This window comes from Lissotriton vulgaris, unplaced genomic scaffold (assembly GCF_964263255.1).
Source record: "Lissotriton vulgaris unplaced genomic scaffold, aLisVul1.2 SCAFFOLD_2746, whole genome shotgun sequence".
Lineage (NCBI taxonomy): Eukaryota > Metazoa > Chordata > Amphibia > Caudata > Salamandridae > Lissotriton > Lissotriton vulgaris.
Genome location: NW_028252741.1, coordinates 54,411 through 126,499, shown reverse-complemented (window position 1 = coordinate 126,499; position 72,089 = coordinate 54,411). Strand labels below are relative to the sequence as shown.

General features: G+C 44.7%; 1 protein-coding gene across 1 annotated transcript; it reads left to right on the top strand.

Annotated features, from left to right (window-relative positions):
- Positions 1-21,527: 21,527 nt before the first annotated feature.
- On the top strand, positions 21,528-70,867 carry LOC147662044 (uncharacterized). The gene is made up of 4 exons (XM_086951156.1): positions 21,528-21,758; positions 28,239-28,379; positions 56,081-56,152; positions 70,301-70,867. Exons 1-4 carry the CDS (start codon positions 21,668-21,670, stop codon positions 70,366-70,368), a joined length of 372 nt encoding a protein of 123 aa, XP_086807282.1. The 5' UTR covers positions 21,528-21,667; the 3' UTR covers positions 70,369-70,867.
- The last annotated feature ends 1,222 nt before the right edge of the window (positions 70,868-72,089 follow it).

Here is a 72,089-nt window from a genome sequence, read left to right as displayed (position 1 = left end):
TTTTGTATAGGAATGAAAAAATGTTACTAGTACTACCTAAACAAATTTAATAATTTGTGACTCTCTAGTCTGTAAACTACAAATTTCCCGTTCTTCAGGGAAGGGTGTTTTTTATTCATGCTTAGCCGTAACATGTCTTGCTACACTTTTTGGCACAACTGATGAATGCTTGCTTTTTAACACGCACCATTTTTCTCATAACAGACAGAAGCTTCCCTTCTAAGAACAAGAGCAAGATCAGATTATCATCACTTGGACGGAGTCAGCAACGATTCATCCCCACAAAGAAGACTTGAAGTTACAACCAGGTGAGGGCCCTCCCACAATTAATGTGTGAAATTAGCCACTATTCAGTTTTGAATCCTTAACCGTTTATCTTATATGATGAAGTTGATTTTAATAAATGTTTTTACTTTTAATAAAGCTTTAAAACTTACATAGACTGTGGTTTTTGTTCAAGAGTGAGTGAGCGAAAGGGTTTGCAATTTGGCTCAGAGAGGTCGGGACTCTGACTCCGTAGTCTTATGTCCTGGGTTGTATAATCATTGGGGATCAATCATCGCTGCATTCGGGAGCTAAATAGGACTCTGACACACTAGCTAGTCAGTAAGGAGATTGGGGATTCAACTTCTGTTAGCACTGAGATATGTGGAAAGTCTAACTGCGCCTATTATAATTTATAACCAATGCCCTATTTCTTGTCCATAGTTCTGTTTGTACAGAATAGTCCCTGCAACAGTAGTAGTATGGATTGTCCTCTTATCCAATCAAAAAGTAAACTAGTATCTTATTCTTGGTGGCCATTGACATTTTATTGTTGGGAATTGTCAAAGCATAAACATTTAGAAGGCTGCAATAGACATTAAGGACAACCCAGAGGACTGCACTCAGTGCATAGAGCTATTGCTGAATAGAATAGGAGTTTTGTTTAACACCTTTTGCCAACTGTGCAAGCTTAGTTAGCTACACAGACAGACTAATAATAATCTAGTAGTACCACAGGGAGTCATACTAGAGGCAGGATAAGAATTTAGAAACAGTCTGCAAGAAGATCAAAGACGATTTAGGAAAAAATAGAATGAGGAACGTTTGGAAAAAATAAAAGTGCTGTAAAAGATAGGGAAGTATAATTATTAATATTAACAGGAAAACTTACTGGGGCCAGCAGAGGAGCCCTCGCCGGACCGATCCTGGCCTTCCTGCTGTTGTCCCTGCTCTGCCAGCGCCGCTATATCCTCATGTGTCCCCTTTCCCCTGGGGGAAGCTGATGTACAACATGAAAGAAAGACACAATCATGGATTATTGTTGTCAACCACATCAAACATTTAAAAAAAACAATAACAAATTATTTCGGGGAAATATACAATTGCACTAAATTTATTGACCTATCTGATGTGGTCTACTAGGATATCGCTGGATTCGCGGACTGTCTACTTAGAAAGTTATGTTACTCACTAAACCAACTATAAAAAGGTTCTACAAGGACTGGCAGGCTGCACTCCGCAGCACGCAAAGTGACAGACACAGTTTGTCATGATCACCACCACTATCTCTTCTTAGTGGCAGGAGTACAAAGGAAGGACTGGACTTGAGTCTCTAATGTCTAGCATTACGCAGTTCTGTAAAGTACACTGATAAATAATCATCACCCAGGCCAAATTACACAAAATTGAAAACAAGTAAGCATAGTAGCACCGCCAGTGAGCAGGCCAGCACCTGCAATCACTGAAGCTTTTGAAACATAATTTACCTGCAATGTAATCGGCAGCATTCTTGCTCTTTGGAAAAAACAAAATATTTGCAATATGATAACATAGAGCAGGAGAAAACAGAGTAGTGATTAAATAGCTACTACTACTCACCAAGCCCAGGGATCTCGACGCCTAGCAGGTCGAGCAGGTTGTGTTCCTGGTCCAGGACGTCGGACCACCTGTGCGTCGCCTGGCTGTAGGTGCACCCGACTTTAGAAAAAGAGAACATGCAGCACCGGGTTTTGTGCATAGTACATAAGAACAAACTAAGACGTTGTACAAATAAACTAATTGACACAGTATGTGTTCCTGATATATTCTACTGTTTTATTATAATGACAATATAGTTTATAAATATTATTTCATCTTTTTTATCTGTTGTTTTTAACCTTTTTTTACATATATAAAATGGGTGAATGTCCATGCAACATTGAATATATGAACAAATGATACAAAACAATATACAAGGATTATATACAACAATTTATCGAATACAGAACCACATTCTCATTCAACGTGTTTTGGCGTAAGCCTTCTTCAGGAATTCTGTATTTCTTTCACAATAGAGATTACTGTAATAGAGTCTGAATAGACTGGCTGTACTACGGGGGTATTGTTGAAATGTTATTTCTCGCAGTCTCTCATGTGTGTTGCTCCCAGAGGACAAGTACGTGGAGGAAAATGTTGAGAAACTTTTCTTTATATATTTACAATTAACGATTAATTGGATTGAGGAAAGTGCTGTGGAAGATATTCTTCGCCCGCTGGTGCCAGAAAACTGTGCTTAATTAAATGTTGCGTCTTGATTTGTGCAGAGAATTCTTCTGGGTCTCTATAATTTCAATCGGTATCCGTGTATTGGTGCATCTTGTTGTATCAAGATCTTGCACGTATACGGGACGTCTTCCAACTGGTCACTATTGTAGGTGCGCCGGACCCAGACTCACGATACATGGCCCGGCACACCTTCACCCATAGCCTTTGACGCTCCCGGAGCCCGCACACGGTTCCGAACCTGCCGCCTGCCGCAATGGTTTTGGGGAGGTGGCGCTAAATAAAGAACATCAGTGCGGCCACCTACACCGCGCTGAAAATCTCCTGGACTATTACTGCTTCCCCCCTTAAGCTCCCAGATGGGAGCTGGGTACGGGGTGAGGGACCCTTCCCCTTGCTCTTCCCGGCTCCCTTTGCCATGGTCCTGAACAGCTGAAAAATAAAAGTAGGAAAGAATAGGGAAAAAGTAAAGAAAAGAAAAGAGTTAAAAAAAAGTAGCTTTAAAAGTAACCAAAAGTAGAAAAAACATAAAATATAGATGTAGAAATAGAGAGGGATAGATAACGAGTAAAAAAGATCGAAAAAAAGTTCAAAGAAACAAAGGATTGCAAAGATTAGGGTAGCATTGAAAAAGCATGCCCAGAACCATAGCAATGACTGAAAAACAAGATGGCCGCGCCCATTGAGGACCACATGGGTAAGTTCGCACGATATTTCCCCCGCAAGCACGCAAAAACGCACGCGACCACGTAATCGCACCCCGCGCGCAACACGAGCATGCAACTAGCGCCCGGAAACGTAAATGCGCAACGCGAACAAGATGGCCGTGCCCATGTACGACCGCATGGGTAAATTCGCGGTCCATGCGCTGCAAGCATCCCGGGAACATGCAAAAAGCCCCGCGAACACGCAAAAAAAATCAGTTTTGAGATCGCGAATTCGCACATTTTGCCCATACTAAGGGGCTGATTATGATGGAGGATTTTCCGCATCCTCCGGGCTGGCGGAAGCCACCGGCTGCCCGGAGGATGCGGAAAATCCTCTGTGGACCCACCAAAGACCCTCCGCCACATTAGGATGGCTGGTGGGTCCTGGTTTCAGTCCGCCGCTTTTCCGCCGTGGTTGACTTACAACCGTGGCGGAAAAGCTGTAACGTGGCTGGCGGTGTCTATCAGACACCGACAGCCACATTAGGATGGTGTAAAAGAGATGCTTTTCCACTGCTGCTTTTCCGCCGTTGAAAAGCATGTGTAACTTCACTGCGGGGCCTGTTGCGGACCCCCTGGGTGAAGGGGGGCTGGGGGGTGCACATGGGGGTACCTATGGTACCCCCATGCATTTGTACGGTGTACGGTGCCTGCCGCTTTCTGCATACAAATGCAATGTATGCATTTTTACCATTGCGGCGGGTGCAGCTTGAAGCCACACCCGCAGCAATGGTAAAAATAGAGGATGTGACTGCCAGGGTGGCGGTCACATCCTAATTTGACAGGAGGGAACTCCGCAGGCCATGCGGAGGTTCCCTCCTCCTCTATGGTCGCGGACAGACTCAAGTCCGTCCGCGATCAAAATGAGCCCCTTAATGTGTATCTTTTGGGAGGGTGAAGTTCTGGTAGAAATTGTTCAGTAACAAAATCATCAGAATCAGATGATTCTTGCAGTGGTGTAGCCATTTTTGAATCAAAAATAGAAGTTAGGTTTCCAATGACAAAAAAGTGAGTTTTTTCTCAGAACAGGTCTTCTCTTAAGGAAGGTCTAAGAAGAGTGATTATGATAGGTGGGGTTCTTCAATAGTTAGAACAGTAAGTGTTATAAACCAATGAAATCTCTTTTTTTTGGTCACATGGATGCATGCTAGGTGCGTACACGCAGCACGCATCTAGCGCGACTTCTCTAAATTGCATTTAAAAGTAATATAAGTTTAATAAAACTAAAAGAATATAAATCTTTTCTCCTAAATATTTATATTAAATACATATATATATATATCTTTTTTTCTACTGAATAATTTCGCGGAAGTCGTGCGCCCACCGGGTTGAACACGCACATGACGTCATGCGGAAAATCGCACGTGCGTTGTGGCGTGATACGTATATGTTGCGCCTGCGCTTCAAGTCACATACGGGTCGCATAGCAATCGCGCATGAAAATATGCACCTAACGCACACCCTATACGCATCCTACAGAACAAATGTAAAATGGTGGCTACGTTCTGGGCAGCAATCGAGAGAGGTGCGCTATGGGTGCGGGACTGCTGAAATTTTTTTTTTTTTAAAGAAAAAGAAAATATATAAATATTTTACTAAATATAAAATATATATATATATTAAATTTTTAATATATATATTTATTAAAATGCGTAATGTAATCTAAAAAAGATATCTAAAATAAATATATTTGAAAATAAATTGTAAATCAGTATAAAATAAATACATATAACAATTAATAGATTTAAAAATTGTTATTGAATAAATCTTTCAAAATCACTGAAACAAATCTTGGGTTTCAGGCAGGTTATGCTTTAAAAAATTATCATTTAAAAAACCTTTGAAATTCACTGAAAAAACCCTAGGTTTCAAGTAGGGTATAGTTAGGAATTAGCATTTAAAAAACTTTTGAAATTCACTGAAAAAACCATAGGTTTCAAGCAGGTTATAGTTAGGAATTATCATTTAAAAAACCTTAGAAATTCACTGGAAAAAACATAGGTTTCAAGCAAGTTATAGTTAGGAATTACCATTTAAAAACCTTAGAAATTCACTGAAAAAAACATAGGTTTCAGGGGTGTTATAGTTAGCTGGACATTTCACTTGTGAAAAACCATTGAAATTCCTCTGTTATAGTTAGCTGTATTAACTGTAACTCTCGTGCAAGCAATCCACTGGTGATGAGGTCACATATTACATCATTCATAATATGGTCAGTGACATCTCAAACGACATCACTGATGACATCATCCATGTGACAATTAGATGCACCTCATCATACACTAGTATAATCTTTCATCACTCACTGTAAAATACAAAATACCTTATTTGAATCCATTGACACAATAATACCAGTATCTAAAAACGCACTCAGTGATTCCTAGATCTACATACACATCTAGTCACTTACCTATAGATTCACTCATACATGCTGTTAATGATCAATAGAAAACAATCAAATATACTTATACTCCTATATCCAGCAAACATCCTATTTACTTATGCAGTCATCCTACTAACTTATGGAAAAAATGAATCATACTTACATTTACTTAGCTACACACATATACCAAAACCACTTTATTTATTCATATAGATAGTAACTCATACTTAGTATGTTATAAAAGCACTAATACAAGTATTAAGTTATTCAGACAGTCAATGATGCAATTATTGAGTCTTATGTATACTTATTTATATACAAGAAATGTCACATACAATGCCTTTTATTATTCTAGTTTCTTGGACATGACACATCTTTGGGCAGTCACACACCTCCCACTGAACCACACACACATTCACTCTCCCATACAAATAATCAGTTAACTAATCAATAACTAATATAGACTTTCACATAGCTAGTAACCAAATGGCGCAACAGTTTACACAACAACTGAGAAAGTAATACAGATACTCACACAGTTTAGTCACTATCCAATATATTTAGTGAGACACTATAAATTATTCAAGTAAACAGTCAATCAACCTGCTACCAACTGAGAAAGTAATGCAGATATTCACACAGTTTAGTCACTATCCAATATATTTAGTGAGACACTATAAATTAGTAAAGTAAATAGTGAATCACTCTGCTACTAAATCCTCCATCCAGACACTTATACATCTGCTCATTCTTTAATGCTGAATGCTATATATATAATACATATTTAAATATGGAACCAAATCACATTCACTGAATGATGTCATCAGTGATGTCATTTGATTTCTCATCAGTGATGTCATTAATGATGTCACTGACCATGTCATGAATGATGTAATATGTGACATCATCACCAGTGGATTGCGGGCACGAGAGTTACAGTTAGTGCAAATAACTATAACGGAGGAATTTCAATGGTTTTGTACAATTAAAATGTCCAGCTAACTATAACACCCCTGAAACCTATGTTTTTTTCAGTGGATATATATATAAACACACACATACATACATTGATGTATTATATGTATACATGTGTGAATCAAGAAAAGTTTTAAAATGTGTAACATTTTATATCATATTTTATTAGTTGATAATTTCTGTATGTATGTTAATTTGTTTGATCCTATTTTTTTTTGCTGAATGGGTTAAATTTGTTGTATTTATATCTTAGTTGTTTTGTTATTACATATTGTTTTATGAATAACTTATAATACTTTATTTGGTGTTTTTGTGATTAGTGAAATATTTTGAAATGCTTTATTTGTGTTTGGATAATTTTTGGGCCTTTAACCCCTTCGCCGGGGGGCTAATTCCCCAGCGGTACGGGGGGAGGGGGGGCCGCGCACGGCGCTGCGGTGCTTGTGACGAGCTCGGCTGGTCACACTGCACGGTGGAGCTGTGCTCATGACGAGCTGAGCTCTTCATGACCACGATCGTTTCTTTAGAAGGCTCAGCACAGCAAGGGAATTATTCCCGCGTGGGACCGCAGCTGCGGTCATGACGAGCTCAGCTCGTCATGAGCACAGTGCTACTGTGCCTCATGATGAGCTGAGCTCGCCATGAGCACCGAAGGTGATAAAGGTAATTCTTAATTTCACCAAATGAATATGATTAATATTTGTTTCATTTATTTTATCAATATTTTTGTTGTTGATATTGTTTTCCATATTTTTTTATTTTTCTATTTATGTACTGTTATAACAATATATTTTTACAATATTTTTGTGTTTGATATTACATTTTTTTAACTATTTTTGTACGGTAATATTTCTGTCAGTGATATTTGCCTCTGTCTTGTTCATGTATATGGTGACAATATTTCGATAAATTATATTTTTTGGTGCTATGATGGTAATTTGATATTGTGGTGGTTGATATTGTGGCATATAACTGATATTGGACCTTCGTCACTGCAGCTATTCGATGTTAAGTGATTAGGCATGCATAGCAGAATGGGCTTGTGTACAGTTTTCTCGTCCTCTCTGACTAACTCAGAGCTGACTGGTGTCTCGCTGAAGGATCTGATCTGCCCATGTTGGTCCAGCATCACTGCAGTTCAGACCATGTGAAAATATGAATAGCTGGTCTGTACAAGGCACAGGTCGGGGTGGACACAGGTGTATTGCATCCTCCATGAGGGCACTCCATACCCACTTCCAGAGGCAAAAAAGGCTGAGGGGCGTTGCCTTGTATGGCAACACTGCTACTGCTTGCATTTAAAAATGCTGTGGGGCGTTTTCACAAGCCTTTGCACCACCGGAAAATAATTTCTTTTTACGTTCCGCTGGCGCACAGGGCTTAGCCATATCCACAAGGCCACGGAAAGCCACCCTGTGTGTCTATTCATGGACTTGTAGATATGGTGTAAGGCAATGCAGTGCAAGTTGCTGGATGCCTCACACTGACTTGGGGAGGTGTGCCATGGGCGTTACGGTGGGTGTTCCCATACAACACCCATGGCATTTGACACGTTCCCATATTTACAACATGCTGGAAACGTGTCAACATCCTAAGCCTCCCTTGGGTGGCGTAGCGGTTGTTTTCGACATTTCCTTAGCCTCGCACAATTGATGGAAACTGCTCTCTAGCTATAGGAAATGTTTCCACTTGATGTTGTTGTTTAAACCAAGACGTCAGAGGAGAAGAAAGGAGAGTGTGTCAAGAAGCACAGAAAGGAACAGACTGCGAGCTGGACACCGCTGTGAGGATGTGTGTCGTGCCTTTTCTCTCTGTGTTTTGGCGGTACTGCTGCTGCGAGGCACCTGATCAGAGCTTAGTAGAGCAGCACTTGTCCAGGTAAGATCATCTCTGCCGTCATTTTAAGACTGCGGGGCGCTCGTGCCACCAACCCAACACTGGAATTTCTCATAGCCTTTAAATAACAAGTCTGGTATTATCGTCCACATTAATACCGGTACGATGCTTATTTTATTAATTTGGATTTTTTTTACAGGAGGCTGTCTTTGTCAGGATTCGATTTTGCTGCATGCAAATTTACGCACAGAGCTGCGTAGCCTGTTGCCAAGCCTCTAAACTATTTTGCTGGCTCTATTTCAAAAGCTGCATTGCCAATATTAAGATAAAAACACCATTTACGATTCCTGTGCCTCGCTGGTATGTCTCTCCCTTGAACTTCAGCGTTCAAAGTTGCGCATCAGAAGTTGAGGAGAGGGCCAATGTGGATGAGTCAGTTGGAGCTGCTCAGTGCAGTGCACACTGTGAACTAGATCCCCTCTGAGAACTCATTTAATTGCCAGGGTACGTTTCATTTAGGCTTACAGTGCTGAAATAGATCCATCAAGGCTCTTACTCAGGAGAGAGAGGGGACAACGCGACCCCAATACCCCCTCCGGAAGATTGGTGTAAATCACTGGCAGACTTTTATATTTTGAGCATTTCTCCTCATTTTTGTATTCAAATATACGCTACAATGCTCAGCATACATTGTCGAAGAATAATGCCTTTACTGATTGTTTGTGTGCAGGAAGGTGTGTCTCCCTGCACAAAATGAAACTCCACACAAGACAGATATTCTTGCACCATGGTGCAAGGGTGCCTGTATCACCCACCACGTGCGTGCAGTTTAAGCAGCAGTGGAGAGGGAAGGACAGACTTCCAACACATTTATGTATATATGTTGCATCTGTGTCCTTCGAAAATAGCTGAGCACTCTGTAGCTAAAGAGCTTACAGTGTCATGGTGCAACACTTCCTTATAGTTCTGCAGTTATACATTCATCATATATGACAAATGCAATCTTTAGTCAATTATGCAGTACGTATACATTTATGAAAACTTTCACACACTAGCATATACATTTTGCTCTTTCTTTAACCAGAGTAGTTAGTTCTGAAAATAACTTGTTTTTGTTTTTTTTGTACTTTTATATTTTTTTGTTGATTTTTAGAAAGTTTTTTGGTTTTTTTTTAAAAAGAAAAAAGTGAACAGGACAAACAAAACCATGAACTTTGAGAGAATTAAAAAAAACTAGCATTGATGGTCATCAATTGCTCTGCAAACTAGGTCTACTGATTGCGCCCCATAACAAATTAAACTAAAGCACTTCACGCAGTGCATTGTAACTTTCACAAAGTGGGGACGTATGTCTGGTGGCGAAGTTGAAGGGGATGACACAGAGGTACTTGGTATTGCCGGTGGTGGAGGTGCAGTTTGGCGCAGTCTTCTACATTTTTCTTGAGCATAGTTCACAGGATGCTGGTATTAGAGGTGCTTGCCCATACTAGCAGTGCCACAGGAGTAATTTTAATTAGGATCTTGCATGTTACTTTGGCGGCATTACATTTCTTTTGACCCTCAGCAAAAGTGAAAAATTTCCATACAATGGATGTGTATCTTTTGGGAGGGTGAGGTTCTGGTAGAAATTGTTCAGTAACAAAATCATCAGAATCAGATGATTCTTGCAGTGGTGTTGCCATTTTTGAATCCAAAAAAGAAGTTCAAGTTTCCAATGACGGAAAAGTGAGTTTTTTCTCAGAACAGGTCTTCTCTTATGGAAGGTCTAAGAAGAGTGATTATAATAGGTGGGGTTCTTCAATAGTTCAAACAGTAAGTGTTATAAACCAAAGAAATCTCTTTTTTTTGGTCACATGGGATGCGTGCTAGGTGCGTACACGCAGCGCGCATCTAGCGCAACTTCTCTAAATTGCATTTAAAAATAATATAAGTTTATTAAAACTAAAAGAATATTATTTTTCTCCTTAATATTTATATTGAATACATATATATATATCTTTTTTCTACCGAATATTTTCGCTGAAGTTGTGCACCCACCACAGTGAACACGTACATGACGTCTTGTGAAAACGCGCGTGCGGTGTGGCGTGATACGTATATGTTGCGTATGCGCTTGAAGTCACGTACAGGTCGCATAGCAATCGCGCATTAAAATACGCACCTAATGCACACCCTACACGTATCCTACAGAACAAATGTAAAATGGTGGCTACGTTCTGTGCACCAATCGAGAGAGGTGTGCTATGGGTGCGGGAATGCTCAAAAAATTGTTTAAAAAAAAGAAAATATACAGATAGTTTAATATATATAAAATATATATATATATATATATTAATTTTTTTTAAATATATATTAATAATGTGTAATGTAATCTAAAAAAGGTATCTAAAATACATATATTTGAAAACAAATTATAAATCAGTATCAAATAAATCAATATAACAATTAATAGATTTAAAAATTGTTATTGAATACATTTTTTTAAATCACTGAAAGAAATCTTGGGTTTCAGGCAGGCTATGCTTTGGAATTATCATTTAAAAATCCTTTGAAACTCACTGAAAAAAACATAGGTTTCAAGCAGGTTATAGTTAGGAATTAGCATTTAAAAAAACTTTTAAATTCAGTGAAAAAACCATAGGTTTCAAGCAGGTTATAGTTAGGAATTAGCATTTAAAAAACGTTTGAAATTCACTGAAAAAACCATAAGTTTCAAGCAGTTTATAGTTAGGAATTATCTTTTAAAAAACCTTAGAAATTCACTGAAAAAAACATAGGTTTCAAGGGTGTTATAGTTAGCTGGACATTTCACTTGTACAAAACCATTGAAATTCCTCCATTATAGTTAGCTGTACTAACTGTAACTCTCGCGCCCGCAATCCACTGGTGATGATGTCACATATTACATCATTAATGACATGGTCAGTGACATCTCAAATGACATCACTGATGACTTCACTGATGACATCATCCACATGACAATTAGATACACCTCATCAGGAAGAGGTGTGGCGCCGCGGCTAGGGCAACTGACTCCGGAATCTGGGGATCACGGTTAGATCCCTGGCACCGGTGGCAGATTAGCACAGCACCATGTGACTCTGGGCAATAGCTTGCTTAATCTTCTCGACGGCCCCCAGTGCCTAGAGACCCTTAAGGGGTGATTGTGCGCTATACAAACGTGGATTATTATTATTATTATTATTAATATTATTATTATCATTATTATCATACACTAGTATAATCTTTCATCATTCACTGTAAAATACAAAGTACCATATTTGAATCCATTGACACACCAATAGCAGTATTTAAAAACGCACTCAGTGATTCCTAGATCTACATACACATCTAATCACTTACCTATAGATTCACTCATACATGCTGTCAATGTTCAATAGAAAACAATAAAATATACTTATACTCCTATATCGACATTACACACTAGCACACATCCGATTTACTTATGCAGTCATCCTACTCACTTATGCAAAAAATGGATCATACTTACATATACTTAGTTAAACACTTATACCGACACCACTTTATTTATTCATATAGATAGTAACTCATACTTAGGGGCTCATTACGATGATGGGCGGACTTTGTCCGCCCGCCATCCTGTCGGTATTCGGGAACGCCCGCCATTAGGGCGGGGTCCTGTGGGGGTATAAGGATGTGCCCGCTAACGTGGCGGGCACATCCTGCATTTATAGCATTGTGGCGGGCGTTGCTCTCTGCACCGCCAGCCACAATGCTATAAATGCATAAATGCATTTGCATAAACAAAGCGGCAGGCACCGCGCGGTGCCTGCCGCTTTGTTTATGTAAATGAAAGGGGGTACCACAGGTACCCCCGTGTGCAACCCCCACCCCTCCTTCACTCTGGGCCCCACAGGGGGCCCCCAGAGTGAAGACTGCATGCCTTGCCGTGACAAAAAAGCATTAGAAATAAGGCATCCTAATATGGCAGGCGGTGTCTGACAGACATCGCCACCATAGAAACCCTTTTCCACTCCGGTCACCTTGCGAATGGGGCGGAAAAGCGGCAGACGGTCTTTCCGTCCGCCGCGGTCCCCCCCCCATTATATTACGGCAGGGGGGAATACTGGAGAGGATGTCGGGTGGATTGCCCCCGCATACTTAGGAATACTTAGGAATTTATTGTATTAGTGTATGGATGATTCACTCCAGGACACAGTGTTAATTTGAATTCCTGTCAGTGGCCTGTTAGCTCACTTTGTTTGCCTGATACTGTTTGCACTCATTGTTTTCTTTACTTCCTCCTCACGTACGGCACAGGACCGTGCCCTACTGTAACCTTTATTTCTTTTGGTTACTTGTCTTATCCCTTTATTGAGACAACCTATTGCATAAATGAATATTCCCTGTCCGGCTGGACAAGGGATTTCTGTACCATATAGCAGCCCATTGTGGTCTATATATTATCTTTGCTCAAATTTTATTCGTTCATGCCAAGGACCACTTGTTTCCTTCAAAATACTTGACACCCAAGGTCCCAGGCCATTTATTGGGTTCCCCTTGTTTTCCTTTAGAGACTCAAGCGCAATCGCATGATTGCAGGGTTTTCCTCAAATCCCCATTTCCCCGTCCTTACGGGGTCGGCCAACCTAGTGCCATCGTACACTTATTATTTGTACCTTTTCTCTCTCAACTATATATTTCCTATTTCTAAAGAGTAATGTCAGCCCATGCTCCCCTTTACACTGCTGAATATCTCAAGCAATTATGTTCAGGTCCCTCCCTACTATCTGATACACCTGACGTACCAGCAGCTACCAGCTCTTCATTACCAGAACAACTAGAGAAGCTCAAAAAGAAACAGGTCAGATTACAGCTTATGGTGTTGATGCTGACAGATTACTTAAAGGCAGACGTTATTCCAGTTGGACTACAAGTCCGTAATATTCCGGGCATTTTCACGGATAACCCCAAATACATCTCCAATTTCAGCTACATAGGAACTACATGCTCCAGACATTGGTTGGCACTGGGCATTGATATAGCCAGTGAAACTTTAAAAGCATTGGAAATAGAAATCAGTGATCTATTAAAGCAAATCAGTGATTCAGATCCTACCGCTGAATGTAAAAAACTATTGGATCAGGTAGAAAAAACTGTAGCTGAATTTCACCGAATCGAACAAAACAAAAAATCTAATAAAATCAAAAAAGATATCAAGAACTATAACGTTGAGAACACCTACCCCTACCTCCAAAAAGATTTCTATACCAACAGGCCACAGTTCAACCCCAACAGCAGACCCTGGGGCAGATATAATAGACGTCAACAAATAGTGGGCTTCTCAGATACTTCAGACGAATCTTCTGATAGCTCTGATCCAAGTGAAGGAGCCAGCAACCAAAGACGAGGAGGAGGAGCTCAGTCTAATTTTTTAGGCAGGGGCCAACCAGGCACCCCCCAAAGGGGGCGCGTAAAGAAAACACAGCGATGGTTCAATGCCCCAGGAGAACGCAAGACCCGGAACAACTTTTATCAATGGTGAATCACCCTGAAATAATTACACCTTTGCTAAATTCTTCCCATCCTTCCCATTCCCCTAATCCCTCCCTCCCCTCTTCCACCACCTCTGAATTGATACCTATTTTCAATCTATCCCAACATTTATTGCAGGACCCCGAAATAGCCATTTTGAAAAAAGGCCTGTCATTTGTTCCTACTATCCGTCCAAACTTCATGGAGCTGCAAACGGAATTACTTAGATTTTTCAGACTAATTCGCCTAAAAGCCTTCTTTCAACTTCACCCTTCCACCATTAACAATGCCAATACCCCATTTCGACCAGCCTCAACATTCCTTCCATCTGCCAGTATGGTACCGACAGAGGTGCGAACCTTTGAAAAACTGGTACATAAGGACATTTGCGCTCTAGAGAAGAAATAACTCTATGTGCCCTATAACATCTCGAGAGCTGAAAAGACGCCATAAACTCTCTTAAAAACAATTCAGGATTGGTGATAAAAAGTGCCGATAAAGGTGGAGGAATTGTCCTTCAGGACATCGACTCCTACAAAACAGAGATCAAACGCCAATTTGGTAATACTGATCACTACCAAAGGCTACCTGGCAACCCAACCAAAACTATCCAAGAGACCATATTAAAAATCACAACTAATGCTGTCTCGGAGGGCTTCCTGACTAAAAAGGAACATCTATTCCTCAACGTAAAAAGTCCACGCCAGCCAGTAATCTACACTCTTCCTAAAGTCCATAAAAACATTGACTCCCCCCTGGCAGACCAATTGTCTCTGCATGTGGCTCCATTCTAGAGCCCCTGGGAGAATACGTAGATTTCTTCATTAAGGAATTTGTACCATCAACAGCCTGCTATGTGAGAGATAGCATGGAAATTATCAACCTAGTGGAACATTTCCCCTTCGAGCCTTCAGTTCACACCCTTTGCACAATGGACGTAGTGTCGCTTTATACTAACATTCCCCAGACGGCGGCTCTTCTGGTCATTCAGAGAATCCTAGATTCACGACCACATCCTCATAGGGTCCCTACTATCTTTATTCTACAGCTTCTGGAATTGTGTCTCACAAAAAAACTATTTTATGTTTGATAACACCTACTACCAACAGATAAAGGGGACTTCCATGGGGGCTATTTTTGCACCCAACCTGGCAATCCTGTTCTTGGACGCCCTGGAAACCGGGGTCATCCTAGCAGAGAGTAATCCCTTCCACGAGGGCATTGTGTTATGGCGTCGCTACATCGACGACATTTTCCTCATTTGGAATCTCGATATCCCGACACTGCACTCATTCCACCATTGGCTGAACAATAATTGTGATGACCTTAACTTTACTCTTGTTTATGATAAACAGCAAATAGCCTTCCTAGATCTGACTATTTTCCATCAAGATAATGAACTATTAACTCGCCTTTATAGGAAACCTACGGAACGCAACACCCTCCTTAGTTATGACAGCAATCATCCTAAAGCTTTGAAAGATTCGTTACCACACTCCCAGTTCCTGAGAATCAGGCGGAACTGTTCGACAAAAGCTGATTACTTCAGGGAAGCCAGTACCCTTACTAACAAACTACAAGCACGAGGTTACCCAAGAAGACTAATCAAAACGGCCTCTAAAAGGGCCTGGTACTGTCCTCGAGAGGCCTTGCTAATCCCTAAAAAAAGAGACAAAACCGAAAGAATAGCCTGTGTAACCACCTTCTCTCCCATATCCAACAAAATCCGAAAATCCATTCTCAAACACTGGCCTACACTAAACGCAGGTCCAATACATCTAGAGAGGCCCGTCTTTGCTTTTAAGAAAAGTAAAAACTTAAAGGACCATTTGGTCAGAGCTGCTCTCCCTTCCCCCAAGACCACCACCACAATTGAATCAAACTGGGGCCTTCCACCAATTCTAGGGCACGTGAAGTGTGGATGTTGTATGGTTTGTGAGTTCACGATTGAATCAAGAAATTTCAGTCACAATGGTGTGACAGTACCATTGAAGAGTTTTAGCAATTGCAATAGTCATAATGTCATCTATGCAATCTTATGCCCTTGCCCAAAATTAAATGTTGGTCAGACCACCCAGAAAGCGAAGACCCGTATATGCCAGCATCGAAGCCGTATCAGATGCGTCACACAGAATGCACCACTTGTGGATCACTTTTCCGAACTAAGACACTCTGCTGATGACATCAAATGGATAATCCTAAAGACAGTTAAACTCCCACCAAGGGGTGGCAACCTGGCTCAACTTCTCAACCGCGAAGAACTAAAGAGCATTATTCAATTTGACACTATCCACACCGGTTTAAACAGGAATGAGGATTGGACCACCCTTCTTTAGTCCTAAGGCTTTAAAAACATGGCATTGACTTTTCTTTCCATATGCAAAGTGGAGAAGTATGAACTGGGACCTAAACAGATTGACCAAAAACCGTGACAGTTCTTGTTCTGTTCTGATCGTACTGTATCGCATTATGGTTCACTATGTGTTTGATTTATGATTTTTGATCACTTATATTATAACCAATAATTGTTTTGAAAGATCAAACAGGTCACTGAAGGTGTTCTCAAACCCCTCCTTCCCTTGCCCAGACCGTAACTGCACATTTATTTCGTTTCAAGGCACTGATCTAACACCACCACCGAGTAGATTGCCCAACTGCAAGCGCTGTTGTTTTTTAAAAAAATTATACCTGCAACCGAGTAGATCATCATGCTAAAATATTAAAGTTTTGTATCAAAATAACCATTCCAACATGGCGGCCAACTTTCACCATGAAGCCCCCAAGGACACCGTCAGTCCCTCACCACGTGACCCTGTGATTCCACAAACACGTGACTTGCTAACTGCCCAATAGGCCGCCTTCTGCTTCCCAACACGGAAGCGATCCTGCTGACCACAACGCGCCACCGGCTTACCGACAGCCTTAGGAACCTCTAGGTAAGCCTTAGCTACACTATCCCGTTGGAACTAGCACCGTGCAGGCTGCACAGACCGCACTAAAATCTTTATGGTTTTCTAACTACAGCGGACCTTTAATTTCCTGGCCCTAACGAAGGTTACCCGCACCACAGTACGAACCGAAACTACTGCAGCTAAGTATGCCTCATTTTAACGCACCCGCCAATAATCACGTAATACTAAAGATTTAGTAACTTCTATCTCACTCCTCCCTTTTTCCATTTAGAGCGTAACATCTTATCCTTGCCAAACAACAGTGATTCAGACTGAAACTTCCTACCAGAAAAACGGAAACCCAGCTTTCCGAGTCGGCATTTACCGACTGCACATCAACTCAGGTTCCCGCTTGCCTATGCACGAAAATGCAATTTATGTCAGCCCCAACCGAGAACTGGTTACTAATCACCTGCTTATTTTTTCCATAGCAATTCTATAGAAAGAATCCCAGTGTTAAAAACTTTTCAAAAGCGCGTCGCAACAATTATAAATCCCAATGGTTAAACTCAAAGGTAAAGGTCCAAATGGAATAATAACCTCCCTAGATTTTAATGCAGTATAATGCCTCCAATGGCTTTATTACTATTTTTGTCCCCACAGTTTAATTAGCTCCATGCAAAGTACTGCGCTATACCGGACCTGAGCCTCGTCCCCGCTGCAGTCAATTGGAGCCCTGTTCAAATTACCAACATGGTAAATGTCTTATCATATGCCACTCCCTGTTAAATCTAGTAATTTAATACTACAAATCAAAACAAGGTCTTCCATTTTTTTAACAGGATGTCGGGCGATTACCCTAACCACTGAAGACATCCTACAGGATTAAACCTTATTCACAGACAAAAGTCTGGTACGTTCCATTACTGAGTATATACTGGTCTCTTTAGACACCTCTCTAACATGAATAACACTTCCATCATTTCCAAAAAACCCCAATTCACTCCTGTTCTAATCTCCAACACGGCTACCATGCCACCACGACCTCACCTTCACATTCACGTGCAGGATGCACAAGACCAAAAACACCCTGAGATACAGTAAAACGGTCACAAAAAAGTTTGTTGCACAAAAACTGCACGGAATGCGCACGCCTCTATGGATGCACCTATCACCGCGATTACGAACACTGCAATTGGAGAGCTAAAGCTGTACATGTCTTTCTCACTATTAATTGCATTCTTGTCTTGTTTCTTTCCTTTTCATTTTTCCAAAACAGGCGGTTTTAATGTTAAAAGGTTTTATTCAGGCAAAAGTTATGATTGTAAAAGTCCTGAAGATGATCCCCCTTAACTGAGCTTGGGATCGAAACGTCCGTCGACTCCTTTTAGAGTGTCCCATACTTAGGAATGTATTGTATTAGTGTATGGGTGATTTACTCCAGGACACACTGTTAATTTGAATTCCTGTCAGTGGCCTGTTAGCTCACTTTGTTTGCCTGATACTGTTTGCACTCACTGTTTTCTTTACTTCCTCCTCACGTACGGCACAGGACTGTGCCCTACTGTAACCTTTATTTCTTTTGGTTACTTGTCTTATCCCTTTATTGAGACAACCTATTGCATAAATAAATATTCCCTGTCCGGCTGGACAAGGGATTTCTGTACCATATAGCAGCCCATTGTGGTCTATATATTATCTTTGCTCAAATTTTATTCGTTCATGCCAAGGACCACTTGTTTCCTTCAAAATACCGCCAGCCTGGCAGCAGCAATCCGCCTGACGTCCTATTGGGCCCCTTAGCATGTTATAAAAGCACTATTACAAGTATACAGTTATCCAGACAGTCACTGATGCAATTATTGAGTCGTATGTATACTTATTTATATACAAGAAATGTCACATACAATGCCTTTTATTATTCTAGTTTGTTGGACATGACACATCTTTGGGCAGTCACACACCTCCCACTGAACAACACACACATTCACTCTCCGATACAAATAATCAGTTAACTAATCAATAACTAATATAGACTTTCACATAGCTAGTGACCAAATGGTGCAGCAGTTCACACAACAACTGAGAAAGTGATACAGATACTCACACAGTTTAGTCACTATCCAATATATTTAGCGAGACACTATAAATTAGTCAAGTAAATAGTGAATCACACTGCTACTAAATCCTCCATCCAGACACTTATACATCCACTCATTCTTTAATGCTGAATGCTATATATATAATACATATTTAAATATGGAACCAAATCAGATTCACTGGATGATGTCATCAGTGATGTCATTTGAGATGTCATCAGTGATGTCATTAGTGATGTCACTGACTATGTCATGAATGATGTAATATGTGACATCATCACCAGTGGATTGCAAGCGCGAGAGTTACAGTTAGTCGAATAACTATAACGGAGGGATTTCAATGGTTTTGTACAATTAAAATGTGCGGCTAACTATAACACCCCTGAAACCTATGTTTTTTTCAGTGAATATATATATATAAACACACACATACATACATTGATGTATTATATGTATACATGTGTGAATCAAGATTAGTTTTAAAATGTGTCACATTTTATATCATATTTTATTAGTTGATAATTTCTGTATGTATGTTAATTTATTTGATCCTATATTCTTTTTTGCTGAATGGGTTAAATTTGTTGTATTTATATCTTAGTTGTTTTGTTAGTACATATTGTTTTATAAATAAATTATGATACTGTATTTGGTGTTTGTGTGATTAGTGAAATATTTTTAAATGCTTTATTTGTGTTTGGATAATTTTTGGGCCTTTAACCCCTTCGCCGCGGGGCTAATTACCCTGCGGTGTGGGGGGGGGGCAGCGCACAGCGCTGCGGTGCTTGTGACAAGCTCAGCTTGTCACACTGCACTGTGGCGCTGTGCTCATGACGAGCTAAGCTCGTCATGACCACGTACTTTTCTTTAGAACGCTCAGCACAGCAGGGGAATTATCCCCGCGTGGGAGCGCCGCTGCGGTCATGACGAGCTGAGCTCGTCTTGAGCACCGAAGGTGATAAAGGTAAGTCTTAATTTCACCAAATGAACATGATTATTATTTGTTTCATTTATTTTAACATTTTTCTTGTTGATATTGTTTTCCTTTTTTTTATTTTTCTATTTATGTACTGTTATATCAATATATATTTACTATATTTTTGTGTTTGATATTACGGTTTTTAAACTATTTTTGTACGGTAATATTTCTGTCAGTGATATTTGCATCTGTCTTGTTCATGTATATGGTTACAATATTTTGATAAATTATATTTTTTGGTGCTATGATGGTAATTTGATATTGTGGTGGTTGATATTTTGACATACAACTGATATTGGACCTTCGTCACTGCAGCTAAGTCCATGTTAACCCCTTCGCTGCGGCGGCTATTCCGCCGCAGCGCTAAAGGGGCGGGGCGGCCGTGCGGCGGCCGCATGCTGGTGACAGAACCGCTCCGTCACCAGCCGCGGTTGAGCTATGCTGGTGACGGAGCGGTTCCGTCATGACCCGCCCCGCTCTTTAGAACGCCCGCGCAGGCGCGAAATCAGCGCCGCGCAGGCGCGGCAGCTGGGCCATGACGGAACCGCTCCGTCATCAGCACAGCGCACCCGCAGCTGATGACGGAGCGGTTCCGTCATCAGCATGCAAAGGGTTAAGTGATTAGGCATGCAAAACAGACTGGGCTTGTGTACAGTTTTCTTGTCCTCTCTGACTAACTCAGAGCGGACTGGCGTCTCGCTGAAGGAGCTGATCTGTCCATGTTGGGCCAGCATCACTGCACTTCAGACCATGTGAAAATATGAATAGCTGGTCTGTACAAGGCACAGGTCGGGGTGGACACGGGTGTATTGCATTCTCCATGAGGGAACTCTGTAATGTAATGTAATTTGTACTTGTAAAGTGCACTAATACCCCAACTGGGGTGTCCTGGCGCTGTAACGCATACCGCTGTGGAACCCTTCCTGGTTTTTACCTGTGAAATGTCCACTCCAGGGCACCCCCAAGGTGAAGCCAGGCATCTCAGCGCTGTTGGGGCCGTTGTGGAGATTAAGCAAGCTTTTGCCCAGAGTTGCAGAGCGGGACCCATGATTAGAATAGGCACCAAGGCGAGCATTATCAGGTCCGAGGAAATTGAGCCCAAGACCCGCTGAGGCAGGAATTGAACCCTGGTCCCCTGCCAGACCTCTGCATCAGGGTCTGCCGCTCTAACCATTGAGCCACACTTCTCCACTGTACCCACTTCCAGAGGCAAAAAAGGCTGAGGGGCGTTGCCTTGTGTGCCAACACTGCTGCTGCTTGCAGTTAAAAATGCTGTGGGGCTTTTTCACAAGCCCTTTGAACCACCGGAACATAATTTATTTTTACGTTCCGCTGGCGCACATGGCTGAGCTATATCCACGAGGCCACGGAAAGCCACCCTGTGTGTCTATTCATGGTTTGTAGATATAGTGTAAGGCAATACAGTGCAAGCTGCTGGTTGCCTCACACTGACTTGGGGAGGCGTGCCATGGGCGTTACGGTGGGTGTTCCCATACAACACCCATGGCATTTGGCACATTCCCAGATTTACAACATACTGGAAACGTGTCAACATCCTGAGCCTCCCTTGGGTGGTGTAACGGTTGTTTTCGACATTTCCTTAGCCTCGCACAATTGAGGGAAACTGCTCTCTAGCCGTAGGAAATGTTTCCACGTGATGTTGTTGTTTAAAGCAAGACGTCAGAGGAGAAGAAAGGAGAGTGTGTCAAGAAGTACAGAAAGGTACAGACTGCGAGCTGGACACCGCTGTGAGGATGTGTGTCGTGCCTTTTCTCTCGGTGTTTTTGGCGGCGCTGCTGCTGCGAGGCACCTGCGTCAGAGCCGAGGAGAGCAGCACCTGTCCAGGTAACATCATATCTGCCGTCGTTTTATGACTGCGGGCGCTCGCGCCACCAGCCCAACACTGGAATTTCTCAAAGCCTTTAAACAGCGTAGCCTGTTGCCAGGCCTCTAAACTATTTTGCTGGCTCTATTTCAAAAGCTGCATTGCCAATATTAAGATAAAAACACCATTTACGATTTCTGTGCCTGGCTGGTATGTCTCTCCCTCGAACTTCAGCGTTCATAAGTTTCGTATCAGAAGTTGAGGAGAGGACCAATGTGGGCGAGTCGGTTGGAGCTGCTCAGTGCAGTGCACACTGTGAACTAGATCCCCTCTGAGAACTCATTTAATTGCCAGGGTTCGTTTCATTCAGGCTTACAGTGCTGAAATAGAAGCCATCAAGGCTCTTACTCAGGAGAGAGAGGGGACAACGCGACCCCACTACCCTCTCCGGAAGATTGGTGTAAATCACTGGCAGACTTAGATATTTTGAACAGGTGCCGCACCGAGCCTTGGATTGCACAGCGCCTGGGGCACGTGCATTCAAACCCATGTCTAAGTGGTTGGAACCAGTCTTCCTGCGTAGAGCAAAATTAGTAACACTGGGGGAGGCTGCTTAAAAAAAAATATGACCTATCGGCTGACGGCTACTTCTCAATACTTCATGAAGTCTGCTCAAACTGCAGATCTCCAAATGACATCAGCAGGATTTTATCAGATGCAGACTTGGAATGTCACTTAAGGGAGAATGTTGTGCGAACTTTCATATTCGCTAACTCATCCATTTATCCATTCATCTGAGTGGTTTAAACGTCCATTCCAGAGCGCTGTCTGTAACCTACCGGTCACTCTTCCCTTAGCTGTTCAAGTTCTGTGAGAGGTCAAGGCTTGCTCAACTCTGCCCTTCTGTATTTGGGAAATGTAGGATTTCATGATTACCTTCTGTGAGAGATGGACGCTTGCATTGCTGCTACCTTACTGTCCCTCTTCTGTGAGGAAGTAAAGCTTGAATGGCTGCTGCCCAATGTGTAACTGCCCTGCGATGGATGAGAAAAGCTTGTGCTATGCCACCCTAGCTGTACCTGTCCTCTGTAATTGGGAAGCTTGCACGGTTTCTGCCAAAGTTGTACCAGTTCCATGAAGAGTGGCGTGTTGCACCTATCCTGTATGTGCAAGAGAATTGTGTGATATTCCTTCTGGCTACCGCCACCAGCCCTAAACATATTTGTGTTAGGGAAGGCTGCACTGCTGATGTCTATGTTATACCTTTATTTTGTTGGGATGCTGGGTTTATAACTATCCACTGCACATAATCACAAACAATTCACATTGCCAATGGTTGTTTTAATCCATGTTACATTTAAGGGTGAACTCTCAGGTTTTACGCATGAAACAAGCAGGTTTTGAAATGAAGTAGATGACTTTGTAAAATTTTAAAACATAGCTGACTACTGGCTGGATTGCATAACATATCCAGCTAATTCAGTAATTTTAGCCAACAACTCTTTCTATGCTAGGATTTCGAGCAGGTCTCAAAAATGGTAAAAGCAAAACTACAAGCCCCACAATCCAACATGCTGGTGGTAAAAAAAAATAGATAATTGTTTCCTATGTTATGATGAGAAACCGTAGAGTTGTGAAAAGCAACATTAAATGTAGATGCTAGCATTTTGCCTTCTTTCTTGAAGACAAATACAGGTTAACAACCTTTTGGGTGAGAAGGCAGAGGTAGCCAATCAAATGGAAATGTCAGCATCTCACTTCTAATGGGTTAACATTAACACTTCCTGGAAAACAAGTCTCTTATTTACCAGAACAATGCCTAAAGCAGCAGATTTGAGTGTCTGGAGACAAAGAGAAAGGAAACATAATGACATGTCCCCCCTCTATTCAAGCACATCGCCCCCCACTTAGAAGTTGGTGTGGTATAGTTAGCGGTGCCTTCCCCCTCCCCCCATTAGGGCAGAGGAGTGTCACCCCCTGCTGCCAGTGCAGTAAAAATGAAAAATAAAATAGTAATAAAACGAATTGGCATTATATTTTTCACTACTCCCAGCCTGAGCAGAATTTGAGGGCGGTCTGCTGCTGACTGGCAGCATGGGAGTGAAGGTCCCACAAGTTTACTCAGCGCCTGTCTCTTTTTTTGCAGATTTATATAGTGCAAACTTGACCCGAAGGTATTGGAGCACTTTACATGAGCACAAGTTACGTTACACAAGGACACATCAATGTTTTGGTAGGTACAGGGAGATTGAGTGATTTGCCCAGAATCACAGGAAGCTGAGCCGAGGCTCGAACCTGGTTCCCCAGCTCCAAAGTCAGCAGCTCTGGTTGCATGGCCACAATCTCTCCCCAACCTCTCCTCTTTTACCGGCTGTCTTGTGAGGGCCAGCATGCCATGCGCAGTTTAAACCTCTTCATCCAGCAGTCTTAGACAGCTGGGAGGAGAGCAGGCATGGGCCCCCTGTACCTGCTGGAGCGTCGAGGCAGCCCGCTCCAGCCAATCCTGGCGCTACTCTCTTGCTGCTCATCAGCAGCATGAAAGCAGCATCAGGATTTGGAGAGGGGAGCTGGCTGAGGCTCGAGGAGGATTTGCGCTGACTGCGATCAAGATGATGAAAAAGGTATGTTTGTGTTTTATTTTATTTTTACCTTTTTCGCCCACTGACAGGCACTGTGAGAAACTCGCATTGCCTTCAGCCTTAATTCCAGAGCTCTCAGTAAGGCATTAAACAAATGCAGCACATGTTGCAGGTGCTGCCCCACGAGGGCCGCCAATGGTGCATTATCACATTCACTGGCATTTTGTGAAACGGTTAGGTTTTTACACTGCCCTCTTGTACCTTGAACATTTGTGTCCACACTTCAGTAGCCAATTAATAAACCACTCTTGTTCACCCGGTGTCTCACCTGCAGCACTGTAAGATAAATCCTGCCCAGGCTCACCCTCTGCTCGCTGCGGCCGACTCCGCTACCTGTACTGCCTAATCATAGAGCATGCTGAATTTAAACTTCCATACAGCCTGAAGATTGTCCTGGCTAAGGCCAAATGTCTATACTAATCCTCTATAATGCCCGTCTGTGTCAGTTTGTGTCTGCATTCATCAGAATATGTTGATACTCTTTGGCAGTTATTGTCTCTCCATACCAGTACATTTGAGTCTGTGCGAGCGATCTTGCTGTATTGTTATGTAATTGCATTTATAAACACATTATCAGACCTACTAACCTCCAAAAAACGCACAGTGTGTGGGAATTAAACTGTGAGGATGCAGGCCTGGGGAGGGGGTGGGACCTTGAGCTTGTTACTTCCCTAGCCATGAATGTGCTCCAGAGGGGGCGTGGACATTGAGAGATGGGTGGGGCTTTGTGCAGATCACTGTCCTTGAGCTACTCTATCCCTCCCAAGTAAACAAACCCAGGCTCCAACGGCTGCTTCTAATGTACCGTGGAAGTCGCAAACCTTAATGGACATCAGCTGTGCTCAGCCTCCGCACAATGGGAGTTGGCCACGTGCTCTACAGGGGCTTCCAACGCCTCTTGTTTTAAAACAAGACAGATGCTACATGTATGAAAGCGTTATCTTTGTTGCATCCACCTCAGGAGCTCAGCATCCACTGAGCCAGCTACAACCCAACTGACTCAGGGTTGCCACCGCACCCTCTTTGTTCCTATGATACACCCAACTCTCCATCAAGTGCATCACTATTAAAGGGCAAGTTACAACACATTGTGTGACATCGGCTCCTCTCTGGGTGATGTTTGAAAGTACCCGATATTGTGTGCCCCACTGTGGCATCACTTGAGGTGGCTGGTCTGCTTCATTCCCCATGGTGAGGTACCAGTGTACATTATCAAAGGGGCAGAGGATTACACCACGTAGGCGTGCTTCATTGGAAGTTCTGCATGCTGTGGGCATGTGTGGGAAGAGTTTTGGTGTTGTGCGTGAGTGGCAAGAGTGGTGCTCTTATCGTGTCTTGGGTCGCAGCACCTACTAGTGTGAAGGAAGAAAGAGGAAAGAAGCTGCTGTGACTGTATCTCGTGGTCTATGCTTTTTAGCCCCGGCATTCTGACACATTCAAATCCAAGGCCTAGCCAGGTCCTCTCACCGCAGGTATGAAAGCTTCTGAGGTAGTGTTGGAAAGAATGTTGGTAATAGACAGTGACTTACGCTTCCATGGATACTTTTATCCGTCAATATAAGCTGCTCTGGGGTAACTCCCAGTCTATGCTTTTTAGTCCCAGCATTCTGGCACGGTTGTTTTGTATGTTTGTGTCATATGTACTGTGCTGAAAACCACTTCTATTGACTGGCTCTAGTTAGTGCACGAGTTTCAAGTAAGGGTGGATCATGCTTGAAATATCCTCATTGAGCATAGACGGCAAGAAGGAAGATGCGGAGTTGGCAGCAGCCAGTTTAATTTCTGATCATGTGCTTCACTCCGAGTCCTGTCTTCCTCTTCACACCTCCATTGAAAAACAGCTGCCTACAACTAAACACCAACAAAACAGAAGTACTCATCATAGGCCCAAACCCCGACGCCTGGAGCGACACCTGGTGGCCCACTGCCCTCGGAAACCCGCCAACCCCCACAGACCATGCACGCAACCTGGCAATCATCATGGACTACGAGCTCAAAATGGACCACAAGATCAACTCTGTCTCATCTTCCTGCTTCCACACCCTCCTCCTCCTTCATAAGACCTTCAAATGGATCCCCCTCGAACACCGAAAGACAGTCACTCACGCCCTGGTCACCAGCAGACTCGACTACGGCAATGCACTCTACGCCGGAATAAACAAAAACCTCATCCGCAAGCTACAGAACATCCAGAACGCGGCCGCAAGACTGGTCCTCAACCTGCCAAAACGCCGGCCACATCTCCCAGCACCTGCGCACACTCCACTGGCTCCCCGCCGAGGCAAGAATCACATTTAAGATGCTCACCCACGCACACAAGGCCCTCCACGGCACCGGACCAGCATACCTGAACAGCCGACTCAAATTCCACGCACCCCAAAGGACCCTACGATCAGCCCAGCTTTCCTACGCCGTGGTCCCCCGCACCAGAAAGACCAGATCGGGAGGCCGCTCCTTCTCCTTCCTCGCGGCCAAAGCATGGAACGCCCTTCCGCTCCACCTCAGACAGACAACATTTCTCCCCATCTTCGCAAGAAACCTCAAAACCTGGCTCTTCGACAGACCCCCTCCTTGATGGAATGGAACCTGCGCCCCTGCACCCCCCCACCCCTAGCGCCTTGAGACCCTTACGGGTGAGTAGTCGCGCTTTAACAAACTCCTGATTGATTGATTGATTGTTTCTCTGCACTCTCCCTCTGAGGTTGACTTGGACCACTGGCTGCATTGGCTACATACAGGAAGGTTTTGGGGATTCAGTTAACTTTGTACTGACTGGAGGTGGAGCATAAACATGAAAAAATAGGAGATTGGGGCTCTAATGTTACATCAGCTGACTGCTATAGTCTACTCCGCAGGTCTCATCTTGAGTCTATGATAATCACGAAATTATTCCAACCCTTGGCCTGAGCTGCATACAGCAATTAGGTCAGTCTCTCAGTAAACCATGTCAATCTGAGAAAGAGAGGACAGAGGTCCAGCTAGAAAGTCTGAATTAGAGTCATCCATCACATGAGTTAAGCGGTAGAGCTGAGGGACATGAGTGGGAAACTGCAGGCATGAGTCATATCAAAGTCCTCTAGGATACCATCGTATGCAGCAGGTCTCTACATGCTTTGGGTGCTAATGCATGTCCTCTGGTGTAGAGTGGCCTAGCTTAGATAGATTGATGGTGCATCTCTGGCAGTAAGAGGTAGTCCTACCCTGCCCTCTCAATAGCCAACTGGGTTAGAGGTATCTTATCAGGATGGTCAAAGATTGACATCAGGCCTGCACTGATTTCAGCGGGCTTTCGTAGCATCAAATCATTGGGTTCCTGAGACTTTTGAGCATGCTTGACAGTCTTCAGATCTGATCTCAACAGTTGTTTGGTTTTGATGTAGGTCTCTTTCCTTCAGAGGCCGTCTACCTATGTTCCTCCTCTATACATTTTTCTGAGCCCACACTTCATGCACCCCATCTCTCTAAGCCTCGACTGTCCCAAGTGCCTATTCTGCTTTGTACCCTCTCTTACTGAATCCAATATCTACTTTTCTCTCCTTGCACCTGTGTCTCCTGAACCTCTCCCCAGCAGTATCTTTTTCTATTGTGCGACCTTTTCCACTCTCCGACCCCATCCCTTCTTTCTTTAAATGCCCACTGCATCCCTTCCTTCCCTATGTACCTCTTTGTATCCCTTTCCTTCCTGTAGCTCTCTTACGTCACCCCTTTCTAAATCATTGTAGTTGACCCACCTCACCTTTACTTCACTCTTCCCACTCACCTTTATCATTGCTTCCCCTTGCCCACTTTCCCCTTTGCCTTCTCCTCACTCTTCCCTTTGTCACTCTAAACTCATTCTGTCCACCTTTCCTCTCATTACAGGGGTGCAGCTGGTGGGTCTCACTGGCTCTGATCGCCTTGCCATCCTGCAGGGGTGCCCTGGGGCGCAAGGGCCCGTTGGACCCCCTGGGCCAGCAGGAGTCCCTGGAGAGAAAGGACCTGCTGGGGAACCAGGCCTGAGAGGTAAGAAGCAGGAATTGGAGTCTCTTGTATGCCACAGCATTCCAGGGTAGAACCTCCTCTCCAGCGAGTAAATTATGGCAGGGTCTGCAGAAATAAGTGTAAAATGAACTGACCTGTATTTTCTAACAAATTGGGGTTCTGGACTCTCTCTTATAGTGAAAATGTAGTGTGTCACCCTTTCTGCCTCACATGATCACTGCATAAAGATGATCTAAATCAAGGGTACTCACAAAGATTTTCCCGGGGGGCCAAAACTTTGGTCTGTTGTGTGACTGAGGGCAGCATTGAAGCCACAGGGTGCCGGTCGGTGCCGGTGGGTGATGTAAGGTGGGAGTAGAGGAAGCAACAATGTACATTTAGTGGCTCAATTCCACAATGTGAAATCAGAACACCTGGCATCAATCCCAGCTTCCCCACTTTAGCAAATTGAGTGATCCTAAGCAATTGTTTTATTTCACGTTGCCTCCTTTTTCTTCATTATCACGTATAAGAGGGCCTCAAAATACATGACTTCAAGACATGCACTGTTCAAAATCTTCTCTATAGACTATAATGTTGTCCATGTATAACAGCAACTCAGGCCAGCCAGAGGGTGTTCAAAACTGACTTGCCTCTTACTTCACTATTCCCGTTTTTGGCAGGGTGGGGGAAGCATAAATGTTTCTAAATTCATGTTTGAAAACTTTTATTTTCTATAAACAAAACTTCTCAATGCACTGATATAATCTGATGTACTGTGGTGAAACGCTTCTGCATGTTAATGAAATACACTTTTTTGAGTTTTGAAGGGACTTGTCATCTATTTACACGTTTGTTGCAAGATGTCTTTAAAAATGAAAATGTTCTCTAAGTTGTGCAGGACACCTTCTGTGCTTCTTTTCTTTTACTTCAGTTTGCCTGTAAATAAATGCTTACTGTTTATTGAACATCTTTATGACTGTTAGTACACTGTAAACAGTAGCCCAGTACTGCTGTTCACCGGGGGTCCATGTAAAGGTCAGGCAGACCAAGTGGCATAATGAATACCCCTGCAAGGTATGTGGAGGGCCTCCCTTCGGACATAATCAAGGGCTATCCGGCCAGAGTACTGTGCTGAGTGGGCCCCCTGGAGGTTGGCGGGACCCCTGCACCGCGGCGGCTGTGGAGGCCCATGTAACGCAACTGGGCGGACCGCATGCAGCACCCAGGCCGTACTTTGAGTAACATTCATAACTAGAACAAGGGAGGAGAAAGCACCCACCCATTAAGCACATTAATTCTCTATTACATCCTTCCTCTTGCATTGTCTCCAATTTAATTATTACCTAGTCTTCAAATAACATATAAAATAATACTTCTGAAGCACCTATATTTGCTGCTAGTTAAATATACATGTCCAAATCTCATTGTTTTTTATTCCTCTCACTAATGCAATTGTGCACATTTCTACTTGATTTTAGTTTCCATTTAGTGTTGATAATAATTTCTTTGTCTGTTGCTTCAATGTGAGAAACATATGTTCCACCATAATTATAATTTCTTTATTTATTTAAATTGGGTACCATTTACTGAGACAATATTTATATATATTTGTTATCATTAATGGCCAATTAGATTTTACACAGATTGTTTAACATTCATCTGGTTGTTAACAACTATGAAGAGAAAAAGCCAGTTATGATCATCCAACTGCAAGCAAGAGGCTTTGTTTTATAACATTTTATATAATATACAACTTAGGCGCAATATGGAAATATGGCCTTTTAATCAGCTGCCAAAGTTTGTGTCCCAATTTCATTGTCGTAAATTCACCTGAAAATAATTCATCTAAAACATTGTCTTTTTAAAAAAATATATTTTTTAATGAAATCCATATAACAATTTTTTTTAATCCATAAATACATCCATAAAATAATTAAATATGTCAATAGTAATACAGAGTTCTTAAATTGCACCGATTTACCGAGAGGGAGTAAATCCTGAAATGCATAGAGATAAACAATATAAACATTTAAGCCAGTGTACAAAAGACAAAGAAAACAGTATCCACTGCCTGTCATAACTATAAACTAAGCAATTTACAATTGATTAAACCATGGGGACCTAAGCATATACCTAAAAATGTGTGAGTATGTGGAAAATACTAAATCATCCTATATTCAATGATGTGACTCATTTACATGAGAATATCAAATGTCGCGTAATAAATTGAGATCCTGGTATTGCCAGGCATAGATGTCAGACAAAGTGGGACTACCTTCTAAAAGATAAACTAAATTTTGAAATCTTAATCAAAATAAGCTGCCCAGACCCTCTCAAACTTCTTAAGTCCCCCAATTCGCAATGTATAGACTTGTTCACTCTTTTTAACTTGCTTAGATGGTATAAGATCTGAACGTCATCTCTGAAGCAGAAGTGATCTAGCTACAGCCGTTGCAATATATAATAGTTTGACAAGCTTGTCTGAAAGAAGAAGTTCTGGGTCAATGCCAAGTATAATTAGCCAAGTATTCAATCCTTTTGATATACCACATTCACTTTCCAGATAATAAAAAATATCAATCCAGAACCTCTGAATTAAGGGGCATTGTAGTATAATGTGTGCCCAATTGGCTGAAGGATGGTTAAGGCAATGTAGGGCAATGGAATCACTGCGCTGATTGGTTGGTATAAATCTTAGATAGAAAAAGTAGAGTTCTATAAAGTAGCCATTTACTGAAAAATGACTTCCTCCTCCAATTAGCTCCCCTTAAAGTGCTGAAATTGAGATTGTTAACTGCTGACCACATACTCACTATATTTTCCATCTCCTCATGTTTATCCCATTTAGTAATTACCTTCCCCTCCAGATCGATACCCTTGATGGAGGCTAAACGCTTTTTCCATTCCCCAGGTTCCTTAAATGCTGTATCTTCTAATAATTCATATACTAAGCATTTCCGTTCACTGATCTGGACCAAATCAAGTTTACTCAGGAACTTGCTAAAAATATTATATGACCCAAGAAGAAGGAAGTCATTTACGATTATATGAGACATTTCAGCTATGTTCGGCCATCTATCATTCCTCAAAAAATCTGAAATTTTCTGGAATCCAGCATTGGCCCATTTTTGTGTTATTACTGAAGATTCTCTGATCCCAGATAGTAAGATAGGGCAAGATAACGGGGTTGAGAAGTTGATTGCTGGGATAGAATATCTTCTATAAAAAGCCTGCAGTTTATGGAAAAACCATTGTACACACTTATACCGTACTAATTTAGGTGATTTAACAATTGTTAATGGGCAATGGATCTGATTTTCCTGGCAAATTAAATTCATAAACTAGTTAATAAAAGACTTGATTGTAGTTCCAGCTTAAATCTGGACATATACTGTGCAAAATTTGCAAAATATTAATCCCTCAAATTCGGGAGAGTTAATCATCCATTTTCCAGGTCTTCATATAAAGTGCTGAGTGCAATTCAGGGGACCTTCTTTGCCCAGAGGAAGGCTGTAAACATAGACTCTATTTTAATAAAAAAGGAGCTCATTAAAATACAAGGAATCAGTTCAGTTCATACGTCTTTATTTCAAGATATTCCATCATAAAAGACATTAATAAAAACACTCTACTCTTAACTATATACAACATATACACTACATACTAGTAATGATAATAAAAGCATTAAAGCTTGGTTAGTAAAACCTTGTATACATATATTGAATTCAACACACAATTATCCATTAGGTAATGTGTTAAACAGATCATAAAAGCTAAATGGATAAAATACATAAAACATGATTACATTTACAATGAAAGACATACTAAATATGTATTACGAATAAAAATAATCAATTTGTCAACTATTGTGTTGGAGCCTGGCTCTAATTATCCACGCCCACCCCAAAAAGTTTGCTACCGCTATGGCAACAGGATCTGATGTATTAGTCCTCAGAAGCCATAAAGCCTCCAGACCTACCCGTGTTCTCAGAATGCTAAGAATTGGTTTTAACAATTTTCTCCGGGGGGCTAGGTAAACTGGGCTGGCAAAGAAGACATGGCCTATTGACTTCTTTTGGTACCTACACCAACGGCAATACTCTGCAGACTGACCACGCCATTTATTTGTAAAAGATCTCAATGGTAGCGTCCCGACCCTAAACTGGTGATATAGCTTTCTATTGCTACTCTTAGTGATGACATCCCAATGATCCTCCAGTAAGGGGTCGAGCTTGTGGTCCAAAAACCTACCAATCAGAGAAGTGGAATCTGACTGGAAAATGAGTTGGTGTCTAACAGTTGCCCAATAAAGTGCTTTAAAATCCTTTTTAGAAGGAAAAGCGTTATCTCCAGGGGCCAACCACAGCTGACTAAGGCCCATGTTTCCCAATATAGATTTTACATTTCTGAACCGGGGGAGATTACCTGATCCCACAATTGATCTAAGATCTTAAATTTCATTGGCAAACGGTGCCAGTTCCGGGGTTGACCATATTCTCCTCCACAGTGCTACTGTCCTAAACCGTGCAACATCATCAATGGAATGATAACCCAAATCAATTAACAGGGGTTTCATCGGCCTAGATTGGGGAAGGCCAACCAGGTTGCGAAGGAATTTATTTTGAACTCTAACCAACGAGGATAGGTCCGAAAAGCCCCATAAGTCCGCACCGTACAGGATTGCTGAACTTATTTTAGCCTTATATATTTTTAATGTGGAAGCTATCCTTTTTGTTAGTGATGTTCTTTATCCTTGATTAGGCACCCAGTCAGTTGGGCAAATTCCAAGGAAAGTAAATCAAGCTGCGATTTCCATCTAAGCCTGTTTTCTCAAACGACCCCCAAATAGATCATGACTTCCACCTGCTCTAGCTCGATGCCCTTCATACTAACATGACCCATCAACGGCCTGTTTTTAGTTAGTACCATGAATTTGGTCTTGCTCACATTGACCTGAAGGTCATTGTGTTCGCAGAATTCCTCGAACTTGTTTAATGCTTTTTGAAGTCCCTTCTGTGTTTTAGATAAAATAAGGGTGTCATCCGCGAACATAAGGAGTAGAAACTTTGTGCCACCTAGGGCAAGGGCGTCTGTTGGTGTATCTGCAAAATACTGCACAACTCTGTTGATAAATAACAAAAACAGAGTCGGTGCCAGAACACACCCTTGATGGACCGCACAGGTAACAGGGAATCTCTCAGTAACCTCCCCCTGCCTACCCCATCTAACCTGCGCAAAGTTTGCCACATGTAATCTTATTACTAAATCCAAAAGTTCACGCAGCATTCCCATATTTCCTAGAGCAACCCATAACTTATCTCTTGGAACGAGATCGGAAGCACACTTTAAATCTACAAACGCTGCATAAATAATTCCTCCACCCAAGGACACCACCTTCCAATAAATAAGCATGAATCTGAACACCTGGTCAATTGTACTGACACAGGATCTAAAACCAGCCTGAAAGGGGGATAGAATGTTCTCAAAATCCATCCAAACCTGGATTTTGGCTAACACCATCCTAGCTACTATTTTCTGTATTGCGTCTATTAAGCTAATGGGGCGATAGTTCCCCGGGGCCGAACAGTCCCCCTTTTTAACTATAGGTAATATTTCGGCCCCCCGCCAAGAGTCCGGGATCGGAGCCCCAATCGCGATGGCATTGGCTAGTAAGGTAATGTAAGGCACCCAGTTCAACAAATCATACTTGAATAAGTCGGCCGGGATGCAGTCCATACCTGGAGCTTTACCGGCTTGTACCAAACACAGGGCAATCTCTGCATCTTTGTTCTCAAACACTAGGGGAGAACACGACATCGGTAACATTAGGGGGAAATAACTGAAGCATACGCAGTTTCTAATTCAAGGCCCCTAAACTGGGACTTGAAAGGTTCAACCCAATCCTCCGCAGAAACATGGTTCACCGGGACTTGCAAATCCGGGTTCTACCCCATTTAACAACCTGCCAGAACTTAATCTGGTTTGTAGACCTACTTGCCTCATGTAAGTCAGTGGCGTCACTAGGGGGTGCGGGTGACACCAATCTTGTTTGTTACGACGTTACGCTGGCTGCTGGCTCGCTCTCGCTCTGCACTGCAGTGCACAGGGCCAGTGGAGTCAGTCCTGTGCAGCCTGACCTCTGCTCTGCTGCCAGTGTGTTTTTTATTCATAGTGCAAACTTGCAAGCCAAGCGCACGCCACGGTGCACCTGCTTACAAATTCAAATACTCTGCTGCAAGTGCAGCACGTCGCCACGCACGCACGCACGCGCCGGTTGTGATCAGTGGTGCTGGTGCGATGCGATGCGCGGCGTACCCCAGTTTGTGGGTCCCAGGGCCGTCAATCTTCCGCGCTACCAATGACGGCCCTGGGACAGCCCCCGCGCGCACTGTGCTCCTCTGACGCGTTTGCGGTCACGCGCCAAGGAGGAGACGAGACAATAGCGCAGGGGAGTGCATGCGGTGCGCTAGAGAAAAGAATTAATGTGAAGTTAGTCACCACCATCTTCTGTGATATCGCGAGCGGAGCGTCTCCCCTTCAAATTTGGGACGGTGGAACTGACTTCTTGGGTCACGGTAAGAGCAGTATATCATTTTTATGAATGAACTGCTTTTAACCCCTAGCAACATACACGGCGGTTTGTGAAGCCTGAGCAAGGGGATGGGGGAGGAGTGGTGTGTAAAGATTTGCAGGTAGTGTCAGGAGGCTTTGGTTTTACGACGGAGGTAAAGGCCTGGTGACCTGGGGTGGAAAGTGGGGATGGATTGAATGGGAGGCAGCGCCATCAAGTGCAGGGTGGGGGCCACGCTCTGTAGGATTTGAAGGATTGCATATGGGGTGGGGGGAGTGTTTGTAGTGTTGAACAAGGGGAGCCATGGGTTGAATGGAAGGCTGAATGCAGGGTGTGACTAGAAACACCTAAACTGTGCTATTAGAAGCGTGGTCTCCAGAGAACAGGATGTCCAACCTGGGTGTAAGAGGGCCGCAGTGCGCCCAATGCCTGCTTCTATGTGTCAGACTCTGAACATGTATTCACCCACAGCGCTCGAGTTCCCTCCCAGCTCACAGCCAGGTCTGTGCCTGCCTGCATCCCCCCATCGAGCTGCCCTGCAGCGCACAGCGGGCCAGTGCTCCATACCACATGGAACAGAGACATCTCAAATAACACCCAGTCTCTGCCCCCACATACAACCTGCACCAGCCACATTACACACACACCAGAGACTGCTGCTCTCAGGGACATTGCGTCACAGACAGGGCAGCTGAGGCAAATTCCGTCGTTTGTATGTAAAGCGCCCTGATACCTACGGGTCAAGGTAGCGCTATATAACACTTTAAAATAAATAAATAATAAATGTACCCCTACAAGTGGGAAAGCGATCCGCTGTGGAGGGACCACGCGACAGGAAGAAGTTATTGCTTGCCGTCTAGCAAAGGGGAGAGGGAGGGGGATGCACTTTTTACACCCAGGTGTCAAGCACAGGCCCTACATCCCCAGAGGCTGCTGCTGCCTCCCAGACATGCTAATCCCATCAGGGAGCAGAGTACCACCCTGCTGCGATCTGGCTCACAACATGGTGCAAGAGCCGCCACTCACATAAAAAGAGATGCCCTGCCCCTACCCCTCCCAGGCAAAAGGAAACCATGAGAGCACCAAACACACTCTCCTGGCGGGAGGGGCTACGTCTCGCGGCAATAGAAGGCACCCCCCATAACCAGGTGCACGTCCCTTTTCAGGGGGTTCACCATAGAATTCATGCGCGGAGATTATATTGCACAGTTCTGTGCTGAGGAGAAACAGAGTAACCAGACCTGACTCCCATACGAATTGCCCACTTTTGGACCATTCCTCGTCCAGACGTTTCACTAGCTTCCAGCTGGTGAGTTTTCAGGTGGGATACACTAGGAGTGTGTTATTGCATGAGTTTACTTTCTCTGAAAGTTTGTAGTTGGAAAGATATTTTCTGATGAAAGGTTTTGCAGAGGAAAGATGGACACTAGCTTTTTATGCTAAAAATAACTTCTGCATAACCATTTACGTATCATTAGCAGATATTAGGCAATAAATTATTGCAAAATACACGATTTCCATATAATGCATGATTGCCGGATAGCTGCTGTCCAAGGCCTACTGACCACATCATCTAATCTTGATTTGTAGCCCAGAGAGGGTGTGGACATGTCTTCTTACCGCTTCCTGTGCAGAGAACGTCTCCCCAGTTCAGCCCCTCTGGATACATCGGTGTTCAGGCTTGGCTGGCTTCGCTGTCAGGGGAGCTGGTACCTTGTGTGCAGATTCAGAAGCCGAGAGTGTTTCCCCCTGGTGTATGAAGTCTTCTTTTGAAAGGGGTCTGGGCGCCCCTAAACGGGGTGGGTGGGTGCTGTGTCTGGCCAAAGGCCCCACCCTGCAGCCAACCCCTGCAGCACATGGACAATGATCATGCACAGCTGGGGTTTGCTGAATGTGAAGGTTTCGGACTTGGTCCACTTTAGAATATGATCAAAGAACCCCAGAAATTCAGTGAAAAAAGCAAAGGTTAAAGTGACATTTTAAGTTTCTAATACCTTAATTTACATTAAAAAAATAAAAATAAAAATTCACGGAAAGATTAAAGTTAAATTTATGTTGTAGTTAGTTGCTGCAATGAGGCATTCGCTAATGTTAAAAAAATCGAAAACTTTGGAAATTTACCAGTTATAGTTTAGTCAAAAAGCTATATAACTTCTGCCCAAACATGATCACGTATGACCTTAAATAGTACAACACTCATGACATGTGAATTTTCGTTTTTAAGAGGACAAGAATATGGATTGGGTGTTTTCCTGTGGGTGGATGCACTGCCTGGCTGAAGGCCAGTGCATAATGGGGTGAAAGTTATAGTTTTTTTCCTAAACTATAACTGGTGTATTTCTGTGGTTTTCGGGTTAACGTTGTCTTATGGTCCCGTTATTTGCCATCTGTGTCCACTGGCAGACTCGGAGCGGAGAAGGTCCATGCGGTAAGTGGTGAGGGGGTGACACCATGAGTTACCCGCACCGGGTGACACCAACCCTAGTGACGCCACTGATGTAAGTCCTGCCAGTGTAGATTGTCCCATTCTCTCCTAGCCTCCCTTTGGGCCTTTTTGTACTCTAACCTTGCTGTCCTAATATCTACAATCACTCGAGATTTTAAGGCTTTAACCAGGAAACGAAGAGCCTGTCGGCATAATTTGTTATACCATTTGTTCCCTTGTTTTATTACCAAAACTTTCCTGGGTTTGAAGCTTTTATAGAAAAGGGATTTCAGGGTACCAAAAAGCTGCTCATGGAGTGCATTTACATGCGCCAATTGGTCCAAGGGATCGACCAGTGCCTGAATGGCACGCAAGGTACATGAAACTTAATGGGAGATCCTACCTAGAGTAGCGGGGTCTTCTACTACCCTACCCCACTGAACCCTACGTCTATCATTGGTGAGGATAGCCTCTGATGTAACACGCTTGGAGGCTCTAATGCTCCCCTGGCTATCCTCAAGATTTGAACTAAGAACCAACGGATTGTGGTCACTATCGGGACGGGTGGAAATTAAGTAGCGACCAATACTCAACTTTAATTAAAATATAATCAATTCGAATCATTCTAATACCATTGTCGAAAGTTGCCCGGCCTATTTTATCAGAATGTGATCGACCATTAACCGCTCTCAGCCCCCACTCGAGGCACAATCCCAACAGGAGAAGTGCTGCCTCAGTCCCCTTCTGGATTGGTTTTAAATCAAGGTGTGGGACTTTCCACAGCGCATCTTCTTCTGCATAGATGTCCTCTCCCTCACGTAAAAGGGGTTCAAAAGTGCAGTTGAGGTCTCCTGCCACGACTACAAACTTGTCCCTCCCAATAAAATTAGGAAAGAGATCTAATTCGTTAATAAACTTCGGACTCCGCCCTCCAGGTAGGCCACGTGCATAAATATTAACAATATAAACCTCCTGATGATTTGGGCTAGTGAGCTTAATCCCAAGAATATCTGGGTTGAACACTATCACTTCTGAGGGCCTATAGCTAAGAGACTGCCTAACCCAAATGGTTAAGCCACCAAACGCTCTGCCCATTCTACCCCTAATAACGAGTTTATGGAAATTGAGGTGCCCCAAATGGTAAATGGGGTCGGGGCCCAACTTTCTTGAAATATTAGGATGTCGTGGTCATCCACAAAGTCGGCCCACTCTCCCATGACTATTTTACTTTTTAGCCCTACAATATTCCATGAAACTATTTTGAGCAAAGTGTCCTGGGTGGTTGATTGTCTTTGTTCTAGCACCCCCAGATTAGATCCTAATGACCACCCACCCTCTATCTGGAGTTCTCTGACTGGGGGCTCTTTGACTGGGGAACCCGGGGGGACCATCCCACTCCATGGCCGACCTCCTGGCACAACCTGGTCACCCCTCTAGATCTAAAAAGTGTTGAATCAATACCAACAACCACTTCAACATCCGGTATGCATACCCCCAGAGAATCCCTTCCAGATTGCTTAGACAAGATATTACCACCAGACATATTCGAGAGTCAATCAACCCCCTCAAGACCTGTGAGAGGCGCAAACCGATTTAACAAAGGAGGGTAATGCATCACCCGATCTAAGTGGTTTCCACCATAAGATCTTCTCCTTCTGGGATTAGGTAGGGTATAGAGAGGACCACAATTTTTGTGTGGATAAAAATAATTGAGGCCTAGTGATTGAACATCTCCCACGCTGCCAAACCTTGGTTCTCTACAAATGAAATCAACCACCCAAAAATCCCTGAAGTTTACAATGACGCAGTCTCCCTCTAAATCTTTTGGGCAATGTCCCACCCAGCTCACCCTTCTGACACCTAGTATCTCAGTATTGGAAGAGGGAGGGAGAGTTTGATTCTTATTAAGCCAAAAAATAACTTTGTTTTTCAGCTCCCTATATGATTCCAATTTCTCCTCCCCAGTTGCTCGAACTCTCACCAATATGATCGTATAGGGTGCAGACTCTGGGGGAAGGTTAACACGAGGGAGTCGCTGTTTGATAACCTCCTTCCCAAGTGAGCAGTGCCCATTTAACTGGCTGCCTGCAGCTGGTACACACGGTGCGGTCTGTGTTCTAGGCACCGAGCCTGCCACCGAGTCCCTGGCCCTGGTGATACCTAAGGGGTTCCTACAAACAGGGAGCTTCTCCATGCATGGTCGTCCTGGCTGGATATTAAGTTTGTCAATAGTAATTGGATGAGCCATCCTTGTTCCATCACCAGTCCCTAAGGATTGGGGAACAATGGCTAGGTCCTTTGGGTTTTCCATACCTTTTGCTAATTTATCTAACGTACTAGAATTTGCTATAACTAGCTTCTCCAACTGATCTAATTTAGAATTAATCATCCTCGTTCTCTCCAATAAGGGTAACATCAGGGATTTAACTAAAATTTCCATTTTACCCAAAAACCCATCATCTGTACTACATATGGGAGATTGTTGGATAAAGTCAGAGGGGGCCATATGTGGGCTGGGGGGATGGATGGCAACATGTGAAGTCAGGATTTTGCTATTTTTCTTGGGAATTTTGGCTGAGCCGCCCTTCTGGGAACCACCCCCTCTTTTCCTTTTACTGGATTTAGTATTAATCGATGGACCCATATTTTGAACTTTTAAAGGGGGTCTATGTGGCAGGGGAGAATTATAAGCTCTGCAATTTGAACCACTAGAAACCGTGCTAATTGTAGATGAGTTTAGAGTAGAACAAACCACTTCGTTATCAGGTACCACCAACGTGGGGCTAGGACAAGAACCCTGATTAACCAAGGGGTCTATTAATCTTGGTGGATCGGGGGAAACTGCTGACCCATTTGACCTGGAGACGAGCGCTTCCCCCTTATAACATCTAGGGACAGGCGCTTCTCAGTGAGGGCTATTTCTTTTTCTAAGATTACTGTTGCCCGATTAAAGAATTGGTCCAGGGCTCCAGTTACCACCCCGCTCGTCGTTGAAAGTGAAAGATGTATTTTTCTATCTTTCCCAGATCATAGTGCCATAATAAGAGCATCCCAAGAGCTTTAACACAAGAAAGAATACAGCGATATGAATAAATTAAAAGACTAAGATATAATCATAAGTGCTCAGTACAAACCCAGGATTAAGGGAGGGGGCCCAGCCCAGCCTCAGACGTCCTCGGACGGCCTCAGACGGGCCGCCCGCGCACGTCCCACGTCACGGGAGAGTGAAGACAGTAATAACCTGTCAGGCAGGGGGCGTGGACACTGAGGGAAGAGGCTACAGCTGCGAATAGTAAGGCCTGCTGGTCCTCGCAGTCCCTCAGGAAACACTCCAGGCAACCGGGAAAGCTGTAACCCCTGAGCGGCTTCCGCGAAGCAGGTGCAGCGAAAAGTTCTTTCACAGTCCCTCAGATGTCCTCCAAGAATCTGGCACGGTAAGGGAAGGCCAGAGCTGATACCACTGTGAACGGCTCCCGCAAAGCGGGGGCCGTGAAAAGATGATTAGTTACTCCGATGTCCTCCACGAGTCAGGCACGGTAAGGGAAGGCAGAAGTTGACACCACTGTAAACAAAGCGAAGAGGAAATTGAATAGCGGAAGGACAGACATTTTAATAAAAGCGACCTAACCCAAGATGGTTAAATGGAAGAGAGCTTCATCGGAGGAATAAATCGTGAACTTTTCGTAGAAGTGGAGCAAAATTCAAATCGTATAAATCAACTATTTGTACCGAAAAATAAACACCAAGATACCTCTTTAGTTTTGTATTTAAACAGGAAAGAATATTGGGGTGTAAATCCAAACATGCTCCGCCATACTGTATGATTTCTGTCTTTTTTTAAATGTATTTTATATCCACCTAGTGCCTCAAATTCCTCGAAGATCTCAAAAGTTTTTGCTTGTACCACCTTCTCAGGCTTCATAATAAGCATGATATCATTGCCGTATAGTTTCAATTTCGCCATCGTTGGCAGTGGAGGGCAGATATCAATACTGTTCCTAATTGCAATCGCTAATGGCTCAATAAAAAAGGAGAATAGTACCAGAGGCAGAGGGCACCCTTGTCTGGTCCCCCGTTTAACCTTAACCTTAACCTGGTCAGCTTCTGAGTTGTTATTGATTACGTTTGGCTTCTGCATTCAGGTATAGATTCTGAACCAACCCCGTAATTTTGGGAGGTATGCCAAAATTATGCAGAATAAAAAATAGTGTCTCCCAGACAACTAGGTCAAATGCCATTTTGGTGTCTAAAGAAGGACTAGAGCAGGTATCCTCCGAATCTCAAAGTAGTCCAATGCTTCCGTTAAATAGTGTGTATTTGTGCCGAGCTGCCTAACAGCAATAAAACAATTTTGGTCAGGGTGTATCAAATGCAAAGCATTTTGATCAAAACTATTAGCTAAACGTTTAGTGATTATTTTATAGTCAGAATTTAATAACGTGATGGGGCAGTAAGAATTAGGATCTTCGCTATGCTTTCCCTTTTCCAAAAAACTGACTATATTCCAATCTCTGAATGACAATGGTATTTCCTCACCTTCTAAGATTGAGTTGGCTAACTATAACAAATAAACCGAGATGGCACTATGGAAGATTTAAAAAAATTCTGCCGGGAGGCCTCCGGGCCGCAGGCTTTGCCGCTCTGAAGATTTTTATGACACCCTCCAGCTCATCTTTGTAAAAGGCCTTGCCTTGCTCATTTTCTCCATATCCGAGAGTACCGGCAATTCATTTCTCTGGAGGAAAACTCTCAGGGATCCGATATCATTAGTTTGTTATTGGCCGCACCCCACTCTTTCCCAACTCATTACAGGGCGTGGACCCTGTGACGAATTGGAAAAGGGGTGTGGCATGTGGAAAGCCGAGGATTCGAGTCTGGCAGAGTAGCGTATGGATTGGCCTAAGGGTCAGGAGTTGTCTGGGCACGTGTGCACAGCAAAGGAGCTGAGCACCGAGACGTTGAGGCAGCAGGTATGTTTTTTTTTTTCATGGACGCTGTCGGAGAGGGGGAGGTAGGGGTTGCATACACTGTGTAAAAGCTACCGGGCTTGTGCAACGTGTTCCTACAGTGTTAAACTAAAATTGTTGTAGGAACTTCTTTTTAAAAGATGTCATGTTCCCCTCCATAATTATTCACACTGCACTGAATTGTGTGGTCACTGACTTTATGTTCGTCTCGATTCATTTCTGTATTGTTTTGGAGGGAAGCTCGATTCATTGGTGTATTGTTTTGGAGGGAGGCTTGATTCATTGGTGTATTGTTTCGGAGGGAGGCAAGTATGCATTTTCAGTTCCTTAAGAATTTCACCCCATGTATATAAACGCAATCCCCCTACTTTAAGTGCGAAATTTCCAGTTTTGGTGAACCTGTATAACTTTTTGCTTCTGCCTTGCAAAATACCACACAGTGTAACAGAAGTCAATTTACAAACAAACGCACCCAATTCTCGGATGGTCCATTTTGTCTGTGACCTCTCCTCTCACAGCCAGACAGCAGCCCTCCTTCAGGCCCTCGAGATTTGTTTGGAGTTGGTTACTCAAGCCACTGCCTAACACACATTCCACAACTTCGAAAAGCGCTGCTTTCATGGAAGCAATACACACTTGAACCTGCTCTGGGCTTTCTTGTCTCTGCAAAGGTGAACAGGCTTTTGTTTCTCGCTGTATGAGTTAACTGGATTTAGTTACTCTTTCATAACAATTAATTTTCAGCTCGGTGCATGACAAATAACATGTGCACTTGCATTTTCTTTGACAAAATCTCGTGGGAAAGAAATAACTATTTGTTTACTTTTGGGGTTTGACTACAAATCCAATCACAGGCTTTTCTCTACTTTTAATAGTATTTGTCAGAGAAATGCAGATGTCAACCTTGCGTTGGTCCTACTGGGGTTCCTGCAGTATTCTATTCTTTAAATAGTAGTTTCTTTGTTTTCTTCTCACATCACCACAATATTTAACTACACTTTATCCAAATATATTCCCTTATTCTCGCCCAAGCATTTTCCAAATCTGTTTGTGCCACTGCTGTGCTGGGGGAAAGTGACCATTATATATCCCCGTAAGGATACACACTCAACTGCAGCTGTGCCCACAAACCTGCGGGCCTGCAGCACAAATGATAGGTTTAAGAAAAGTGTTTTAGACTTCACACACTGTCATTAAGCAAACTTGGCCCAAGAGCATTAGAGCACTGAACATGAGAACCAGTTACATGACATATTTCAAGTGACTCACCCAGAACCTGACCTGACACTCAAAACTGGGGTCTTAGTTTCAAAGTTGGCAGTTTATGCTGTTCACCACATCTCCCCCCAAGGTCTCTAGCCAGATCCTTCCTTTCTAATAGCCTCTGATAATCAGATGTATCCCACTTCATTTGTAGGTATTCCTCTGAAAAAGCAAAGGACTATATAGCAACATACATAGGAGGGCCTTCTATTCCAGTACACTGTTCAGATAACGTCCACCTACAACAGTTTTTGAACCTTTGCAGTTCATGCCAGTTTGTGTTCTATCCCAGTGGCAGGAAGCGCAAACAAGCTTTTGAAGGTGGGATTATAGCTCACAGTCACTGCTTGCAAGCATAATTTTCACCAGCGCACTTTAATCTCTGCATTTCTATAGCTTTGCCTGATTTGATGGTGTTTGTTGCTTTGGCACCAATGTATCATAATGTTTTCCTTCACTTTAAAAGAGACATTTGTTGGAGAGGTTTCAGTACAATGAAACTATTGGGTCTCCAGATTTGCCAAAGCACCTTTTCCAATCATGTGCAGATATAATGAGCATTACAGGAACTTAGGCCTTCGCAGTGGTCAACTACATTTCTAAAAGGCACATATATTTGAAATCTATTCACAGCATGGCAGGAAGTTACTCATTTCCTATTCAAGCACACCTCACACTTGTTTGCTCCACAGGGCTTCTTGCTCTTTGGTGCATTGTTTTCTGACAACTGTATTCTGGTTTTGCTAGATCCAGACCTTTCATATAACTTTAAATTGCTTGTGGTTTGAAAGCTTGCTTGACAGTAGACTGTTGCACTAACAGAAATTCCCCTTTCCGAGGATTTATGCAAATAGGGTAGGAATGAATATGAGGGAGTTTAGTGATGGAAAGTTTTAATATTTAGTAAAATTTAAATCGCTGCCTTTGTAGTAGGAGACTGATAAAAGTAAAAAAGGGAAGGACTCAAACTCACCTCAGTGATAATTCTTTACAGACTTAGTGGAAAGGCAGCAGGAAATATGACATCCCTTTTCTTTATGTAATAACTGCACTCCTTGCTTCTCAAATTCGCTTGAAAATGCACCATTTCCCCACTCTTATTTTTTTTTAAATTCTCGGGGGAATATCCCCCCGAACCCTTGTTAAGATGGTCAAACTCGCTCGCTATGCTCACTTGCCACGGTGCCCTCTGACAGAAATTTTCGCCTCCCCACTTTCAAATGTCACCAGCCGCCACTGAATCTTAGTTGGGAATACGGCCCTCCAAGGATCCAATATGTCCAGAGTTGAGCCATAGTTTTGTATAACTCTTAAAGTTTTAGGTTTCAGCTGTTTTTTGGACAGAGCAGAGGAGTCAATTTTAGGATTCATCCAAAAATTAAAATCCCCCCCTAAGATCAATTTGCCAGGTATTTGAATTAGAGATTGAAAGAATTCCTCATACCGCGTTGGATTCTCCTCGACTGGGGCATATATACTGGCGAAAGTTAAATGTCTGTGCCCTAAGTTGCAGGTGGCTCAACTCCACCTGTCACTCTGATCATTTACAAAATTAACAACTTCAGCCTGTAGTCTTTTACAAAAAAAAATCGCCTTGCCCTGATAGGATGGCGAAGATATGGAAAATCCCCTATAGGCTGCCCAGGACCGAAACATAGAGAAATCTGGTAGCTTCCCTGCTGGTATAGGGGTTTCTTGTATTAAAATAACAGCTGAATTTTCTGTCTTAATCCACGCCTCACGAAAGGCTCCCTCTCTAACAGCAGTACTGTCTCTCACATTACGGCTGTACGTGGATATTTAGCTTCAAAAGTGGTAAGACGTCCTATGGTAGCTCTCCCTTCTTCCGTAGTAAGTAATTTACTTCACCTGCACACGGTTGATCACATGCACAACATATACTCTAGCCAATTCGAAATCAGATGTCCCCCACACCGTTGGTCCTGAAGAGACCCTACATCCATACTAGGGTTGAAACGCCGTCGACAATTGAGAAAAAGCTAACCATTGCAACTGGCTTTCTATCATTATATAGATGTTATGTACTTGAACAATGAAAAAAGATAGTGGTCGCTTTATGTAAACCACAAAGTGTATCTGAAACCTCACACATATTGTTATATTAATTTTTGGGGGGGGTTCATAATTTCACTTGGGACACACTACACAACTGTAAATTTTTCTTGGTAAATCGTTAAAAATTGCTTTTCACTGAAAACTGTTTTTTCCATGCAAACATTGAAGAACGGAATCAGTGTGTCTATGTTTCTTTCTCTATATGACATCTCACCCCAATCCCTGCATATATACGCGAACCTTTCGCCAATTCTTGAATCAGCATTTAAGTATCTTCCCACTGGAGCCACTGTTGTTTCTTATAATACTTAATCACCCAGGCTCCCTTGTGAGTAGGGTTCCCTTGTTTTTTACTTTACGGCCTAAACTCCTCCCGAGCAGCCAGTCCTGGATATGGCTCGTGGCTGAGTCACCAGGTACTAAGCTGAACACTGGACAGACTCACCACGTGCTGAGTGACCTCCAGAAAGAGTCACTCATGTCTGCACTGAGCTCTGGGAAAACTGAGTCAGTGCTGGAATGAATTCTGGAGAGACTTTGCTGGCCTGGATAATGGGTGGTCTCCTCGTGAAGAAAGGCTCCCTCTCTAACAGCAGCACTGTCTCTCACATTCCGGCTGTACGTGGATATCTAGCTTCAAAAGTGGTGAGATGTCCTATGGTAGCTCTCCCTTCTCTCCCCGAGTGGCTCAGAGAACTAAGGCCTTTTCACTAAACGTGCAGTGTCTGTACAGACCTTTGGGAAGAGGAACATGTGGCGCTCTGACAAGGCCCAACACGTGGGTGAGTGAGACTGCTGAATCACGACACATACACTGGATAACGGTTAGCCGGAAAGACCCCGAGCGGTCTTCCGCATGTTTATTTATACCCCCGGCGCGAGCCCGCCCCGGGGTGTGCGTGCGTGCGTGCAAAGAAAGAGATACATTGTAGGAGAGAGCCCGTGTGGCTCTCTACATCCCTCCCTTGATTTAGTTCTGTCCATACTGCATGCCCCGGACTTCCTTTTAAGGCGATGTCCAGGCAAAGTCTCTCATCCACTGGTTAGGCCTTGGGTTGGGCCTCAGACTGTATCTGGGGTTCCGGGTCCATGGTGATTCGACAACCCCAGCCGGGGTTGCCCCCGTGCATTCACTCACATCAGTCGCCTTTAGTTGACCTTGCTCTGCACCCGGGTCCTGTGGTGTCGGCCTGGGCTGATTCTCACCCCATTGTTGTACCACAGTTGACCTCAGGGAGCTCCTGCTGATGTCCAGATCTTCATACTCCCCAGCTTCCACTCCTTCTTCAACTCTTCGTCCTCCAGTTGTCTCTGTTACTTTTCTGAAGCATGACACGTTCCGTGTCACGACTTGTCCATTCCTCTTCGCGGTTACCATTGTCCCTTGGACCTTGTCCACTCTCCACACTTCCGACTCGAATGGAGTTCGGAATTTCCATCCTGGATGGCGATCTTTGACGACCACCAAGTCCCCTTCCTTTATGTTCGGTTCTTTCGCCTTGATGTTGGTGTTCTGTCTCCTAGCTTGAGTAGCCTCAGCATTTCTCTCCTCTGGCACCCATGTGCTAGCGGTCGGGATGCTGTCCCTGAGTGCACGCTTAAACAGCACGTGGGCAGGGGCACACTTTGTTGTTGAGTGAGGCGTTTGTCGGTATGCTCCTAGGAATTGGTCAAGAGCTGTCTCCGGGTCTTCCCCATTGTCCACCGCAATCCGGAGGGCCCTATTCAGTGTTCGCATTAGTCTCTCAACTTCCCCATTTGCCTGGGGCCACAGCGGGGTGATCTTCCTGTGTTTGATCCGGAGGGCCTCCAAGTATGACTGAAATTCTCTCCCTTGAAAAGGGGGTCCGTTGTCGGACTTGATTTCCTCCGGGAGCCCCATCGTAGCAAAGACGCGGCTCAGCACCTTCTTAACTTGCGGGAATGCTGTGGATGGTATGACTTCAACTATTGGGAATTTCGAGAATGAGTCGACTAACACCAGCATGTGTCTTCCGTCTGGAAAACTGCCAAAGTCTATGCTGAGGTGCGTCCAGGGTGTCTGAGGTGGTTCCTCCGTGATAACCGGTGCCGGGGCGGGTTCTCCACCCGTGATCGTGCAGGCATGGCAGGACCATATCATGGTGTCCACTTGGCTGTCCATGGCAGGAAACCACACTTTGCTCCTTAGCCGTGCTTTTGTCTTGGCCATGCCTTGGTGTCCCACATGTGCTAGACTCAAGGCTCTTTGTTGGAGGCTTTCCGGTATGACGATGAGGTGCCCTCGTAAGATGATTCCTTCATAGCCCATACTTAATTCGCTGCGTACCTGCCACAGTTGTTGTCTTGCGTGGCTCACCTCCGGCCGGAGGCTTGAGGCACCATCGAGGAAGTGGGCCCAACGGTTTTCCTCCAGAGCTCGGCGGACTTTCGGCAGAGTCTCGTCCACGGCGGTGGCTTCTCCAATTTCTTTGAGCGACATGTTCTCCGGACACGCGGCCTGCGTGATCATGTGGACAATTTCCTCCACCTCTTCTCCTTCTTCTTTGGGTGGACACTGGTTGATGACATCCGGGTGCCGGGACAGGTAATCGGCTGGGTTGTGGGCCCCTGGGCGGAACACGATTTTGAAGCGGTAACCCTGCAGCTGGACTGCCCATCGTTCAATGCATGGGGGTGCTAGCCGTGATGACCCCGCAAAGAGGGGTAGAAGTGGCTTGTGGTCGGTTACCACTGTGAATTCCTGCCCACAGAGGTAGAGGTGAAAGTGCTGGCATGCCCACTTGATGGCCAGGGCTTCTCTTTCTATTTGCGCGTATCTGGTCTCGGTGTCAGACAGTGCTTTGCTGGCAAAGGCAACAGGCTTCCACTCTTCGGACCCGTATTCTTGCAAGAGGACTGCTCCCAGGCCTACGGGACTGGCGTCAACGATTAACTCGGTCCGACGACGTGGCTGGAAGTAGGCCATGGTGGTGTCATCCAGAAGGCTGGCCTTAATTGCTTGAAATGCTTTGTTAGCAGTTCCAGTCCAGTCCCACTTCTGGTCGGCTCTGGTGAGGGGTCTGAGAGGTTCCACGATTGCGGCTAAGTTGGGTATGAACCGACCGCAGTAGGTGGCCATGCCTAAGAAGCTGCGTACTTCGGTTGGGTTTCGGGGAGTGCTGGCTGCCTTGATTGCCTCCGCTTTCTTGGGGTCTACTTTCAGGCCCTCCCTCGTGAAGATGTACCCAAAAAAGTCTATTGACTCCTGGTAGAAGGAGCATTTTGCTCTGTGCAGGGTCAAGCCACTGTCCGCAAGTCTTTGAAGGGCTGCCCTCAAGTTGACGTGATGTTCTTCTAGGGTCGCGGAGTACACCAGAATATCATCGCTGAGGTTGATCACCCCCCTCAGTCCCGATAGTACCTCTCGAATGGCATTTTGGAAGACCTCCGCCGCGGAGGAGACACCAAAGCTGAGCCGGGTGTAGCGTCGCAACCCCACGTGGGTCGAAAATGTAAATGTAAATGTAAATGTGTTTGAGCTTATAGCTACCCGCAGTGGGTTTCCCGGCGCTTGCTTAGGGAACCCGTCCTGGTATTCCCCTGTGAGATAACCCCGGCAGGGTATCCACAAGGTGAAAGCCAGGCATCCCGCCGCGAGGGGCCGTTGTGATGATTAAGCAAGCTATTGCCCAGAGTCGCAGAGTGTGAACCCGTGAGTCGAGAAGGCACCGGAGCGAGAATTATCGAGTCCGTGGAATTTTTTTAGCCCAAGACCTGCCGAGGCGGGGAATTGAACCCTGGTCCAGGGCCGATCTCAGCTTCCGGGTCTGCCGCCTCTAACCCCTGAGCCACACTTCTCCACCAAAGGTGGTGATGTATCTGCTGGCTGGTTCCAACTCGAGCTGATGGTAGCCCGAGTTAAGGTCTAGCTTTGAAAACCATTTCGCCCCGTTTAAGTCTGCTACTATATCATCCATGGTGGGAGTGATATGTCTTTCGCGTTTGACGGCTGTATTGGGGAGCCCCATGTCCGCACATAGACGGATGGCCCCCGGCTGCTTCGGCTTTGGTGCGACGACCAGCGGGGAGACCCAGGGTGTCGGGCCCAACACTTTCTCGATTACTCCTAGGTCTTCAAGCTTCCGGAGCACCTCTTCGACCTGTGGCCTGAGGTTGAAGGGCACCCGCCGGTGTTGGAGTGCTACAGGCCTGACTGACGTGTCTATGTGCAGCTTGAATCTTCGCCCCTTTAGTTTTCCTAGGCCCTTGAACAGCTCCGGAAAATCTTTCAGCATGAAATCCGCGTGCGCCTGGTGCACTTGATTGGTGAAGAATACTAGGCCGAGGTCTTCTGCCGTGTGGCAGCTCAGAAGAGTGCCTTTCTTTCCCTCAGTGATGTGAAATTTGGTTTCCGTGGAATACTCTCCATTAACTACGGTCGTTTGAATTACTCCTCGAAGGGGTAGCGGTTCTGTTCCCCCGTAAGTGTAGATCCTCGCTGCGGAGGGTGTCAGTACGGGCTTCGGGGACATCTTCTCGTATTGGTCCGAGTCCATGACATTCACGGACGCCCCCGTGTCTATCAGGGCACTGACTTCGTTGCCATCTACTGCTATGGAACACATGGGCAGCGGCCTCCTTCTCGTGGACGCTCTGCTTACATAGGAGACGACGTATACTTCGTCGTCCTCGTCGTCCTCGTACCTGGGTCGTCTTTCCTGGGCTTGAGTGTCCGGAGGAGGTGGTTCCTGGTCGAGGGACAGCTGTCGGAAGCGCTGCGTCACTGCCCTGGCACGTGGGCCTGCTGACCTGAACTTCCCTCCCCGACAGACGGCAGCAAAGTGATTCATGCGCCTACACTTGAGGCACGTTTTTCCTTTCGCGCCACACGTGGCCGTGGCAGGGTGATCTTCTCCGCAATACCCGCATTGGTTTCCTCTTGGCGGGGCGTTACGCTGTCTCGCTGGTGGGAATCTCCTCTGTATCGCGTCGACCCTTTCTTCTTTGATCGGCGTTGTTCTCGCAGCAGGCGGGGCAATCACCGGCGTGCGTAGTGCTGCCTCCATTTCCTCTGCCCTGGCGTCGGACAGTTCGTGCGACCTGGCTAGGATTAGTATTTCGTCGAGTGATATGCCCGGCTGTCTCAGGATTAGCTTTCTCAGCAGCTTTGATTTGCACCCCACTATGATCTGATCCCTTATTTCTTCCCGTGGGTTAGTGAACGGGCACGTGCTCGCTAGCCGGCGGAGCCGGGCATAGTACATATCAACAGACTCAGAGTCAGTCTGCCAGGCGCGTTTAAACTTGAACTTTTCAAAGTCATTATTGAGCTGGGGATCAAAGTGCGCGTTTAAGGCCGCGACCGCGGCATCGTAGTCGTACTCAGGCCCTGTGTTGGGGAGCGATTCAAACAGATTTGTAGATTTCAGGTCCCCCATATAAAATGAGGAGCGACTTCTTCACTGTACCGTCTGTTTCTCTGGTGCCCTTAAAGTAGAGGTTGAGTCTCCCGATTCATGCCTTCCATCGAAGCGCCGCTGTCGCCAGGTCAGCTGTCTCGCTGAAGGGCGGGATGGGCGCTGCGCCGGAGTGGAGGTGGGCAGGCACCGCTGGCATGGGGGCTCCCGCCTGGGCTTGGGCCTGCGGTGGTGGCGCTGGCACTACTGGCGGCGGCTGGACTGCTGGAGGTGGGACCTGACCTGTCCCGTCCTGGGCCGCCCCTGTCACGTCCTGATTCATGGTGTGGCCTTGCGTATGTGGTTCTGGAACTTTCCGGTGCCGTGTCGTCGTGTGGTGACAGGGCCTTGTCACAGCAGTGAGAAGCGCCTGCTATGGCTCAACAGAAAAGTCACTTGGTTTTGCCAATGGTTGATGAGGTGGGAGACACCATGCGAGTGAAAACAGCCGTTTGTGTACACCTTCCCTACGACTGTAGACCAAGTGTGTTGCAGGTCGAGTGCCTGGGAAACCTGGTGATGGCTGGATTCGATTTGCACTAGCCAGTGCTTGTTTCCGCTGAGTAATGCAGCCTGGAGCGGAGCGCGCGGAGGCTCAGCGTGATGTCTTGGGCGCACACGTGGTCTGGGGCGCAGTACACGCGCTTGCTGCCGAGGAGGGGCGGGGCTTGCGGTAGGCCTCGGCCGCGTGGTGCGGCCGCAGAGATCTTCCCTTGCGGCAGGCGGGGTGCACGTCTTCCGCGCAGGCCGGGGGAGAGACACACACGGGTGTCGCGCAAGCGGGGCAGAAGGCTGACTCACCCGCAGGACCTTCAGGCGGTACGCGGACCCCCTCGAGCCCCGCCAGCTGAAGGCGCTCCCACAAGGGAGACGCATGGGCGGGCCTCGGGACAAAGGGGCTCGGCACAGCAACGCGGGTGGGCACCGCAGCTGGAGGCCGGCGACGCGGTGCCACAGGACACAGTAGGGCACGCGTGGAGACAGACCGGCCTCGTCGCCAATGTGGCGCTCTGACAAGGCCCAACACGTGGGTGAGTGAGACTGCTGAATCACGACACATACACTGGATAACGGTTAGCCGGAAAGACCCCGAGCGGTCTTCCGCATGTTTATTTATACCCCCGGCGCGAGCCCGCCCCGGGGTGTGCGTGCGTGCATGCAAAGAAAGAGATACATTGTAGGAGAGAGCCTCTGTGGCCCTCTACAGAACATGCTGGCACCGGTAACTAAGGTGGATATAATATGTTTGTCTAAAGGAAGGGAATATGGTAGAGCGCCCAAAGTCTGTGTCATATTTAACGATTCCTGCACACTCTCTGTGATGTGTAAGCTTTCAGGAAATAAAATGCATGACATGAATAAAGAAGAAGGATTAACGAACAAGGAATAAGGAACAAGGAATAAGGAACAAGAAATACGGAACAATGAACAAAGAAAACGGATTAAAGAATAAAAGGTCTAAAGTTTACTTCCGCTTTTGAAATAAACCCTCTTAATCCACATTGGGCTGAGAGACTCACCTTGCTATTAGCACGATAAATAAGGAGGCGACGGGTTGTGGTATCCATGGCCTAGCCAGGCCCTCTCACTGCAGGTATAAAAGCCTCATGGGTAGTGTTAGAAAGAGTGTTTTTTATAGACAGCGACTTACGCTTCCATGGGTACTTTTATCCGTCAATATGAGCTGCTGTTAGGATGTCTCTCGGTCTATGTTTTTCTAGCCCCAGCATTCTGACACGGTTGCTTTGTAAGTTTGTGTCATATGTGCTGTTCTGAAAACCACTCCTGTTGACTGGTCTCCACTTAGGGCACACGTTTGAAGTAAGGGTGGATCATGCTTCATGTATCCTCACTGATCATAGTCAGCAAGAATGGAGATGGGGAGTTGGTAGCAGCCCATTTAATTACTGATAATGTGCTTTACTCTGAGTCCTGTCTTCCTCTTCACACCTCCATTGTTTCTCTGCCCAGTGCCTCTGAGATTGACCTGGACCACTGGCTGCATTGGCTACTAGCAGGAAGGTTTGGGGGATTCAGTTAACTTTGTACTGAGTGGAGATGCAGTATAACCATGAAAATTGGAGAAAATAACCAAAACAAAACTCCAGAAATTGCAAGCTGATTGTCTAAAGTCCAGAAGGAATGCATTTGGTACATACTGTGGCCCATTTAAAAAAGCTTGTCTATCCAGTATTGACTAGTATACCCAGGGTTTGAGAGGGCAGTTATTCTTGGAGGACATCACAACCGTCTTTTGTAAGCCTTCTCACGGCTCAGAAGTGGGTAGTTTCCAATATTTATTTATTTACATGGACTTTATTCCTCGGTTAAATTTGTGAGAAACTGTTACTCAAGGTGTCACAAATTTTGGACTACAATGTCACTCATAAATGCAATTATTCCTTAGAAATGTCACATTTATCAATCTGAAAACTTGACAGCTGGGTGTAATTTTTGGTATTTATATGTTTTTCTCGTCTTCATTGCTTGATTTTTCTCGCACGAAAGTGTCACTCATAGTCATTGAATGTCACTCATCTTTGCAGTGAAATTCAGAAAATGTCACACCTAACCAATCTGAAACCTCGGCAGCTATGCAACTACATTCCTCACATTTCAATCAATCAGTGTTTGGGCTATACGAACCAAGGCTTTTCTTCAAAGACTACCTTGGTCTGGAAATGAGCTCTCTCAGGAAACAGGTCCCAACACAATGGCAGTTGTGTGCTTGGATCGCGAAACTCCTCCCCACATTTGCGCTGCTGCAACCTCCTCTGGTTTGATTTTCCTAGCTTGGCGTAAGGAAAGGCAGTAACTTATGCTATTCAAGTGGCTTCGACACAAAGATAGCACCTGGGGCCTCATTTATGAGGCCTTGCGCCAATTTTGTTCTTCCGATGCATCACTTTTTGTGACACATCGGCGGCGTAAAACATGCCTCCTGTTGCGCACTATTTACAAAGTGACGCATCTAAGCAGATGCGTCACTTTGTAAACCCCTGCACTACATTATACCTGCGTCATGTATAATGTATGCAGGGGGGGTCGTTCCCCCGCAAAAAGCCTCGTAGAAGTGACGCAGAGAAATCTATGAGATTTCACTGCGTCACTTCTAGGACGCCATTGCGTCAAAATCTTGTGCCTGCCTCACAGCACGCGTAAGACTGACGCAGGTCCTTTCACATGGGGCTTGCCCCATGTGAAAGTCCGCATTGCTGGAGTTGCGTCACTTTTGTAACACACTCCAGCAATGCGTCACTTTTGCGCTTACAGATACGTGAGAAATACTGACGTATCTGTAACTCCTTGCGACATGATGCGTCATAAATTAAATATGACGCATCAGGTATGTCGCAAGGAGTGCGCACTGAGAAGTGATGCATCGCTGCTTTCACGCAGCGATGCGTCGCTTTTCATAAAAGAGGCCCCTGGAATCTTAAACTTCAAAATGGGTTAATTTTTTGAAAGTATACAACAGATATGGAAAGTCACGTTTCAATTTTCTATGCATTGAAGTAAATCGTTTCTTTAAGGGATTTTAATTTGTATGCAGCCGTTATGGAATGCTGTATGCAAACAGCCTAGTAGATGATTTCATAAATGACATTTTATGGTTTGTTTGGTCGCAGGAGGCAACCAGGCATTACAAGGATTCACATAGTAGTGAATGGATTAAATGCCCACTCACAGGTGACAATTATGGTATTACATTGTATAACTTACATAGAGCGCTCTCGCTGCAGGCATAACAACATTAGGAGAACATCTAAGGATAGCCCACTCGAACCAGGAATATGGGCGGGTGCGCAGATATTTTCAATAAACAGCAAAAGAAAGTTTATTTCAAAGAGCCTTGGACACCCCATTCCAATGAAAAGGAGTTAGCACATGGAAGCCGCGGTCTACCGTTCAGCGCCACTGAACAGCAGGAACAAAACAAATGCTCTGACACATAAAAATCCGTTTTGTCTTTGAAAAACAAAAATGGATGAATATTTTTGATTTAAGCCAGTGTTCCCAGCTAGGCAGAAGAGATTAACGTCTAATTGTGTGCAGTGTGGTAGATTAAAGCCATTAAATAACAGATCCCCTCCCATTTAACATTGTCTGCATGTTTTTCTATAGTAAATCTGTTTTTGTGACTAACAGGTCACAGTGGGATAGAAGCCCCACCCACCGTTCACCAGCTCCAGACATAGCTCCCAGGGAGGGGGACTTGGCCAGTGAACCAAGATGGCGGATCGTCCACAGAAGGGAGTTTCAAATAGATTTAATCACATTTCCACAGATTAAAGACTGCTCCAGTAAAAACGGGGTGATTCATTTTGTTTGGCACACACTATGAACAGATTACTTTTTAGATACATAAGTCAATTTTAGAGCTGATAAAACTTGCTGGATTAGTGGTATTGTTCACTGCATTTCCAGGTGAGGGTTGTGTGACAACGAAGGGTCTCACCTTTGGCCGTGAATCTGCATGGAACTGCAACAAATCAAATTTAGCAGGACTTGGCTGAAAAGCTGTGCTACTCAGATTAAAACTGGAAAGGGGGGGAAAGAGGTAAACATGGAAAGGTAAGCATTGTTAGTGTTTAATTTGAGTACTGCTGTGTTCTAATGCTTCAGATAATTGACCAATGATTTATTTTCAGGTTGGACTATAATTTTATTGGCAACGTTTTGTACGGTACGGGGAACAAATTTAGCATGTGTGCGAATTTGTCAATCGTTTCAGCTGGACAACTGTTCTGCAGATAAATAGATTTGGCTGGATTTTTTCTTTCTAAATTCAGGGTTTATGAACAGTCAATTGTGTTTAAACGTTGCTAGCTTCATGGAGTTGGTACAAATCGAAAAAAATATTCACAAAATTGGCAACATTTTGCGCATGCCTAATTTATTTGTTTCTGTAGGGAATTCTGCACTTGTTAATTTTTATATCATGATTTCTATGTTTTGTGTCCCATAATTCCAATTTGCTCACAGATCTAAGATTCTTTCTTGTCTGTTTCGCCTTTCAGGGCTCAAGGGGGATCCTGGAAACCCGGGTAAAGCAGGACCCAAGGGAGATCCAGGAGCAGCAGGTCCCAAGGGTGAGAGAGCCATAGGAAAATTGCTAAGAGACAAAACTATCCTGTTGAATTCTGATCGAAAAAGCACAGTACCTCAAACACAGAAATATAAATGTATTTAAGAGAAAATATTTAGGGCCTCATTATGATGTCAGTCAGATCACAACCGACAGGCCGTCGGTTGCAGTCAGACCAACATCTGGGGTCGCAGTCCGACTGCAGCATTATATGCACGGCAGTCAGAGGGAGCGGGTGGAGGGACTGATCAATGCTTCTGACGGGTTCAAGAAGCCAGTCTGACTGTCAGTCGGAATGTAATCCTCTGCAATCGGGTAGTGTCTGCTCAGGCACTGCCGTAGGGATTACGATGTCCCTTTCATACAGCCTTTCAATGGTGGTCCAATCGCCATTGAAAGGTTGTTGGAAATGGACTTTGGGGGTCCCTAGCAGGGCCCCGTCCCAGTGCGGCTTCCTCTATGAGGCTTGGGGGGCACCTGTGGTGCCCCTCAAACATCCATACCCCGTGTGCCAGGCACTTTGTGGTGCCTGGCACACGGGGCAGAAATGTTTGCAAACATCCATTTTTCCAATGCGGTTTATGTTGCAGCCCTTTTCCGGCCACAGCACAAGCTGCAATGGAAAAATGGATGTTTCTGACTGCCTCATGGGTGGTTGCATCCTAATTTGTCGGATGGAACCGCCGGCTACTAATCAGTCGGTTTCCATTCCGAAACAATGTTGGTTGGACTTATGTCTGACCAGTAACGTAATCGGGGCCTTAGTCATTTTCAATAAATTACTTGGAAAAAATTGCTAAAGACAACTTCGTCATTATAGGATTTATCATTGTTACGTAGTGCTGAAACATATATCAATTTGCAGGACCCTCTGAGTGACTATGAAGCGCTTTGACATTACTTCAACCCGTCATCTGTAAATTGGTAATACGGGAACTTGGTAGGGCCTACTATAACTGCACAATGCAGCGCGGTAATGGGACGACAGGACACTAGGGGTTGATTACAAGTCTGGCAGTCCTAGGGCCACCAGATTGGTGAGGCGCGGTGGTCTCCCCACTACCCTATTATGAGATGGGCAGTGGGACCACCACAACCCAGTGGCAGCCACCAGTTAACCATCGTTCCCTGTGGTGTTGCCACATTCAGGGGGCATCTATATGCTTTGCAGGCCCGCTGCGGTCCCGCCAAACATATTAGGAGTTTTCTCTACCCCAAGGATTATATGGCGGTGCTCCTCCATCTAAACTCCGGCAGAGAGGAAACAAAGGGAGCCCTATAGGGCCCCCTGGTGCATCTGCACCCCGTCGATGCACCCAGGGGGGGCACAACATGTGTCCCCTGTGTGCATGCATATCAATTCCTGCACAGCATGAACTTTTAGTCCATGCCAAGCAGGAGCAGTTTTTGGCATTCTTACTGTGGTGGAACACCCCAAAAAAGCCTGCAGATAGGAGGAAAATCTTAATCGGGTGGGAGGCCTCACCGTGGGTTTGGCGGTGCAGTGGCAGAGTGTACCCAGTCACTCTGTGTTTTATTTATACATTCCAGCCGCACCTGGACCTCCAACTGAGTGCTTGATACATTGTAATGTAGAGACCGGGTGGCACTCTTGACCATCCGTCTTTGGCCCTGAAATGGAGTCAGCTAGTCAGTGCTTAATATGTACTGATGAAGGTGACCAACACTCACTTTTGGGGATTGGCACATACTTTTTCTGATGGGACATTTCGCGAAGTGACAGGGGAAAATACATACAAACGGGAAGAAAGAGAAAGTGAAAGATAAAAACCTGTCACCTGGGACAGGGAGTGTCTTGCAGTGGATTAAAGAGGCCTGAGGTGAATTCAGGACTAAGCAACCTTGGTACTCGCAGCTATGAAATTTAATAGCACCTGCTGAGCTTCTGAGTGGTGCTATGGGCACCAACACTAGTAATTTCAAAAAGTTAGCGCTGCAGGCAGTATGGTATTACTGGGGGATACCGCTTCATCTGATTACAAGTTTTAACAGGTGTGGGAACTAGGGGGAGGAAGGGGCAAGAGTGGCTAATATTAGCAATTTCAGCCCTGTAGCCCCTCTCCCAGTTACCAGCCTCCTCGTAATGAAACCCTAACTACTTTACCTGCCTCTGTAAGACTGCAGTTCAGGTGCACAAAGTCAGAGACAGATGTAGAGTGACCAGCTGGCCTGGATGCAAATTCAGGATGGTGAGTGTACAAATTCAGGAAAAGGGTCAAAATTCAGGACAAAAATTCAGGAAGAAGGTCAAAATTCTGGACAAAAATTCATCCAATTAAATGGACCACTCATTACACGCTTACCTTATTTCTTACAGGAAGTGAACCCCTAGCCCTCCCCAACCCTCTGTAAAATTATCTTGGTAAATCCTATCAAGTTTTGGCTATTAATTAGCAGTCGTGTGTATTTTCAAATGCACTATTTATCACCAATGTATTCCCTTGTATTCACCAATGATATATAGGCCGAATGTGTTTTAAAATGAGCGATTTGCCACTCATGTCACAAAATCATCGTAGAAAAACCTGCATATTCATGTAAAGGTCCCTTTAAAAATTATATTCAATTTTCCCCATTTCTGCTGTCACAGTTTGCCATAAAATGCACTGTCTACCACATTATCTGAAATGTGGCACCGTACTACCTAAAGAACATATAGTTAAACGAGAGTGAGACTTTAAAAAAAAGTCTTTATGGTGATTGGTGCCATTCTGACTCTGCTGTAAGGGGTGAGATTTGGTTGCACTGACTGGATGTGGGGCTACTACAGGCCCTTAAGTTTACAGCAGGTGCGCGAGCTGGCCCCTGCAGTGAGAGTTAAGGAACTCTCAGGCCTATTGCAGGGCTACAGCTCGCTCTAATGGTCGAAATTACGGACAAAATGCGTCCGTGAGTGGTCCCCTGAAAGACCTGTAAGTGTGCACCCATGCCTTTTTACCTGTGCCTACTGATGGGTGACCAGCCTACGGGCTTTGCCATGGTAAAGATCTGCCACATTTCATATACCCAGTCATTGGCTGCCTTCAGTGTTTATGCAGTATGTGTATGTACTACTGGCATTTGGGGAAAGGTGTGGCGCAGCAGCCAGACTCCAGAACGCGGGTCTCATGGTTCGATTGCTGGCGGCAGCTCAACATCATGTGTCTTTGGGCAATAGCTCTCATAATCTCCCAGACGACCCCCAATTCCTGGAAATCCTAAGGGGTGTTATGTTTGCGCTTTACAAATATGGATTATTAATTTTTATGTGTGATAGTGTTTATAGGATCATGTAGGACCTATTTGACTGTAGAAATGGTGAGATCTATTTGTGATTGCCACTAGAAACGCTGTACAAAATGAAGAAGCCTGTCAGACCCTTTTATTGAAATGCTTGCATACCTGTAGCCTTTATGCTCGAGCAATAGAGACAGTAGGGCCCGGATTTACAAAGGGTTTGCATTGCCCTTGCATCACGAGAGGTGACACAAAGCAAAGCAAGCCCTTTTGTGGGGTTTACTAAGTCATGCAAAGCCACCTTGTGTGGCTCTGCATGGCTTAGTAAATCCAGAGTAATGGAATGTAGGGCAAATTGCTGCCTTGCATTACTCTGCGTTGGGAAGGCGTTCCATAGGTGGAGCATGGGCAATCACATGTATCCTTCTATAGATTTTGACAAAATCCAGATTGATGAGGTTAGTAAACCTGGTATTGAGGTAAAATAGTACGCCTTCCAAACATAGGAGTAACAAGGAGAAATATCTTTATTTCTCCTTTTTATTACTTCTTTCTATGTGTGCTGTATTCTGCACAAAGGATTGTGTCCCTTCCTACACAACAACAATCCTGCCTGGAATGCATACACCCTTGCACCTTGGCAGAAGGGTGTCTGCATTGGCGCTAGGCACAACTCAGCACACCAGCGCAGGCAGAGAGCAGGAATGCATCATATCTTATTAAATTTCTGCTCTCTCCCTGTCATGCAATGAGAACAGCAAGTTGTCTTGCTGAATTGCATGACTCTTTGATAAATCTGTCCCTAAATTCATTAGAAATGCAGGGATATTTCTTGGTCATGGCCTGTGTTTTGTCCTTCCTTGTCAGCACTCTCATTAGATATGGGTAACGTGTGTGAGACTTAGAGGCAGCAGCCTCTTCAGAAGTATAAGACCATCATTGTCCCAGGGATTCTCTTTTGTTCCTTCTAAGGTGTCACCCTCAAAAGTTTGACAGATGCAATCAGTGAAAATGTTTCTCTTCTATATGCCTTGTTTTGGGTTTCTGGTAGTAGATGGCTCCTAGCAACACCCCTCCTGATGCCCATTACTTGAAGACAAAGAAAGTGTCTGGCTTAGGTAAAAATGGATAAATAAAATGGCAGATCCGGCCTGATCTAGTTCCAAAGTCCAGATGTTTAATACAAAATAAGAGAAAGACTGAATCATGCAGTTATGGTTCCAGGCTTTCTCCTTGGCTATTGAAGGCACTACCTAAATTGTGCTGGGAGACTCTCTGAGTGTCCTTGTTAGCCAAATACCCTGCTGGTGATGGGACATCACCTGAAATGTCTGCAACATGCTTCTGGAGTCTTACCTTGGATGAGGAGTCATCCTGCTGGCTGAGAGGTGCTGTGGAGATGTTTCTGCTAAAGTAGTCTTCCCATAGGAGAGCCCAGCGTTAGCTCTGGTGGTGGAGCTGCCCTGAAGGAAGAACACTAAATAAGACAGCCAGTGACACTGACCAAACTGTGGTGTCTTGGGGAGGGGAGGAGCTGCCAGACATTGTGGGGAGTCCTGCACCCCTGTCCAATATTCAACACAGTGGCGGCTCCTCCGCTATAGCCCACAGAGATCTTAATGCAGATTATTTTATTTTTCGCCCTGTGGCCGAGTCTTGGGGCGGGTACACCGCACTGCAGCAGGGGGAGGAGGAGTGGTGATCCCGGCTGTCAGTGCCCATGATGGTTTGGCAGACCATCTTAGGACGGCCAAACCGTCATGCGCAATTACATCTCTCCAACCCAGCTGTGCTGCTGGATGGAGAGACCAGCAGGCACAGGCTCCCAACTCTCCATGGAGCGCAAAACAAGCCCGCTCCACCCAGTCCCAACACTGCACTCATCGTGAGCGAAGCCTCTGGATTGGCTGCAGGGGAAGCTGGGAGCTTGAGCCTGTGCTCAGAGAAGAAGATTGACAAGCAGAGTGGCGAGCAGAACACCAGCAGGCATGTTTCTTTTTTATTGTTTCAGCCCCCTTTCGTTGTTTCCTCATGCTGCCCCACCGTTGTGCTGCCTCACCACATTTTCTTGACACTAGCCGCTACTGAGTCAACAGCCAGTCTGGCCTCCCTCTTGGCTTTGAGATTGCCCAGGCTCCATCCTTAGCCTATGGGTGATTGGTGGGTGTGAACTGCACGAAGCCTTGTGTTTATAACCCACCTATCACATATTTCGGTGCTGTTGAAGCCCCGAGGCATGTTGCATCAAAGTTAGACTGAACTGCATTGTATGGTTGAATTCTGAGACTAAACTGTGCCTGTCACTTGCTAGTGCATCAGTGACCCTTAACTCCCCTCTATCTGGTGCTCCAGGGATCCTAAATTGCAGGCTGTAAGATCAACTTTAATACCTAAAAGGACACAAGCATCCTAAGGATTTTTGCCGCCCGGGGCAAGATACAATTTGGGGCCCAAACAAACAGCAAATAGCAGTAGGAATTGACAGTTGCACCACCCTGGTATATACACAATTAGTCAAGGCAAAACCTTATTTACCATAGTTGCCCACCTCTTAGGTCCACTGCTAAAGAACCCTAATCATACAAACAAAAACAGAGAGCAGAGAGGCAACAATTTAGAATACAGTACACAGATCAAGTTAGTTTTAAAAAAAAGTATTCATATGTGTTCACCAAAAGAGTAGCGGTCCTTCAGGTTGTTCTTCAAATATATTTTTATTGCAGTCTTCAAATAATATCTTGACAGAAATGACAGCCAACGCGTTTCGCCCAGAATTGGGCTTCCTCAGGGCAAAAATATATTTGAACGTCAACAGCACTGCAATGTGATGTCCCAAAAATGGAGGACTCAGAATCGTTGATGACGAATTAAAGCTGTCTATAAGTGGTGCAGTCCGCCCGCTTTCTATTTAGATATATACAATTCAAGTGTGCCAGTTTTTCAAAAACGCTGCGGCGTTTTTGAAAAACTGACACGAACGGAGACTTCGGACCGGGTGCTGGATGGCGTTACCTCGTTCTGCCTCATAATTTGTGACATCCTGTGACACCTATCATAGTGTCTACCCGAATTTAGCGCATGACTCACTGAGACTTGACCATTATACGTTTTTGAGAAAGATCCATTGGAATTCCTATTCCAGCATCAGGACCGTTTCCGTGTTCCATATCTGAACTGGGGTGGCTGAGTGAGCTAAAGAAAGGTGATGGATTAAACCCAGATCAGTTGACTGGGGGTGAGTGTTTGATTGGCTCAAACGCTCCGTCCATCATCCCCTTTTGTATCACGTTTACAATATGGCACACAGCAACATCCGGCTTGGGTTGGAAGAACAAGATTACACAGGCCACCGCCCTTTTTGAGACTGTTCACTTTGGGCTCCTAGAACTTAGTCCTGGGTTTCATAAATGGGACCTCATTGGGCTTTCGAAGGTCAGAGAAATGTGGACGGGAGGTACAGTGGTCCCGTTCAGTGACCTGCAATGAGACTACGAACTACGCATGGGGGAGCCTTTCAAACACCTCCAAGTCCGGAATGCGTTGTATAAAGCTGTGCCCAAGGGTACGGATCTCCCGGCCACCTCACCACTGGAAGACAGACGCCTCGATGATTATTTGAAAGAAAAAGTAATCTCTTTGACTTATAGAAAGATTTTAAATAATACAACAGATGCTTTGGGGAGGATCCGATCTAAGTGGGTGGATTTGGCTTGCGCTGCTGGATTGGAATAACAACACGATTGTTTCCTTGTAAAATGTCAGCAGAGGTGGTCCGGAATAGAAAGGCTGCTGCAGAAGAATTATTTAATAATTTACCCGTAAAAAAAACTGAACGGGAAGGTACAAAGAGCACAGGCACCAACAATGAAATTGATGCATGAAACTTATTAAAGAGGCTGGAAAAAGGTTTGAAGTCGGAAACCACTAAATGATGGGCACATAAATCGCTGTCAAAATACATTGAAGTGGGGCGTGTTTCGAGGGGCTTACGAATCCTTTTAGCCCAGAGTTTTGAGAGCCCTAATCCGAGTATGTTACGATAATGGGCAGGGAGTAATCTGGCCACATCGATGAATTTAGTGCATATTTTAGTGAAATATGCTGAGATAGACGTGCAAGCCTTGCTTGAAGAGATTGCACAAATTAATGAATTTTTAAACAAACTGGAACCGAGTGATTTCAACACTAAAACTAAGCAAGATATTCAAGACAAACTGGCTAAACAAGAGGAGAAAATTAAAACTCGAAAAGCGCATACATTTTCAAGGGACAAATGCGACTAGTAAGAGGGTCGCATTTTTACTTTCGTCCGCAAACATGAAACAGCAAAAAAGCTATATTTGAAAAGCGTTCCCAGGGCTCCCAGGGCGCAAGTTTACCTCAAACGTCAGGGGGAACAATGATAGGAAACCTGACAGCAGACAGCGACTCCCTAACCAGTGAGGTGTCATCTGATTGCGACAGCATAGCCAGCAGTGGCGGCTGGTGACATTTGAAAGTGGTAGGGCGTAAACTAATTGTTGTATTGCACTGCGAGGAGCGAGCGTGGCGAGCGAACCCGAACAATCTAAATGTTTGAAAAAAGGGTGGACAAATGGTGCATTTTCAAGCAAATGTGAGGAAGCAGGAAGGTTAATAAAGCAATTGTGAATCTGTTCTAACAAAGACAATGACTGGCAAAACTGTCAGTCTAACTGGATGCATATCAGGCGCCAGCCTACCACGTTCTCTGTCTATCTGTGCCACTGTGTGCTCTTCTTTCACAGTAGGTATGTTGTTGTTCTACGGCCATTGATGCTCTAGGTCTTTTTGCAGTGATATCTCAGGTCTTTGTGTGGATGTGAGCATCCTGCCCTGCGCTCAGTGGGGGAGCAGGCATAGACTTAGATGAAGACTCCTGCCAAGTCAGGCTGAGACAGAAAGTGTGTGTCCCTCAGGAGGAAATACTCCATACGTCATGAATGACGGGTAAAATTTATAATGGCTGAAAAGAGCGGGACCGTTACTCTTCGTCTCTCTCTCTATTGTGCTTGAGGTCTGCTAAACATGCTAAACCCCTAAGCAGTCTCTAGCCGGAACGAAGAATAGGTTTCATTATTGCTGTGGATGGAAAGTGTAGACGTACAGCAGGTGCCTGAATACAAGGAAGCAGCTATTCCTCCTGTTAGGACATAATCACAACGACAACCTCACAAAGGCATGATTATTATGAGTTTATTTATCAGAGAACCGTGCCCCCTCCTTCACCACGGAGAGCTGGGCCCTGACAGCAGTTATTGCATGGAGAAAAAGTGTTCTGGTTCATTAGGAGGCCATGATGGAGATTCAGCCAATGTGCTGTCAAATATGCTACTGGATTGTTTCATCAAGTCTGTCACCGTGAGAAAAGCAGCTGCCCTGTCACTGCTGCTGTAGATAAACCCCCATTTGTGTGACTCCTGCAAGACACTCCCATCTCACTTGCTCACCAGACTAGGAGATGTTGCATGGATTTGCAGTTTTTAGATAATAAACCACGTGTAAATAACAAAGCTGGGACCTATATTACCCTGAGGCATGGACTGTTTCTTACTTATCAATTCTGTTCATTCGAATGAGCTAAGCATTTACAAAGAGCATTTGAGCATTTTTTCTAACTAGTTGTGTACATTGTTTTGGCTCATTTTGTATCTTAAGTCAAATTTGCACTTTTGTAATTTTCTTTTAAAAAGTTAACAAAGCTTTTATGACGCATGTTTGTTGAAATAAAGCATATACTGCTACTACTACTACATTTACAAAGAGCACATGTTTTAAAAGGCCAATGTGCATTAGCACTTTAGTATTTATTGCACTTTATTATGCATTTGGCACCTTGGTATTGTTGTGAGGTATACTTTAATGTAAGATGCTGTGGGGTCCTCCAATACTTAGAAAAGAATGGTGGAGTAGAAACCAGGAGAGACTATATTGAATAACGCATTTAAGCAGGAATTCTTCAGCAAGTGGAAGGTCTGAATCAATAGTGCAGTAGCAATATTTTGCACATGTTATAATGAATTAAATATGATATTTTAATATTTTTATATATTTATTTATTTATGTATTCATATTGTATTTAGACCTCTGGCACTTTATAAGAAATTAAATCACTGATGTATTTATACGGAAAGATGGGATTTTATCTGGGATCTATCACCAAAATATGGATTACGAAATTCATGAGTACCACAGTACTAATCTAAAAATGGACACAGCAGCAACCAAAAAAGAGGAAAAAACAATAGCTTGAAAAGGATATGAAAATAACATGAAAAGAAAAAAAGGAAGTGAAGAAGCTTGATAAAAAAGAAAGACTGGGTGTTCTTTTAGATGTATACTCATATATATATATATATTTTCTATTTCTATTCATGTTGTTCTATCACGTGGTGTTAGCATTGCGGATAAAAAGATGGCGTTTCTAACTTTCTAATTGAGTGAACAAGGGCAAGTGGTGCCCGAAAAGCGTAACCAGGAAACAAGAATACAATTTTGATTTGCCTGCAGTTTCGGTGGTTCGTGACTCCTTTGTAGCTGAAGCGTGGTGGACTGGCGCTGCGAATGGACGAAGGATCTGGGTGTTTTATATATATATATATCTCAATGGTGGACAACCTTGGAGCGAGAATATATATGCGGCCGTCCAGCCGCAGAGCAGGCACCACCCTGCTAGCCTTGGGGGTCACGGCAGTGAAGCAGCAGCCGTACATGGAATCGAGGACGGGCACCCTTGCGGGGTCTATACAGGACTTGATTTGTGCTTTCCACACCATACTTCCCATAACGCACAGTCTCATCTGAGCCTCCCAATGGTGGGTGTGGCATATGGAAAATTGAGAAGTTGGTTGGCGGTCATGCACGCCGCTTACGTTAAAGCCCCTGAAGAGAAGCAAATGGAGCTTCGAAACGCCTTGGGCAGATCCATTACGGAGCGGCATCTGCAAGCGGATTCCCGTCCTCACCTACGCATAAATTCAGCTGCTGCTCGTGTGCTACTCAATGGTGGACAACCTTGGAGCGAGAATATATATGCGGCCGTCCAGCCGCAGAGCAGGCACCACCCCGCTATCCTTGGGGGTCATGGCAGTGAAGCAGCAGACGTACATGGAATCGAGGACGGGCACCCTTGCGGGGTCCATACAGGACTTGATTTGTGCTTTCTACACCATACTTCCCATAACGCACAGTCTCATCTAAGCCTCCCAATGGTGGGTGTGGCATATGGAAAATTGAGAAGTTGGTTGGCGGTCATGCACGCCGCTTACGTTAAAGCCCCTGAAGAGAAGCAAATGGAGCTTCGAAACGCCTTGGGCAGATCCATTACGGAGCGGCATCTGCAAGCGGATTCCCGTCCTCACCTACGCATAAATTCAGCTGCTGCTCGTGTGCTACTCAATGGTGGACAACCTTGGAGCGAGAATATATATGCGGCCGTCCAGCCGCAGAGCAGGCACCACCCCGCTATCCTTGGGGGTCATGGCAGTGAAGCAGCAGACGTACATGGAATCGAGGATGGGCACCCTTGCGGGGTCCATACAGGACTTGATTTGTGCTTTCCACACCATACTTCCCATAACGCACAGTCTCATCTAAGCCTCCCAATGGTGGGTGGGGCATATGGAAAATCGAGAAGTTGGTTGGCGGTCATGCACGCTGCTTACGTTAAAGCCCCTGAAGAGAAGCATATGGAGCTTCAAAACGCGTCGGGCAGATCCATTACGAAGCGGCATCTGCAAGCGGATTCCCGTCCTCACCTACGCATAAATTAAGCTGCTGCTCGTGGGCTACTCAATGGTGGACAACCTTGGAGCGAGAATATACATGCGGCTGTCCAGCCGCAGAGCAGGCACCACCCCGCTAGCCTTGGGGGTCACGGCAGTGAAGCAGCAGCCGTAAATGGAATCGAGGACGGGCACCCTTGCGGGGTCCATACAGGTCTTGATTTGTGCTTTCCACACCATACTTCCCATAACGCACAGTCTCATCTGAGCCGCCCAATGGTGGGTGTGGCAAATGGAAAATGGAGAAGTTGGTTGGCGGTCATGCACGCCGCTTACGTTAAAGCCCCTGAAGAGAAGCATATGGAGCTTCGAAACGCGTCGGGCAGATCCATTACGGAGCGGCATCTGCAAGCAGATTCCCGTCCTCACCTACGCATAACTTAAGCTGCTGCTCGTGTGCTACTCAATGGTGGACAACCTTGGAGTGAGAATATATATGCGGCCGTCCAGCCGCAGAGCAGGCACCACCCCGCTAGCCTTGGGAGTCACGGCAATGAAGCAAAAGCCATACATGGAATCGAGGACGGGCACCCTTGCGGGGTCCATACAGGACTTGATTTGTGCTTTCCACACCATATTTCCCATAACGCACAGTCTCATCTGAGCCTCCCAATGGTGGGTGTGGCATATGGAAAATGGAGAAGTTTGTTGCCGGTCATGCACGCCGCTTACGTTAAAGCCCCTGAAGAGAAGCATATGGAGCTTCGAAATGCGTTGGGCAGATCCATTACGGAGCGGCATCTGCAAGCGTATTCCCGTCCTCACCTACGCATAAATTAAGCTGCTGCTCATGTGCTACTCAATGGTGGACAACCTTGGAGCGAGAATATATATGCAGCCGTCCAGCCGCAGAGCAGGCACCACCCCGCTAGCCTTGGGGGTCACGGCAGTGAAGAAGCAGCCGTACATGGAATTGAGGACGGGCACCCTTGCGGGGTCCATACAGGACTTGATTTGTGCTTTCCACACCATACTTCCCATAACGCACAGTCTCATCTGAGCCTCCCAATGGTGGGTGTGGCATATGGAAAATGGAGAAGTTGGATGGCGGTCATGCACGCCGCTTACGTTAAAGCCCCTGAAGAGAAGCATATGGAGCTTCGAAATGCGTCGGGCAGATCCATTACGGAGCGGCATCTGCAAGCGGATTCCCGTCCTCACCTACGCATAAATTAAGCTGCTGCTCATGTGCTACTCAATGGTGGACAACCTTGGAGCGAGAATATATATGCGGCCGTCCAGCCGCAGAGCAGGCACCACCCCGCTAGACTTGGGGGTCACGGCAGTGAAGAAGCAGCCGTACATGGAATTGAGGACGGGCACCCTTGCGGGATCCATACAGGACTTGATTTGTGCTTTCCACACCATACTTCCCATAACGCACAGTCTCATCTGAGCCTCCCAATGGTGGGTGTGGCATATAGAAAATGGAGAAGTTGGTTGGCGGTCATGCACGCCGCTTACGTTAAAGCCCCTGAAGAGAAGCATATGGAGCTTGGAAACGCGTCGGGCAGATCCATTACGGAGCGGCATCTGCAAGCGGATTCCCGTCCTGACCTACGCATAAATTAAGCTGCTACTCGTGTGCTACTCAATGGTGGACAACCTTGGAGCGAGAATATATATGTGGCCGTCCAGCCGCAGAGCAGGCACCACCCCGCTAGCCTTGGGGGTCACAGCAGTGAAGCAGCAGCCGTACATGGAATTAAGGACGGGCACCCTTGCGGGGTCCATACAGGACTTGATTTGTGCTTTCCACACCATACTTCCCATAACGCACAGTCTCATCTGAGCCTCCCTATGGTGGGTGTGGCATATGGAAAATGGAGAAGTTGGTTGGCGGTCATGCACGCCGCTTACGTTAAAGCCCCTGAAGAGAAGCATATGGAGCTTCGAAACGCGTCGGGCAGATCCATTACGGAGCGGCATCTGCAAGCGGATTCCCGTCCTCACCTATGCATAAATTAAGCTGCTGCTCGTGTGCTACTCAATGGTGGACAACCTTGGAGGGAGAATATATATATATATATTTATATATATATATATTTTATATATATATATATATATATATATATATATATATATATATATATATATATATATATATATATATATATATATATATATATATATATATATATATATATATATATATATATATATATATATATCAACTATAATCCTTTTCCACCATGAAAAGAGAAATCCAGCCTCACTAGCAGGCTTGTATTTTTGAAAATCAATATTTATTAGGCAAATGCAAACATACGTGTTTCGTCTTGCTTCGGTCTTGGGCTTGTGGATTTCTCTTTTCATGGTGGAAAAGGTTTATAGTTGCCATATTGAGCGGTGGCGACCACTGAGCCAGCCCTGACTCGTGAGGTGAGACGTCCACACCACGTGTCATCATTTGCTATATATCTAAGTATAACTATGGGTTTAAGGACTTTAAGGACTACAAGTCCCAGCATGTATACAGTATATGCACTCAGTGTGACCCACTGGGGGTCAAAACAAATTGAAATCGCATGCAGCAAATCAGTAATTAAAGCCCTTCAGTGAAAACTTGCATTAAAGCTGCCTAAGAATAAGAGGGGTCAAGCCTTGAACGCGTCAGGCAAAATGCAGAAAGACAACCGAATGCAGACGCTGGTTTCCACTTTTAATTATCATCAGCTGTTGAGTGCGCTTTTGGGCCATTGTTGGAAAAAATAAATAAATATAAATATGTGTGTGTGTGTGTGTGTGCATGTACTTTCAAGGTATGTAATGTGGAGTTAGGAATGGAAAACCAATGCTTCCATGGGCTCTATTTTCAGTAATACAACCAAAACAAACACAAATAAATTGACCCATTCACACACCTGTAAATACAAAGCTAGTCAAACACATGCAAAGAGGGAAGCACACATACTGCACAAACACACCCACACACACACACACACCCAGCCACACACAAACACACACACACACACATGACTCAAACAGTCTCCATTTTTTGGTTTTTCATTGCTGGAGGGCCATTGCAAACATACACACATGGGGTTGCTGTTCCCAAAGATGACTTTTGTTCTTTTATTCAGAATGAAACCTATTTTTTATTTCCTCCTCAGGTGACACCCCTAATGTGGCATCCATCCTGTGTCAGATGGGTAAGCATTTACCTTTTTACCTTCAATAATAGCTATTTTACAAATATGTGGCTATACATATACATATATATGTAAAATAGTAATGGGTAAAGTGTGCAAATACCTGTTAGCAAGTCTTGGCGCTAAGAACAAGAGAGGGTAGCAAAAAAGACAAGATGTTTATGAGTCAATAGTCAGATTTTCAGTAGCTTTGGTTAGAAGTGTTGTGAATGAAAAGGAGAAGAGTGTTTCAAAATTCAAAATTAGCTCACGAGATGAGAACTGACACTGGTAACTGTGTCTTATAACTGTAAGTACCTCTTCAGTTACTGGTGGATTTGTACTTTCAATAAAGCATCTTTCACGCGCTCTATTAATCAAGTTTGCCCCCACACATACATCTATATATCCACCCCTTGACTCCTTCTTGCATCCATTTACATACCCATCTACAACAAAACCCAAACAAAGTCAACAAGCTCATGCAAGATACAGTAAAACAATACAAAGGAAAGATTCTGCCATCTCAATTTGGCGAGCATATGCATCAAATAAAAAAATAACAAAATAATTCAACACGGCTGCGGCTGGCCATCTTGGAATAGTATTTTCCATAGTATATTATAGTTTTAAAGTTCCAAAATGACGGACATGGCTATAGCAAACTGCCGGCCTTCTTAGCACAGCAAAGCAATCATACACTTTACATAATACTATTCCATGGTGGCCTTAATAAAGCATCATAGTGGGAGGCTATGGCATGGTATAACCTACTTAGAACTCTTAGAGGGAGTTTGCATGGGCTGTTTAAATGCTCCGTCATACACGCAGGCAAACCCCTAATGAAAGACACTCCATGGGACCACTGCCAACTCTCACTAAAGCTTTAAAAAAAAAGAAAACTTTTAAAAAATGGTCTATTTCCTTAAGGAGGTTTAATTTTTTAAAAGCAATCCCAGGGATAGTGGTCTGCTGACCCTTGCAGGCCACCATCCCTGTTAAAAGTGAGCTGCAATTTTTGACCAACCAAATGACTATGAATAAGTAGGGGTTAGCGAAATATTCCGTTCCACTGGCGTAATTGGTGGAATTTTAGCCATTCTGCATTGCTCTTGTAATGCAGAGTTCTGGCCAAATTCTGCCAATCTTTCCTCACACGCGACTCCAGAAGGGCAAGTTGGCGAGTGAATTTTGGTGTTCCCTATTGCGATCTAGAGGGTGCTAGAGAGCTGTCAGAGAGCTGCAAGCACCAGGACGTCAGAAAACACCAGAACGCCAGGCTGTGCGGTTGCTGCTGTGGAGGCTGCGGAGGCTGCTGCGGAAGCAGGAACTAGCTACCGGTTACCGGCTACTAGCTATCAGCGGCTGCGGCTGTGGAGGCAGTGGAGCTGAACTGAACTGAGCTGATCTGAGCAGGAACAAGCTCCACCTCCGGATAGCCATGGTAGCCCTCATAAGCTGCAAAAAAGAAATGCTGAAATAAAACGCTAATGTCCGTTTGAACAACCACGGAAAGCAGGCAGGCAGACGAGGTGAGGGTGGAGATACGTGGCCCTTGAGTTGCGTTGCCATAATATCCAATACCCTCTGCCCCCTGCCTTATCCCTTGCTGCCATACCCCCTGCTGCCCGTTGAAGCACCGTGGAAGCCAGCAGGTGAGGTGAGACAAGGTATGGGTGAAGGTTTGTGAAAGCTCGTGGCTCTTGAGCTCCGCTGCCTTACCCCCGGCAGCGGTCTATCAGGAGCTGAAAACAGGAGCTGTCGGAGCAGT

Coding starts and splice junctions, on each gene's coding strand:
- LOC147662044 (XM_086951156.1), top strand. CDS start 21,668: ATGTGTGTCGTGCCTTTTCTCTCGGTGTTTTTGGCGGCGCTGCTGCTG. Junction 28,380..56,080: donor TGGGGAACCAGGCCTGAGAG/GTAAGAAGCAGG, acceptor TTCGCCTTTCAG/GGCTCAAGGGGGATCCTGGA. Junction 56,153..70,300: donor AGGAGCAGCAGGTCCCAAGG/GTGAGAGAGCCA, acceptor TTTCCTCCTCAG/GTGACACCCCTAATGTGGCA.